Genomic DNA, 60,948 nt, shown 5'->3' on the forward strand with positions numbered 1-60,948 from the left:
AGGGTACCTTGTTTCATTGATGAAGCTTCTTGTTGAAGATCAGAGATTCTCAAGAGATCTCCTTGCGTGTATCGGGATTTCAGATCATTCCATATTTCCTCAGCTTTGTTCATCCACAAAATGCTCTGCCTAATCGCAACTGATACTGAATGCATTATCCACGATACCACCATGTTGTTGCAGCGGCTCCATACACCATAGGTTCTATCGGTTTTCAGGGGTTCTGGTGCATTTCCATTTATAAACTCCACTTTATTTTTGGCGCTTAATGTTGTTACCATGGACCTGCTCCATGAATGATAGTTGCTTGAATCTAAAACTGGCGAGACAAGGGCTACAACTGGGTTTTCGCTTGGATGAAGGTATAGGTAGCTTTCTGTGTTTGGTGTTAATTCGTTCATGGTGAGTGAAGTGAAGAAAAAGGGAAGCTAAAAACGTGAATACGAGTGCACAGCAGAGCTCTTTATGAAAGAGCTCTGATACCATGTGAAAACATTTAATGGCCATAAAGAAGAGAGAGGAAATAACACTGTTTACATACGTAAAGCAACCAAATGACTGCATGCCTTTTATTATAGTGTACGTGAAATATTTATACATTGAACGAAAGAGAAAGCAGTGCAAAACTGGTTGTTATACCAAAAAACGGAAATGCTAACTGTTTGTAACCACTGAGCCTAACTAACTCGAAACACTAACTCACTAACTCATGCTACCCACTCACTTAATATTTGCTAAGATTATGTACTGCTCCACGAGATAATCAAAGGGTGAACATATGTCTATATTTTTGTAAAACATATCAATTTAATTAGTCATTAATTGCTGGTGTGTTTCTATTTATAATGAAAACAAATGAGAGTGAAAGGCAAAATGTATCAAGAGATTGGAGGAACTATGACAAATACTATATATTTGAATTTAGACATTGGTTCATAATTTTATGCAACAATTAAATTTTAATACGTTTCTTTAAAATATTTTTAATTTCATGTAATACTTGATAAACATAGAGAAAGACTCACCACATTTAATAAAGTTTTATTCTCTTCATTCCATCATAATTATTCTGTAAGAAATTTTTTTTATTAAATATTCAAAAAATATAAGTACAATAGATGATATATGATGTGATAGAAGGAAAAAAAATAATTAATAAAAAGTATTGATGAATTGTTCAAGATTATGAGATATCCCAAACTTAACATCATGAAATATATGTTTAATAGTGCATGTGCTTGCATAATGTAAACCCTTATTGCACAAATTATTGAAGTAGAACTTCAATTCTAGCACAAAAACTCAAGGAATTAATTGTATGCATAACATATGTCCATGAAAATTGTGTTGTTAGTCTATATTTACTATTTACATACTATGCTAGGTAGTTAGTTAAGGATGTGTTGGATTACAAGTGTAAGGTAAAGTCTCATATAGTGTAAAAGTAGAAAAGTTGAACATCATATAAGTAAGGAGAAAACTCATAAACCTAAACCTTAAGGTTTTGGATTAAAGTATGATATCAAATTCTCTTATGTAATGGCTCGTGATCTACTGGTGTGGTTCTGGAAAGTGGAAACTCACCAAGGATGGAGCTAGGTGCATAAGGTGAAGTTGGAGATGAACTCATTCTGATATCATAATCGTGTACCTGAAACCATTTGATATGACACATCATTTGCGAGGCAGCTACAGATATCATCCAACCCTTATCACTTAGTGTTGCTGCCATGTGTAACAGAGTGCACTCTTCCTCATCCACACCTAATGTTAGGTTGTCAAACACTAATTTTTTGTTCTTCTGCTCATACCGATTTTTTAATTCCTCAACAACAAAGGGTTGCCTGTTCTCGACTGCTACATGCAACACGTTTTACTTCTGCAAGTTAGTTTCATGTATGGCACTTGGTATTTTAGATATAATCTCATTCACCATTTCAACTATGCCGTTTCTCGCTGCAACCAAAATCCCTGTCTCCTCTCTGTCAATGTTTACTGCAAGTTGCATTTTGATGAGATTTTCCATCAAAGGTCAATTATATGAAGGATGGTATATTACTGGTCCAAGTGAACATTTACTTGATATCCTTAAACAAGATCTCTGATTCAAGTTTTGTTGATAAAAAATATAATTGAAAGAAGAGATACTATTAAAGATTATCGTCAGATCTTTCGACAGAAATCATTCATTAAGAAAAGTAAAACCAATAGATATTACATAATAATATCATGATTTTAAAAAATTTAACAAGCACGTATAAAAGAATTAATAATATTAAAAGAGTCAAGGAGAAAAAAATCAAATGTTTTCAGTTGCACAAAGAAGTTATAAAAAATTAAGTTAATAAATGACATAAGTTAAATTTAAATTACGAGAGAAGATATTGTTTCATTATAGGAAAATTCATTTTGACATTTACGATGGTTGGTCTTAGAATGTTATTGTTTCAAAACCAATTTCTGAGGAATAGAATTTATTAGTGAGTTTGATTAGACAAAAAATATGTAATTTTTATATGAATGATATTTATGTTTTTTTATATCAAAATATGCTTGTTTTTTTTTAATTTGAAAGTATAAAATATTATATTTTTTAAATTATGATATAATCTATTCATGTTATACTAATTCATATCCATGTATATGACATGGGTAATCATATTAAGATAAATTTATAGGGATGATTAAACATTTTTTTTAACAATCATTGATTGTTTGATGTTTAGAGACTCATAAATATTCAAATTTAACTTTAATATATATAACTTTATATGAATGATGTTCCAATTCCTTTTTATATCAAAATATCTTTCATTTTTTTAGTTTGAAAGTATATATTTTTTACACTATTATATATTTAATATATATTATACTAATTCATATTTATATTCACCTATAACAAGTATTTATAATAAGGCAAATCTATTTGGGTAATTATTTTTAATAATTAATTTTTTATGTAAAATAATCTCAAATATTTATATTTAAATTTATTTTTATATCAAAACAATCTTACTTTTTTAATTTGGTAGTATAAAAAAATTATATTTTTTAAACTAATATATTCTATTTATATCACACAAACATATATTTATATATGTGCGTTGCATGAGTAATCATATTAGGAGTAATCCTTATTTTATATATTATATTAATTGATGAAAAAAGTATCTAAGAATAACTATAAGATAAGTATATTAATACATTATTTTTAATGATTTAAAATTTTATATGTACTCATAAAAAATGTAGCAACTTTAAATACATATCAGATTTATTTAATATGATTTTGCTTTTAGACATAAATTTAAAATTTAATTATGGCTAAAAAAGTAAAAATTATATATTCTTTAGCATAAATTTATGTTAATAAAAATAAATTAAATCTAAATAAAGCACTCAAATATTTTATTTATCAGGTGTATAGTTAAAAAAATTAGTTTCAATTACGGGAGAAGTTATATATATACATTTTGTCTCTTTAATTTTTTTTATATAAATACTTGTTAAGAATATATACAATCATATACTGAAATTGTTTACGTAAGTACCTTTCTTGTAAGCAGAAATGAAATCTGGTTGAACACTTCCATATAATTGTGGTGGATCTCCACCTTCTGTATATGATTCATAAGGGTTTTTCCATAAATTTACTCAAGAGTTGACCACTCCATTTGTGTTTTTGCTTCATCTTTGTAATGTTTTCAACCCCTTAACAATTAAATGAACAACACATAAGAAAAATGAAGAACACGTGCATGGAACAATAATCGTGGTTGCCAAACCATAGTTTTGTGAAAAAATAGAAATCAAAGATAGTATCAAAAAATTTATAATAATTCATGTTCAATCAATTAAATTACATCTTCTTAACAAAACATATTTTGAATCATATAACAAAGGGAAGCAAACATTGAAAAAAAAAAAAAACTACAGTCATATGGGTATAAATTTTGTTTAACAAAATTTAATTAAACTATTATACAATTAGACATATACTGTTAAATAAAAAAATCTACATTGATGTATATATATATATGTAATTGGAATTCATCTTACCGTCACTTCATTCTATTGATTAATATGATGCAATAAGATAAATATGATGCAATAATATAGTGAATTTTTATTTTTGATAAATTGTAAAAAAAATTAACAATACATATAAATTAAATACTTAAAATACATACACCCCATAAGAAGAATCCATCGACATCACATCATTCTATTTACTAATATCATTTAGCAGTAGGATAAACTCATATTTGATTACTAAGTAAATTTTCTTGGTAGTGCATATATATATAAGAATTAAGCCTTTAAAACTACTATTATGTACATCATATTTAACAATTAATGTGATATACGAATATTTATATCAATTTTTTATGTAGACAGAATTATTTAATAGTATGATACATTAATATACTCAGTGTAGATATAAATTTTAACCATTAATTTATTTTGTCAAATGAAATTTATTCCAATTGGAACAAATTAACCATAACGACCAACATATAACATTCTTTTTTCACCGTATAATAAATCAAGTAATCGACGTAGAGGAGAGACATAGTCACATACGTACATACATGCTCCCGAAAGGTCAAGACTCAAGAGTATATATGTATGCAATCTTCATAAACTGATGGCATGTGGCATAATTTTCTGGAACCTTACTACTAGAATCTTCTGGCATTTTCTCTGGATCTTTTTCTTCCATTCTATTTCCTGATGCAGTAAATATTGGGCCCAAAGGCAGTTTGTTTTCATCCCATAAACAAATAACAATATTTCAAATAGGTTTCTTATATAGACTTAACCATCAAAATTATATCTATGGTGAATATCAAATACTATATAAAAAACATAAAGTTAGTTAATGCCTATGAATATGGAATGAGAATGTATATCCTAGAACGTTAAAATCCTTACAAAATTATAAAGTTGGATTATGAGGTTTTCACTTTCAAAATGAAATTTATATAGTTTTTTTTTTAGGTTTAATATGATTTTGGCTTGAAAATATAATTGTATCTTACTTTTGATCCCAAAATTTTTAGCTTGAATTTTATCATTGTAATTTTTTTTAATTTGGTCCTTGTTATTGTAATATATTCAATATTTTTTTTATTATTGTCCTTATAATATTATTTTTATCCTTATCAAATATTTTTTAAAGAAATTAATTCAAAATAAATAAAATGTTATAGGACTAAAACAAAAAATAGAAATATTAAAAAGACATAGTTGTTACTAAAATAAATAAGTAATGCACATCCCCACTTATACGTGTATTTCATAGGCTCACTTTAAAGAATTTGTGTCCTGAAATTAAAGTGCTAAAATTGAAAAATAATTGGATCTATTATATCAAGCCTTTTCATAACAATTTTTATTAGAAATAAATTTTGCAATATTTGACTTAGTAACACGGAAAGATTGAACCGGATACTTAAAAAATAGTTCAAAAAATGAAATAAATATTATTGGGATAATTGATTTCTATGATTTTCATAAATAGATAAAATAGTATTTCCATTTATTTATCAAAAATAGAGTATTCTTTAAAATTAAAATGAATTTTCCTTGATATCAATATTGGATTATTTACACATAGGAATGAAAAAAATAATACAAAACCAACAATTATGCAATATTTATTTCATGTAACACATTGGACTATTTAGCTATTATGTTCACAGAAGCATAACTGTAAATGGACCACAACAGTTGGATCTTTCTTTTTTTTCACGCCAATTTCTATATATACTTATTTTTTCCAAATTTTTTTTCATTTCTTTATTTTTTATCATCACATTTCCTATCATATTTTTCACTATACATTTTTGTTTTGTTTTTTAATACCATTTTCCTTTATGTTGTCATTCACTCGAAAATGGAATATACATTTAATATATGTTTGACAAGTATTTTTAGCTAACATATTAACTATAAGTACAATAAAAATAATTTAATTAATTAAATATAAAAATAAAAGAAATAAACATATGCAAATTGAGTATTATTCTATTAGATTAAAATTGTAAATTTTTTAAGATAAAAATACTAAAGTCACAAAAAAAAAAACAATTATCAATCAATTATTAAAGAAAAAATAAAATAAAAATTTAGCCTAATCATTTTAAACTTCATTCTTTTTGTATGTTTATGAGTATAGTATTGAATTTTTCTATTCCAATAATTAATAATGTGAGTTAATATTATAAGTATATTAGTTATTTATGATTAGTGAGAGTTTTATCTCATGTGATCAAATTACGTGAGTCAGCTACATAACTAAATTAGATGATATGAACTTAAATGAACATGTGTCAGTGTTAACTCGTTAAGGGATAATGAGAACCCTATTAGGTTAGCACGCTATAAGGTTATGATCCTCAATATATCCATTAGTTAAGGCTTTTTAATTTTTTTTTATCTCTATAATTTTATTTTTCTATTATAATCATTCTTTTTAAGTTTTAAACTTTTCTTGTTTAATCTTTATCGTTAAAATTTGTTGCAAAATTATTAACATTGTTAACATATGATGACATTATTATGTATTATGTAAGTAAAAGATAATATCTTGATAACATCATAATGTATCACGCCAATAAAAAAGGGTCACATTATTAATGTTACGTTTACAATAATACCACATCATTGGTTCAGCATCATCTTTATAATAGAAAGGCTAAAATAAATAAAAAATGCTTGACTACAAAAATACATAAATAAAAAATGTAAAAGAAAAATACACAAAATAAAATAGAAAGTGACATATTTACCCAAACAAAAAAAGTGTTAAATATAATGTATAATTTTTATTTAAAATTGATATAAAATAAAAAATTTCAATAACAAGAAAAAATCATTATTTTAAAGTCACACATTTTGATGAAAATCCCTTTATATGGATCACAAATTCAATATCTCTTTTCGAAATTAAAAAATTGAGAACACAAAAGGTGAAGAAAATAAAAAGCGAAAAAACAAGAAATGCAATGCAACGCTACAACCATAGCGAGGTTAATAAGTTAAGGAAAATTTGTCATAAAAAAATGTTTGTTTATATATAAAAATCTAAAGATTTGACAAAAGAACAAGGAAGAGCAATGCTCACTCATTTGGCACAAAGGTAATTCAAATTCATCCAAAGCTCCCTACAATGAGTTTTTGAGTCTTAATTTACGGAAAAAAAAAAAACCCTCTCCAATAACCGGAGATTTCCAATTAATGGAACTAACTAGGCACCTGGCCCAATAGCTACCGACATGCTAACTAACAAGATAATCAGAAGGCCTAATGAAAAAACAATTAAACCAACACAATTACACAAACAAAAATGAAAGCATTAAAGGCACCCCACATTTAGTATTCCAAAATTATACTAAAAATACACATGTTCCTATATAATCTACTTTTGACTCCAACATAGATGGCCCCAAACCTCAACCTCAATGCTACAAGAGACACAATTCACATCGGTTAAAAATGATGTTTTACATGGACTGCTTAACCAATGTAGATGCAAGCGATGTAAAAAGTTTTATTTTCACCATTGATGGTTCTCTTTGGAACCCGTGTAGTTTCTTGAATTTAAATCAACATATCCACTACAATTAAACAATAAATTCAAATTCCAAGAAGAAAAAGAAGAGAAGAAAAAGTGATAGATGGAATCTTCGATGAGGGAAAATTGCCATGATGGAGTTTTTGACGTTGTGGGTTTGGTTGCACGCGGGCTAGTGTATCTACGGCTACATTTGCATATTTGAGGCACAATGGTGGTGGCCAATTTAAGGTGATCTGGTGGCGAAAGATATGAGGTGTGGTGGCGGCAGAGGATCTGAAGCACGACAAATCCTTGGTGTTGGTGATGAACTTACATGATTTAAAATTTAAGGTGTATAAATAAGGAAGAGGGAAAAAGAGGGGGCAGAAGAATGTATGTAATATAGGACATTTCTTACCATTGATATTTTACGTCATCTTTTAATATCATGTAATCACTTGATTGAAACATTTTCTTCTCCCTTTACTACCAGACCAATTTTATATCTCCTGGTTGAAACATCTTTGAACTCTAGCATAAGTAAAAGAGTTCTAATGAAAAATAAAAGAAGATATTTTGAGAGAGAAAATCTTTGGAAAGAAGAAGTAAAAATTATCATTGGCCATTGAACTTTGTGTTGCAATCAGGTGTATGCAGGCTTAGATGGTTAGTTATGACAATTGTGAACAACTGTCAATAACTAACCCACTAAATAACCCCTAACTAACAACTTGTTGCTCGCGGGACCACCATGATAAGAGATTAGGACCAAAGTAGATAGTTGAACCAGAAGTAGATCATCTATCTTCAATATGAAAAGCCTAACCTACATTACAGAGGGATCTAAGAGGATATGGTTTCCCCAAAACAACATGTTTAAGATGAAGACCATGCAACACTATACCTTTCAAGTATCTTAGGATTCTTTTCACTGCAATCCAATGAGAATATAAAGGATTGGCAAACTTTATTGACTGAGTAGCTTATCCCAGGCTTACTACAAACCTATATAAAGTAGGATCAGAAAATAGATTTGAGCCCATTTCAGTTTGCAACTAGAAGCCATAGGAGAAGAAATAGGTTTAGCCTCTGCCATATTTGTTTTCTGTAGCAAATCTCTAATATGTTTTCTGCGAGTGAGGATTAATGACTTGTTAGGAAGAGTCTTAACTTCAATTCCCAAAAAGTAGTCAAGTTGACGAAGTTGTTTAATAGAAAATTTAGAATTAAGCTAAGATGTCAGGTGTTGAATCATCTAAGCGAAACTTCCAATAAGGATGATATCATCCACATAAACTAAAAGATAGACAATGTGAGATGCAGTCTTGTAAACAAAAAGAAAGGAATCACACATACTAGTCACAGAACCAAACTGAATTATAATATATTGTAGCCTTTTAAACCATTGTCTTGGTGCTTTGTTCGAGCCCATACAAAGTTTTATTCGGTTTACAAACCAAAGATGGATTTGATTGCTAAAAACTAGAAGGTTGAGATAAGTAGACAGTCTTAGAAAACAAACCATTATGAAAGGCATTATTTACATCTAGCTAAGCAACAATCCGCTGATTTGTGACTGCTAGAGTTAAAATAAGCCTAATAGTAATAGGCTTCACAAATTGAGAAAATGTTTCTGAAAAATCAAAGCCTTGAACTTGATTAAAACCTTTGGCAATTAGTCACGCCTTAAGCTTATTGATAGAGCCATCTGTATTTTCCCATGACCCTAAAAATCCATTTACAACCAATAGCTTTTTGGTTTGATGGAAGAGGAACTAAATCCTAAGTGTGATTTTTCATCAAAGCCTCATATTCTAATTGCATGGCCAAAGACCAATTTGGATCAGTCAAGGCCTATTTCACACTCTTTTCTTCACAATGAGTTAAAAGAAACGAAGGATTTATTTTTTGTATGTGAATACCAGATTTAGATCTAGTTTGCATAGGGTGAGTATTGGTTTATCTAGGTGGATGTTAGAAAATTGACAAGTGCACCAATTCATTCAAGTAGTAATTAAAATGGTAAGAGCGAGTATCGTATCCACAGGGAATGCCTTATACTTCAATGATGCATATTCAGTTTGTAAATAATTTTTAGTTGAAGTAAAGTGAAATGAAACAACTCATTCATGTCATCAAGTAAATTGTAACAATTTTTCTCAGCTTAAGAACAAATGCTAGAAATAAACACTGAGTTGTGAGATGAAACAAATACCGTGGTGAGTATGTTTGAGAGTTTTCTACTGAACTTTCTCTTGATGTGATTAATAAAGTTTTTCTCTATTTAACATTATCCTAATGTTCTTTGCACCGTCAAATTTACTCTAACTGCAATCCCTCACATGAAAGAGCCTAATCCTCTTGGTTTCATTCTTGATTCCTCAACAAATTCAGTCTAAGTGAGGCGCATAACGCATAAGATGCAAATTCTACTAGATTACTTCACACTATTCCTAGAAATGAAGGCTTCTAGCTATTCTACCAAGTTCTAAGGACTAAAAGCATTTCCCAATACTTAAATCCTAACAAAGCATATGAATGGATGATCAAGCCACAAATATGAAAAATAACCACAGATAGAAGCAGAGAACACTAGCAAATAATATTAAATAGATAGTTAGAGTTTTTACATCAAGAGTGCTCAGTGGAAAAACTCCGCAACAATGAAGTATTTAGCCCTCAATTAGCATGGAGAGCTCATTACAAGGCTAAAAACAATATAGAAATGGAATGGTGAAGTGAATATATGAAGAAAGCAACTTCATTTTCTTCCCTCAGCCTTGATGCTCTGTTTTCTTCTCACCCACGCTGCATGCATCATTTGGCTTTCCCCTCTCTTCCAGCTTTAAAGACTTTTGGGCTTCTCAGATTACAAATGTGCGCTCAGCAAGCATGTCTCGCTGAGAAGAGTTAGTGACTAAGCGCTTAGCGGATGTGGACGCGCTAAGCGCGAGAAGCGACAAAGGCTTCACTGGGCGGGCTGGCTACGCGCTTAGCATGCTACTCTCTGACTTTAAATTCTCTAGGGTTCTTCTCTCGTTGGGCGAGCTGGCTTCCTCGCTAAGCGGGTTAGCCTTGCTTAGCTAATCTAGCTTGCTAAGCCAACTCTTCAGCAACACGTCCAAATCTTTCTTTCTTAAACCTGAAAATCCAAGTAATAACAATATAAATCATCAAAATGAAGCCTCCACTGTGTAAAACTCACACAAAATCAGTTATTTACAAATCTCATGTAAAAAAAACATAAAATTAGAGGCATATTGCTACTTTTCATTTACTTTTTGATGCATTTTGTACTTCTTGAATAACAATTATCAGTGTAGGAGAAGAAGTGTTTGGAGATGAGGACTTTGTTGCATTAGTGTTTGATGATAAAGTAACAGAAAGAGAGGATATGACCAAATTATCAGCCACTAGTGAAGTTGTATGCTCAGTATTAGAAGATTGGATAGAAACAATAACAGTTTCTGGGTGATCAAGTATACCATTAGTTACTGTCTAAACATGAACAATATCGGTGTCTAACTGAAGAGAAACAATAGCAGATTCTGATTGATTAGACTGAGTAATAGTGGCTATGATTAGGATGGATGGAAATTGAAAAGTGGCGAAGGATGAAGATGGTTTATTAAGAGAATAAGAAGACTCAAATAAAATATCATAGAAAAATTTAGATTCATTAAACAAAACATCTTTAGAGGAAAAAATCCTACTAGAAGGGGAAATACATTTGTATCCCTTATGAGAAATAGAATAACCCAAGAAAAGACACTCACAAGACCTAAAGTCCGATTTGTGATTATTATAGGGTTTGAGTAAGGGAAAACAAGAACAACAAATGTTTTTAGAAAATTGTAATAAGGGAATTGTTTGAAAAAAATATGGAAAGGTATTGAAAAATTCAAAGAAATTATGGGAAGTTTGTTTATAAGGTAAACAACATGATAAATGTTGAACTATTGGCAAATGCACTAATTTGTCCCAAGTAGTAAAGTTAAAACGGAAGTCCGAGTGTTGAGTTTACATGGACTTTGTTGGTACTTAAGTAGAAGAATATATAATTTTCAAGTAATAAATAAATTAGTTTAAAAGGTTTTGAAAATAATAGTAAAATAAATTGGCATAAAATTAATTTAAATTAAACAAGAAAAAAACAAACATAAAGGTAATTTAATTAATTAAAACAGAAAAGATGAGAAGATGCAATATTATTGCAGAAGTTAATTCGGAAGATGAGAATGTTGGGGGTTTAGCCTACCAAAGCTACTCTTGATGTAATGTTAATAATTTTTTCTATTTATGTTTATTCTAATTTTCACCTCCATCTACTCATATACTCTAACCATGATCCCTCAAGTGAAAGAGTCTAATTTATCTATTTTCTCTCTCAAATCTCTTTAAGACGTAAAACACTTAAATTACATTAAGAATAGAGATGTATAACAAGTTAAATAAAATCAACCTATCCCTAGTGATGAATTATTTAGATACCCTTTCTTAGTTCTATTAGAGAATAACCATTTTCAATGCTACCCCTAAAACTTACCATGTAAATGGGTGATCAAACCATAAACAATGAAATTAAGCACATAAAAGGATAATGAAAAAGTAATATTCATAAATAGATAGGAAGAGTAATTACATCAAGAGCAGTTGGCTGCTACGCTCCCAACAAAAAAGGATTTAGCCTTTCATTGTCATAGGAGACTTTATAATTGTAAAAGGATAATGTTTAGTAAAGAGGGTAATTGAGAAAAGGAATGAAGGAAAGGAATAACTCCTGATGATTACTTCTCCTGCTTCTGGCCTTTGCCTTTTGTAAGAAATTGTATTCTCTTAAAATTTTTGTGTTTTTTCTTTCTTTCTTCTCTATCCTTCTTTTATAGGTTCAATTAAGCTTGATTTTCACACAACCTTCGCGCTAAGTGCGATTGTTGCACTTAGCGAGTATGGCGGTATTCTCGTGCTTAACATGTGACTTGCGCTAAGCGTGCCTTCACGTTCCAGACTTCTTCATACTTTTTGGCGCTAAGCGTGCTTTGCCTACTAAGCGACTTCTTCGCATTGAGCGAGCAGCTTCAAATCTTCAATTTTGCTTCTTTGGGCTTTACTTTGTTTTTCTGTGCCAATTACTCACCAAGCACTATGAATTCACAAGCTTTTAACATTTTTTGCCCAAAAACTTAAATGATATTAAAATTCCAATTGTTCACACAAAAAGAAAGAAATAAGAGAAAAATTAACAATTCCTACATAATTTAATCCCAAAATATGTTCATACATAACAGTTATCAATAAAAGCAAAATCCCAAAATTTTAGAGGCAAAGAAGCATGATGTAATAAGGTGAGACCAAGTTCTACAACATGTCGATGTTTTCTTTCAACAAAACCATTTTGATGATGGGTATGAGGACAAATGAGTATATGATTAAAATTATGCACTCTCAGCTAAAAATGGTGCCAATGGATGAAATTCCCATCCCCAATCAGTTTGAAGATTTTTAATTTTGGTGTTGAACTGCAATTCTTCCATGGCTTTAAATTTCTTAAACATAGTGAAAGTTTCAACTTTTCTTTTAAGTAGATAAATCCAAGTAAATCTAGAGAAAAAACATCAACAAAAATAATATAATATAGAAAGCCATTAGTAGAAGTGACATGGGATGGTCCCCAAAGATCACTGTAGACCAATTACAAAGGAAAAAAGTAAACAGAAGCGGAGGAAGAAGAAGGAAGTCTGTGGGATTTTCTAGTAGCATAAGCACAACAAAAGCTAATCGAATTTTTATTAATAATGGGTATATTACAATGTTGTCACACAAGTTGTAAAACATGATGATTTGGATGACCAAGTTTGTCATGCCAAAGACTACTAGACATATTACATGGATCTAAAGTGAAATCTGCATTCTTATTACATGAATTTACAAAGGAATTGACAATTGGACAAACAATAGAAAGCAACACCAGTTGAAAGGTTGAAACTAAATGTGAGGAAAATTGTAAAGGCCATCAAAACCAGCATTGCCTTGAAGTAAGACTTCATTGATAACCTGAGATTTCACAATACAATAATTAGAATGAAATTTAAGGTAACAACATTGTTTGTGGTAAATTTGTTTACTGAAATAAGATTTTTAGTATTTTAGGCACATGCTATAGATGATTAATAGATAAAGAGACAGAGGAATTATATGAGAATTAAAATAGGAAGAACCTGAGGAGTGAATTTGTAGACCTTGACCATTGCCTATGAAGATTTTATTAGGACCTTCAAAATGATGGAGTTGCAGGATGTTTTGTAATACTCCAGTAACAAGAAATGAAGCACCAGAATCTAGAATCCAATTAGTTGAATTGGGTTGAGGTGGAGCATTTTTCAGCATATCACTAGGATTGGAATGATGATTGTTACTGACAAACTTGTAACTTTTGTTAGTCCAAACATTAACAAGTCTAGAATAACCCGAAGTTTGACCAGAATTGTTACTATTCTATGAATAATTGTTGTTGTAATTATTATGAGATTGAGTGGAGGTAGCCTAAGAGTAATTTGGACTTAGAGGATCATGAAGTACCAAAGTCAAATTTGGTTGATAGTACTGATCAAAGGGATAGTGACAAACAGAAGTAGTGTGACAAAATTTTAGACACACCTGACACTAGAAGTTAGCGAAACGACCACCACCACCACCGCCACCGCCACCTCCACAGTGGCTAGCACCACCATCACCATGGCTAGATCCACCATAGAAAGCAAAGAAAATTTTTGGATTTGCTTTGTTTGGCATGGTATAGCCATCAGAGCTAATCGCTGAGGATTTGCGGTGTGCTTGCAAATAGTTAATGGAAGGCGAATCAGATAGTGTCTGTTTGGTCAATTTATTCAGACGCACTTCATGGGCAAGAAGAAGAGCTTCGACTTGCTCAATCAGGAAAGGTTTAAACTTACTCTCAATAATCACAATGATGGAATGATAATCCAACGAAAGGCCTTCAAGAATGGAGTCAATGTGTTCCTAAAGCATAATCGAACTTCCGACAGAGGTAAGAACATATAAAATGCTTTAATTTGCGGCAAGAACTCATGCATTGATTTTTTGCCAAGATTCATAGCTTGTAATAGAGTTTACAGTTGATGTGTTGTAGCGCGTGTTTGTTTGTGGAAATAGTCATGAATACACTCCCAAACCTCATAGGAGTGGGCGCATCCTAACACACGCGATAGGATCAATGCTGAAAGTGTCAATTGGAGCCATGTAAGCAGCACCTGATCCTGTTGTTCCCATGCTTCATACGCAGGGTTCTCTATTCTAGCTGTAGAAAAAATAAAACTAGAAGAAAGAAACAGATTTGGAAGAGAAAGAGCATTGTGCTCAACATTTCTCACTATTCCATTATATCGAATATAGAAGGAAAACCATCTTATATAAAGCTTGATGAGTTTATAACAGAAACCTAACTATAACAGAAAAACACTAACCAAATAACTATAATAGAAAAACCAACTAACTAACAGAAACTAACAGAAAACAGAAAATACAAAGTTCAACATCCCCCCTCAAGCTGGAATGTGAATGTCAAGCATTCCTAGCTTGGAATGATTATGATTGAATGGACCAGCATGTAATGGCTTAGTGAGAATGTCTGTCGATTGCTCATGATAGGAAATGAGAAGAAGGTGAATCAAACCAGATTGAACCAAGTCTCGAACCACATGAAAATCGATTTCAATATGTTTGGTTCGTTCTGGAAAATAGGATTTGCAGCTATGTGCAAGGTAGCTTGATTGTCACAATATAGAACAACTGGTTTGGGATGGTCAATATGAAGATCCTTTAGCAGGAACATCAATCATTGTGCTTCACAAGATGCTTGGGCAACGGCTCGACATTCAGCTTCTGAAGACGATCTGAACACAACTGATTGCTTCTTACTCTTCCAAGAAATTAGGGAGGTTCCTAAGAAGAAACATATACCTGAGATGGACTTTCGAATGTCAAGACAAGCTCCCCAATCCGAGTCACTGAATCTTGTTAAAGAAGTGGAAGCTGAAGAAGAAAAAAACAAGCCTCTGCCAGCAGTGCCTTTGAGATATCTTAGAACATGGTGGGAAACTTGCATGTGAATGTTTGTGGAAGATTGCAAATACTGGCTTAATTTGCCAACAGCATAGCAGATATCGGGCCTTGTGTGAGTAAGATACAAGAGGCACCCTATAAGCCTCCTGCAAACAGTGGAAACAGAAAGAAGAACACTAGAAGCTTTGTGTAATTTAAGGTAGGATCCATAGGTAAGGAGCAAGGTTTGGCAGTAAGCAAACCAATGTCTTAAAGAAGATCAAGACAGTATTTTCTTTGATGCAAGACAATACCTGAGGTGGATCGAGCTACTTCAAAACCAAGGAAGTACTTGAGTATTCCAAGATCCTTAATACTAAATTTGGCATCTAGGGACTGATTGAGTTGCTGGATTTCAGCAAGATCAGTGCCAGTAAGCACCAAATCATCAACATAAATAAGCACAATAGTGAGGCTAGTAGGAGACCTTTTAGTGAAAAGAGAATAATCTACCTTGGATTGTTGGAAACCTGAATCAAGTAAGGTGGCAGTAAGCTGCCTGTTGGCCTGTTTTAAACCATACAAAGATCTTTGCAGCTTGCAAACTAGAGCTGGATTAGCAACTATCAGGCCTGGTGGTACCTTTATATAGACCTCCTCATGTAAATCATAATGTAAAAAGGTAGTGTTAACATCAAGTTGATGAAGATGCCAACCCTGAGAAGTAGCTAGGGATAATACAAGTCTAACTGTGGTCATTTTTACAATTGGACTAAAGGTTTCAGTGTAGTCCAAACCAGCAGTTTGGGTAAATCCCTTGGCTACTAATCTAGCCTTGTGCTTGCCAATGGATCCGTCAACTTTGAACTTGTTTTTGAAAACCCACTTACAACCAATTAGCTTTTTATCAGGAGGTAAATGAGTAAGCTGCATGTTAGTCTTAATAAGAGATGATAACTCAGATTGAATAGCTTGTTTCCAACTTTCATGACATATAGCTTCCTCAAAACTAGTAGGTTCAGATTATGAAGATACATTAAGTGTGAAATGCGTGTGATTGTGTGAAAGTCCATGGTAAGAGATGTAGTTGGAAATGGGATACCTGATGTTGGAAGAGATTGGAGGAGCTAAAGGTAAGAAGGAGGGTGTTTCTGTCTTTGGGATCTATGGGGAAAAGGTGGATTTTGTGTATCAATTGGAAGGCTAGCTGGTTGCTGGTGTGACTCAGTAGGTGAACTTGATAGTTGGGATGAGGGAGGTTGTAAGAGAACAGGCTAATCAAACAAGAAATTATATGAAGAGGAAGGAGAAATAGGTGTAGTATGTTGGGGTGAATTAGTAGATGGAGAATTATGCAAGTAAGGAAAAGTATTTTCATAGAAAATAACATCTCTAGAAACAATAAGTTCTCTTGTTGTAAGATCAAAGAGTAAATGACCTTTGACACCTGTTCAAATACCTAAATATACACATTTTCTTGCTCTGACATCAAACTTTTTTCTGTTAGCCTTGAGTGTTGAGGCATAGCATAAACAACCAAAAACTTTGAAGGTAGAAACAGATGGAATGCATTTGAACAAAATTTCATGTGGGGATTTTTGATGTATAAATTTAGTTGGCAATTTGTTTATTATATGAATAGCCTGTGAAATAGCTTGTGTCCAAAAGAAAATAAGTAAATGAGCATGGAAAAGTAAAGCTCTAGCCACAACAAGAAGATGTTGATGTTTTCTTTCCACAATCCCATTTTGTTGGGGTGTCTCCACACAAGAGGTCTGATGGAGAATACCTTTGGAAGCATAGAAATTTATCAGTAATAGTAAGAAAATATTTGTGCCCAAGTAATGAAGGATGAGCATAATGACCCCAGATATCCATGTGCAGCAAATCAAAACATTGAGAAGAAACAATAATGCTAACTTCTGATTTAAGTTTTAGAAAAATGATCCATGTATATCTACTTTTATCATCAACAATAGTAAGAAAATATTTGTGCCCAAGTAATGAAGGATGAGCATAAGGACCCCAGATATCCATGTGCAGCAAATCAAAACATTGAGATGAAACAGTAATGCTATCAGGAAAAGGTAGCCTCTTTTGTTTGGAAAAATGATCCATGTATATCTACTTTTATCATCAACAATAGTAAGAAAATATTTGTGCCCAAGTAATGAAGGATGAGCATAATGACCCCAGATATCCATGTGCAGCAAATCAAAACATTGAGAAGAAACAATAATGCTAACTTCTGATTTAAGTTTTAGAAAAATGATCCATGTATATCTACTTTTATCATCAACAATAGTAAGAAAATATTTGTGCCCAAGTAATGAAGGATGAGCATAAGGAACCCAGATATCCATGTGCAGCAAATCAAAACATTGAGATGAAACAGTAATGCTATCAGGAAAAGGTAGCCTCTTTTGTTTGGCAAAATGACAAGTTTCACAAGGTTTATTGGAGTTTGGACAGTCAATGGAGGAATACAATTTGGTCATTTTGACAAGTTTAATAATAGGAATAAGATCACAAGCACAAACAACAGCACATGTGCAGGAGGGAATATGGCGAAAATTATCTAATTCTTGGATTAAACCTTTCAATTTTGTAAAGTAAGAAGTGATAGTAGCATCACCTTGTTTAAGCAGATACAACTCTTCTTGTAAGTCACTAATGCGAAACACATCACCTTGATAATAGCATTTCTTGAGAGTATTCCAAATATCCGAAGCGTTCTCCATCCACGTAATGGTTTGCAGAATTTCTGGATCAAGCGAATGATGAAGCCATGAAACCACCAAGGTATTACAATGATCCCAAATAGTGAAATTAGGATCATTAAGAGCAGGACGAGGCAAAGAACCATCAACAAACTGGACCTTCTTCTTGGTTTTCAGGGCAAGGAGCATAGCACGCGACCATGAGTGATAATTGGCACCATTGAGAACCTAAGCAACAATAGCAACACCAGGATTCTCATTGGGATGAGTATAATAGGGATTCCATCAGATTGGCAAAGGCTACGTTATTGATAGCAACATTATCAGCCATGAATAAACGAGGAGGATGCTGGAAGAATTTGATTCAAAAGGAAGGAATTGCAACAATAACAATGGTTACAAGGAGGAACCAAGAGCACAGTGAAAGAAATATCAACTGATACCATGTAGAAAAAATAAAACTAGAAGAAAGAAACAGATTTGGAAGAAAAAGAGCATTATGCTCAGCATTTGTCATTATTTCATTATATCAAATACAGAAGGAAAACCAGCTTATATAGAGCTTGATGAGTTTATAACAGAAAACTAACTATAACAGAAAAACACTAACCAACTAACTATAACAGAAAAACACTAACCAACTAACTATAACAGAAAAACCAACTAACAAATAGAAACTAACAAAAAATAGAAAATACAGAGTTCAACACTAGCTTCACGATCTTCTTCAAAGAGAAAGCATTGAGGAATCTTTGGTTTGACAACGAAATGTTGAAGATGATGTGATTTGATGACTAGCTCAACTTTTTGACTTCCTAACAAAAAAGTCAAATCATCAAGCTTATGTGTAATCAAATGAGGAAAGGAAGGAGTAAGAAACCTGTTGCTTTGTGTCACCGTTGACGACCTTTCCAAGCTCTGAATATCATAAAAGAGTTCTAACAGAACATAATAGAAGATATTTTAAGAGAGAAAATCTTTAGAAAAAAGTAAAAATTATCATTGGCCACCAGACTTTGTATTATAATCAGGTATATATAGACTTAGATAGTTAGTTATGATAGTTGTAAATAGCTGTCAATAACTAACTTATTGACTCTAACTTATTGACTACCTCCTAACTAACACACTTAGCTGAGATGCAGTTCAATACTGCAGCTCTCTGTACAATATACTAATAATGAGAAACTTGATAAAGGATATGACATATGCACATTGAAGTCCGGAGAGATAGTTACTTTTTTTCTCTTAACCTACAATACATGTTCTACTCTTCAAATATTGTGATTCGTGTTGTGTTTATCTATGCTATTACTTTCCACAAAAACCCTTCGTTTACAATTTTTATGGTGGCTAAGTGTAAATTAATGATGAAGAACCGAAGAAAATAAACAATGAAACATAAACATGCATAAATAGTCTATGAATTTAACAGTTGACATAAGTCATCATGATCATATAAAGTCTCTTAAATTAATAACCACAATCCAACACCATATAATGCTCCAAATATAGGTATACAAAATTCGTTATTATTATTACTTGAACAAACCACATGAAACATATAAAAAAGAAGCACCCCTATATATCGTTCTCGTTATCACTTGCCTGTGGCACTTTAGTTGCAATGGCCCTCACAAGATCAATAAATAATGGAAATTGTGCTATTGCGTAGAGACCCACGGGCAAGCAAGTGACTGCATAAATAACGATTAAGACTTGCTTGTATTTTTCATCAACAATGAAGAAATGGGCGGAGCAGAAAGTAGCAAACAACGCAGCAGTCGATATGAAAAGAGAGCTTAAGCCCAAAAGCACTTTCAGTGGCAAACTTCTTCGAAAATCTTTGAGTTCTTTTCGAGAAGTGAGTATAGAGAGGAACAATACGAGAGCGGTGACGGAGAAGCTTAGGCCAACTAATGAACACATTGCAAATGACTCGAATGCGTTATTGGTTTCTAACAGAGGTTCACCAGTGTCACTGTCAAAACTACCAGGGACACTGGTGGATGTGGCAAAGGAAACACCAGCAAGCAAAACTGCCACAACTGAGCAAGATTCTGATGTGCCCTTGAGCCATTCATTAGCATCTTTGACGAGGCAATTATGTGATTCTTTAAAGATTTGCCTTGCCGTTTTCCCGTCTTTATTGGTTCTAACAGTGAAATGCTCCGGCACTAGGTCTTTTATATACTGCTCCATGATAGGACGAAACAGAAGATATAATTAGGAGAGAAAATATTGTGAGACATTTACAAAATAAAAATTGTTATTGTTATAAGATATACTAAATGCTAATTCAAACGTAAAACATGAGTATAGTAATAAAATTTCAGAAGAGATCATCATCTCAATTCCCACATGTTAAATGAAAAATAAAAAAATCATAAATTAAATTTAGCTTATGCATAAATTAAAATTCCACCTTTGGATAAGATAATTTGAGAGAGTTTCTATAGGTTTACTTTTTTTATATATATAAGTTAATTTTAACTTAGAAAAAAATTCTTATTTTCTTTTATTATAAGTGCTTATAAAAAAAATTATTTAAACAAGTTCCATGTCAAATTAATTAATCATGTCACTAGCTAGTGTGTACGTATACATGATAATGAAAACAAATAAGTGAACGATAAATAGAGACAAGCAAATTAAATGCCACTAACAAAGTTATATTGAGATCTTAAGTATATGAAAAGATCGGAGGAACTAGAACAAAAACTATATTTAACTTTAGACATGCATAGGTCCACAATTATGTACCACAGAAACACCAGCAACACAATTTAATACGGTTTTTTTGGTACATTTCTAATTCCATGTAAGACATGACGAATACAAAGAAAGACTCACCACATTTAATAAAGTTCTAATTAAGTAAATTTCTCCAAATAATAAATTTATTGGCAGCGACACTACCTAATAAGGTGTTAAGAAAGAACGAGCAAAAGTAAGACACAATTTCTTGGACATGTTTAGTGTTATTCTCTAATTAAAATAGAGACTTATCTCAGTAACATATATTATTTGCTCCCTTCCAAAATAAGTGACATTTTAACACTTATTTTTTTCATATTAAGTGATTTTTAAGTTTTCAACGAAGCCTTAAATATTTTCTCTTCCAATTTCACCATAAAAAAAATCAACATGAGGTAGTTTTTTAGCATTGTGTATATCAACTTTTTAGCAACCAAAAAGGATAATTTACTGAAATTGTTTCACTCCTTAGGAATTTTAAAAAATTAAATGTCACTTATTTTGAAATAAAGGAAGTAAGATTTAATGTGAACCTTCATTACACAAATTACTGAAGTAAAACTTCCATCCTAGCGCCAAAAGCACTCAAGGAATTGTATGCATGCATCTATACTATGTCCAAGAAAAATATGTCAAACAATATTGTGTTGTTACTTATTATTTACTGTTTACATACGGATATCATAAACGTATACCTGAAACCATTTGATATGCCACATCATTTGCAAGGCAAGGCCAGATATCATCCAACCCTTATTAGGTAGTGTTGCTGCCAAGTGTAACACAGTGTTCTCTTGGTCATCCACACCTAATTTTAGGTTGTAAAAGATTAACTCTTTTTTCTCCTGTTCAAACCAATTTTTTAATGCCTCAACAATAAGGGTTTGCCTGTTCTCCACTGCTACAAGCAACACGTTTTTCTTTTCTGAGTTAGTTTCATGTATGGCACTTGGTATTTTAGATATAATCTCATTCACCATTTCAACTATGCCATTTCTTGCAGCAACCAAAATCACTGTCTCCTTGCTGTCAACACTTACTGCAAGTTACATTTTGAGAATTTCCATCAATTAAAGGTGATTTATACAAAAGGGATGTCGGATTCTCTTTCAACTATAAATATATTGAGAGACTACAAGTCAATTTGATTAAACTTTTGCCGATCAAAATTTTTTTTTAATAAACTTTTAACAAGCCCCTATAGGAGAATAATATAAAAAAAAAATTGAGGAGGCAAAAGAAAATCTATTTTAAAAAATTCCAAAAATTGACGCTGTAGAACATAATTTAAATTTAAATGATGAGAAAAGTTTAATTCATTTTTTGTCTTTAACTCTTTTTTTATTATTATTTTCTTCTGTTATAAATACTTGTTACACACACAATCATACACTGAAATTGTTTAGGTACCTTTTCTGTAATCTGTTTGAACACCCTCGTTCAATGGTGGTGGACCTCCCGTATATGACAGATAGGGTTTTTCCATAAATGCCCTCAAGAGTTGAGCACTCCATATGTGCTTTTGCTTCATCTTCCCAATGTCTCCAACCCCTTAAATGAAGAACAGATGCATGAAACAATAATCATCATTGTTAAACCCTAAATTTGCGGAAGACAAAATTTGGAATCATGTAACAAAAGGAAACAAACACTGGAAAGAAATCCTATGTTCTAAGGGTAAAACTTTAGCCATTAAGTTTGTGCACGTGGGTACAACTTTTTTTAATTAAAAATTAAACTGTTATATACCATAGGCGTTATGCACTAAAATTGGAATTTAATTGTAAAACCAATTAGTGTTAAGAAAATTTTATAGGCATCCAATAAAAATTGATCTTATCGTCCAATTATCCTATGTATGTTATCATGGTGTAGCAGTAGGATGAATTTTTATTAGATAACTGTGCAAAAATATTAACAATGCATATCAATTAAACCAAAGTTAAAACTACTATTACGATACATCATACACTAACAATTAATATGGGGTATATATATATATATATATATATATATATATATATATCAATTGGAACAACCATATCGACCAACATTTTTTCCGTGGAGATATAACATTTTTTTCATTGTGCAATAGATTAATGAACTTTGAGGAGAGACATGTGCACATACCTGGTCCTGTAATGCCAATAATATTTATGTATGCAAGCTTCAAAAACTGAAGACAAGTTACATAATTTTGTGGAACAACCTCATGATCACTACTTGAATCTTCTCGCATTTGATGTTCCTCTGGATCTTCTTGTTTTCTCTTTTTTCTTAATAATGCTGTAATTATCGGGCCCAAAGGTAGTTTGTTTTCATCACAATAAACAAACGATATTTCAAATAGATTTTTCTTATAAAGGCTTAACTATTGAATTAACTCTATGGTACTATAAAAAAAAACAAAATTACATTTAGTTCTTGTGAATATGGAATGCCAAAGTATGTAAATGCAACTTCTTACACATGTCATGTCATTTGGATTATTTGGATTAGAAGATTGTTCAAGAGTACAATGAATTACAATGACAATTGATCTGCTTAAGATCAAAGAACTCAGAGTTTCATGAAAGAATTAAGCATATAAAAGGAAGATATGGTTTCATTAGAGAATACACATTGTTATGAAAGAAGTGGAATTGTGTTATGTGAAGACCCAAGAGCCAATTAACACAGTTTCTAAGTCAAATAAGGACAAAAATAAATACCAAGTAAAATAAGAGCCAAATAAGGACAAAAATAAGAGCCAAGTAACATTTTTGCTTTTCCATTTCTATCTTGGTATAAGTTTTTGGAATAGAAATGGAAAAGCAAAAATTAGAGCCAAATAAGGACAAAAATAAATACCAAGATAGCATATGATGATGTAATTCACATACCAAATCCTATAATATCGATGAGAAATATGGGCACGAGAACAAAAAGTCGAAATGCACAATAGAGCCGACGACATGTGTCGTAGTTCTCTGGTAACTGTTTCTTCTTTTTTGTTTTCCTTGATGCGAATCTTATTCCAAAATGTTTGTTGTGTTCTGCAGGTTCATCTTTCATGTACGATTCCTTTGCTTTTTCAACGTCTAGAGATTCTGCAGATACACCTTCAGGAACAAAATAATATAAACTAGATAACCAATAACTGCAATTTAATTTGCACAGTAAATTCAAAGGGCAGGTGGTAATTAATTAATGTAGGAGTTGGCACAAATTTGACAAATAAAAAAGGAAATAAAACAGAGACAAAAAAAAAGTATGAAGTGGACAACAATTCATCCCAAAATGGCACATATCATAATTAAATAGTTCCTTCACAATTCAGTCACAGATAACCAATTGTGTTACCTCAATAAATAAAAAATGTGTAGTGCAAGAACTTGGTAGACATACAATGGTACAAGAGTGCCTCCCACCACTTGAGATTGATTCCACTTTTGAAGGCCGAGGGCCTACTGGCAAGGATTTTGAGAGGACTGAATCCCTCCTTATTATGAGTGTTGAAAAGTTTAGGATACTTATGCATTATTATTAGTGCCAAATCTGTATAGCAAAACATACACACACACACACAAAAAAAAAAAACTCATCTATCATTCCAAGATAAACAGCAACGAGAATGATAAATATACCATAAACAAATTAAGAGGAGCATAAGAAGTAAAACCAACAAAATTGTGTGATTTTCAATAATTTTTTTGTCAATAATAAAGAATGTGTTAAAAAAATATATTAGAGAGTACATTACTACTTTACTAGCTTTTTTCTTCTTGTATTTATTTAGCAATAGATAAAGTGCAAGGCAAGGAAATTTAAAAGCTTACCAAAAAACTCTCTCCGAATGGCTACATGAAGGATGCTATCCCCATTCCTCCGAATAAGAACTGAATAGTTTTCATCATCGGGCATGAGGGAACTAAGGTACATAAAAGCTTGTTTTTGCCATGAGAGTGCAGCCTGAAACAATGGAGTCTCACCCTCCTCGTTATGAATGGTAATCAAATACTTCCTTTCATAATTTGGCCCTATGATGCACTCACATATATGCTTGAGTCCCCTTGATGCTGCAAGGTGCAAAGGAGTGTCACCTTTCTCATCTTTCAATTCCAAAGCCTCCACCATGTTGTGGTTTATCATTGATTCCACAAGACGATTAACAACAACTTCGTTGCCTTCACTCACTGCCACGTGGAGTGCAGTGCCTCTGCTTGCGTTGATCATTATCTTGCAAAGCATACCCTTATTCTCACACATATGAATAACATCATCCCAATTTCCTTGCACTACTGACCCGTGAAAATCTTCACCTTTAAAGTATTTTGAATTATAATTAAGGAAAAATTAATTTTCGTATTATTAGTAAATAGAAATATTACCAATTAATTAAGAGATTAAAAATGATGCAATGGAAAAAGTACCTTCAGCTGCACTTATAGCTAGAACATCATCCCTATTTCCTTCCACTACTATCCCTCGAAAGTTGTCCATACTCGTGTATTCTTCCCTTTCTTCACGTTTAAAGTATTTTGAATTAGAATTTAGGAAAAAGTAATTTCAGTATTATTTTAATGAATAGAAATATTACTAAGAGAAAAATGATAAAATGGGAGATTTTATTTGAAGGAAAAACATCATTTTAACTAATAGTAACAATTTTTAAAGAAGATTTAAATATGTTTCCTCAAATTTAAATTGATTTTTTAGTTTCTTAATTTTAAATATTTTTTAGTCCCTCTTACCACAAATTATGCATCCAATGTGTCAAAAATCAGTCAAGATATACTTAAAAGACTATTTTTTTTAAAATTGAGAGACTAAATTAAAAAATTTAAATATAAAAGAAAAAAACAAAAATAACCCAAATATAAGAGATAAAAAATATATTTAAACCTTTTAAAAATTACTTATTTGAGAACTTAATTAAATAATAGTTTTACTTGCTTTTAGGGGCAGAAAAAAGGGTTACCTACCCGACTCAATGTGGGCCAATATGATATAGGTTGTGGACTATAGCTAGACGGGTCCAATCAATTTAGGCTTCTAAAATGAAGCTCAAGTCCTATCAAAGCCATAGTTAAGGTTTTTCAATTTTTTGGTGAGTTTTTGTGTGCTAATCCTACATTTGTCAATGATCAAATCGAGCTAAAAAGGCACGCATTTAATTTGTGCTCAAAATTTCAATAACAAACCCTATATTTTGTTGGATGGGTTTAAGTAAATCCAATATATTTTGTCACATCTACTCGCTTTAGGTTAAGGTCGGGATTAAATGGATTATGTTCACATTTTCATTCTTGGACTTAAGCCTAATGAATCAAGTCCTTGCCCAACACACACTTGGCCACTTAGGAGAACTCACACACATTGTCATCCCACCACAAAACCAAACACATTATACCTAAAATCATGTTAACTAATTGATATTTCACTAAGATTTTATATAATTCAACATAAATCCAAACGCGCACTAAAATGTGCTAGCTAAGTTTGTTTTTAATTTTCATTTGAAATTTTTGTACAAGAACCAAGAAATACAATAAATTTTCTTGTTTTTCATAATATAGTTATCAAGTTTTTTATTTTACCCTTTTTCATTCATACACTACAATAAATGTTAGTTATTTTTCATTTTCACTTTCATATAAATGTGTAAATTAATTAATTAAAAGCTAAGAAGGAAGTAAGGGTATAATTGAGGGGAAAATATTATTGTTATCTTCAACTTTAAAAAATACACTGCTTTCAATTCTATATAATTACTTAATTCATCAAAACCAATAAAAGAGATTATATCAATTAACATGTCATAAATTTTAATTTTATTTCAAGACTTCTCATTACAATAATGATTAAGGAATGGATTATTTTTCAAAAGATATTTTTTCAAGTAATGAGTATGTCTTCTTTTGTTGTCAACTGAATAGATGAATTTACTTTCATGGAAAAATGAATATAATCATTAATAGGTCTTACAATTAATTAAAAATAAAAAATTAACAATAAAATAATTTTATGTGTCTTACTATTAAGATAAAAATATATATTTCTTATATATAGGACAGGAGATAGTAATAGATAAATAAGAAGAATAAATTTTCAAAAATCTAACACTTATAAAGGAATCAATCGAGGTAGTATTTGAACACGTTACGTACACAAAAAAACACAGTCAATTTACTAAAATAAATATGAAAGTTATAAATAACAGTTTCTCAGTGATTACAAAACCACGTTCTTATAACCAAATTGATCACATGTTGTAAAATGCTTACGTACGATTATTATGCTGACTCTAACAACTGCACACACACAGCTATATGTAATAAAGGATGAATGCTATTGCTGACATTTGGCCTCAGAATGTTTTTTTCTCTCATTAGGGAAGAATCGCGTATTAGGAAAAAACTCACATTGATAAGAGATTGATAGTATGAAGATAAAATATATAAAGTAGGGATAACTTTTATTCTATAAATTAATTTTTAAGATTGGATTAGATCCTCAAATTCACATTTTATAAATAGCATCAAAGTATTTTAAACTTAAATCAATTCTAAAAATTAACTCATGAGATGATGGATTAGTTTGGATTTTTCCAATATCACTGTCGGAGCTGGTCGAAATTATAATTCAGAAAGATAATACATATATATAGAACAGACAGATTATTTAATTAGCATATATTAACTATATAATATGTATGCTCATACATAACATTTGTGCAAACTCTTTGTTTATTGGTTTGGTTTTGATAGTGGAGTGCAAGAATATAGTCTAGAAAAATTGAAATTACCTTTTGTAATGGACTGTTGATCATGTTTTACCTCTTCAGTCATTTTCATATGATTGGGTGAAGGCAAGGTTGAAATAGATATATATTTGATCGTTGTGTGAGATATGCGAAGTAATTTGTTGGTCATATATGTTCCCAGAGAAGTTGAACACTTCCTTTTATATAGGAAACCTTGAATCAGATGCTTGTTCACGTATGTAAGTGATTTGGAAGGACCAGGAAAAGAGAAAACTATGTGGAATAATTGTGTTAAAGAAAAGAATGACAACGAAGCATTATTTTTCTTTTTCTTAACACACTGACACTTATATCCCTAAAGTTAATTTCAGAGTTTTGATTAGTTTAAGTGGAATAGATTTATTAAGGAATGTGTTAGATTTCATCTTAAAACTAATTGGCATTAAGTGAAGTTGTCAAACAGTATATAAGTTCATGCCCAGTCAGAACCTGCTCTGATATCATGTTAAATTTCATCTTAAAACCAAGTGGCAGTGAAGTTGTCCAACAGGTATATAAGCTGCACTCCAAGGATTGAGACAACCGATGTGGGACTTGAGTATTTCCCAATAGAATGAAACTTTTTCGATACTTTTTATTATTTAAATTAATTAATCTAAATTATATTTAATAAAAATCAAACGATTTATATAATTGCATTGACATCATATATACTGTAACCAAAAAACTAAATTTGACATCATATCCTTTCGAACAATTAATCTGATACATGATACAGCAAGCATAAAGTGTACCCAGCCTATATACCACTTCCTCTATTCCCCACATAGTAATCCCTTCCCAAATAAAGCAAGAATATTGGATAGCAACACTTAAAACATGAAATGGGATCCAAATCCACACGCTATTTACCACACTGTGATGACCAAATTCACGTTTAACTTATATATGTTGCTATAAGGCACTGTCTCGGTTCATCATTAATTAAACCAGCAGAAGAGTGACCAATAATTGATCATGCATGCCTTTTAATTACTGATAACCAATATTGTCAATTAAGACTGTATTTAATCATATCAAAGTTCTGCCCTGTGCTGAGAAAATATATGCATTCCTGCTCTTGTTAATAAGAGTACTCTTATTTTTAATTTATTTATTTATTTATCATAAAAATAGAAATGAAAAACAATTAATGTATATTCATGGAAGTTGAAATGAAAGAAGAAGAAAAATACAAACCTGACCAAAAAAAACTACTTATATTTCCTAGCTTTTGTATAAGTAAAAGGAGAGAGTACGAGAACCCTAGCAAAGGCTGTCAAACCTTGCTTAAGATTTAAAAAGCTGCCAATCATTACACAAAGTAAACTAAAATAAGAAAGCACCAAAAATAGTCACAAGTGAATGTAGGATGTGATACGTACCCTACGCCGCCTCCCTTTATTTTCTAATGATTTTATTTAGTAAATTAACAAGTTAAATGGTGATATACATAATATACTAGTTAACAAATGAATGTAGGGTGTGATACCCCACGCTGCCCCCTTATATTTACCTAATTTACACAATCTCATCAATGCAAAGTAAACTAAGATTTATGTATATTTAAAACTAAAAAATAAGAAATTTTTATTACTAATATTTGAGATTGAAAAGAGCATACATTAAGACTTCAATTTGAGGTAGTAATTAATTAAGTTGAAATAATGTAAATGCTAAAAGTATCCTTAATACTAGTTAAAGATGTAAAAAATATTCAAAACATTATTAGAATAAAAAGATGCATTACTCTGTGATATACATTTTCACATAATTCTTAATAAAAAAACGTTTTTCAGTTTTTAATCAGTCGTACGGTCTGTTACACGTTTTTTACTTGCTTTTATTTTCCCTTGTCTGATTAGGACTTACAATCTCACTTTACTTCTTCTTATCTTTACTTTTTCTTTTGCTTTCAAAAATTAAACTTCTGGAATCAGGATGTATGTTCTCTGAGATATATCTTCCAAAACAATGTATATATACATATATATTTCATCCCTAAAAATCATTTGTAATTAGTTAAATATTTAACTTTTAATAAATAGTAATACTTTTTAAAAATATTTATTATTTTTATACTTAAAATTAAAACTTATTTTAAATAACAATAATCTTAATTGTTAGTGTAAAGTGTAATAATAAAAAACACTCAATTAATTTTATATAATTTTATATTACCTAACTATATACTTAAACGTTACAGTAATAACAACACAACTAGTTTTGCCTTTAAAAATAAAACAACTAGTTTTATCTGTTATCCATCTTGTCCATCCATACAAAATTCAATATATCCATTCAAATATTAATTAAAATAAAAAGTGTATTTTGTTTTTTAGTGAAAGAAATGGTTAAACATTTTTTAGATTTTTTCCCCTTAAGTGTTGGCTTAATTGTTTATATTATTAATAATAATATCAGTTCACAATGTCATCCTTGTAAGTAGCAAGTTTTTTTTTTTTTCCATCAATATATGTCTCTTTATTATTTATTCCTCAAAAGCCTACGATTAACAACGGTTGTTATACCATAAAAAACAACGTTTGTTGACATCCTCTGATAACTTTAACCTTCCGCTAACTATCTTTATTGTGAGAAAAAGATAACAATATTTTTTTTAAACACTTTTATTATTGGCTAAAATTTATTAAAAATTATAAAATTTACTGAATTTCACTTCTCATAATTTAATAAGTCTTTCTTTGATTTTATAATTTTTAATAAATTTTAATCAATAGAATGTGTTAAATAATAGTATCTTGTTATTATGTCCGGCCATTCCTGTCAATATTATATTGTGAAGGTTTTTAACCGTTATGCTATTGTGTTAAAATTATTACCATGTTAATTTAATACTGACGGAATGATCAAATTTAATTTAGAAGATAAAGAACTAAACCAGATATTTTAAAAGATAAAAGATTAAAGTGAATTTAAATAAAAATATAAATAAGTAAAAAGTGCAATTTATCCTATCATACATTGATAGAAATATTAAAAAAGTGAATAGTTTTATATTTTTCAAGATTAAATTATAAAATCTATATAAAGTAAAAATAATAATCAACTTACCATTTTTGGAATAAATTACAGATTATATGGAAGATAGATCTCAGAGAACATAATCCCAATTGGACAAGCTTAATTAAAGTGAGATTAAATCAAAGGAAAAGAAAAGTAAATACTGAGAGCTCACGAGATCAGACTTAAGGCTCAAAGGATGTGTTCGTTACTAATTAATTGGATCAATCTTTGCTAAAAGAAAAAAGTAAAGTAATAAAGGGAGATTTGTAATTCCCAATCGGGCAAGTGAAAATAAAGCGACTCAAAGCGTGTAACACAGGACGTAAGTCAGATCGGAAAATTGCGTAATTAAGGGTTTTTTGTTGATGACAAGAAAGCATACGAGAGTAAAGAAGGGTATCTTACATTGACATGTTGCAAGTTACTGTTTTAGGTGCTTTGCTTATTTTAATTAGTTTGCAAATCATGATGATTCGCCGCTTTTTAAATCCTTAATCACGGTTTGGTGTTTTTTTTCTTTCTTTGTAGGATAATATCTCATTTACTACTTATTATACAAAAGACAAGTGACGTTTGCTTCATTAAATGATGTTGTATGCCCAAGAATTATATTCTTTGGCATATGATATCTATAAATATTATTTCGGAGTATATTTCAAAATGTCTTTGGTTATATGTCACTTTATTATTTTTAAGATTTTTTTAAAATTTCATATAATTTAAATAAAAATATAAATTGAATATATTAGAGGATAATTTTTCATATTTTCCATAGGAATATCACATTTTCATTTCACTTTTACGGGAATAAAAGTACAAAAAAACACAATAAAAAAGAAAGTTATAACATTTTTAGGAATTCACAATACCTGAAAATAATTTTCAAAAACTTATAACAGATATAAGAATGCTTTTTTTAAAAGACAAACGTAAGAATGTTACATTTCCAAGAATAAACTTTTAATTCATAAAACAAATGCACTCTAATAAATATAATATAATATTTTGGGTCAAGTTTCGTGTTGTATTTCAGCTTCAATAAATATATTACTATTTTTTTTATTGAATTTAGTTAGTATTTTAAATAATTATGCTTTTATTAGTCTGGGGTAAGAGACCACATGTTTTTCACAATTCACTAGTGTTAGAGACTAATTTCATTCGGGATAAAAATTTTGCTCATCAAGAGAATCAAATACAAAGTATTCCACTAAATTTATGGTTCTCTTGTATATGAATATAATAGTATGATCTTATATCATTGCACCAACTTTTTGTATTTTTTAATAATTGTGTTTGTAATTAGTTGTAGAATAAATTAAAAATTTGTGTGTATTAAAATATTTAAGTGGGTATTAGAAAGATTTATAGGTTAGAATTTTAATTAGATGAGTCGATAGTTAGGTTAAACTGCAGCTTCCAAACAGGAGAGTTCATATCAAAGAAATATGTGAGAACTTTTATTCTCATCACATATATTTCTATTTTTATCCTTATTTTTTTTTCAAAAAAATTATAAAGGGATAAAATTATCATCCTACCTTGTCTTCCCTTCCCCCTCCTCCCTCACATTGACTTTTGATTGCAATCAAATCATGATTTTGTTTTGTTGGGACACAGAAATAATGATTCCATTTTGTATTTGTTACAAAACAAAAATGAAATTACATTTCTCTTTTAGTATAAGAGTTGCAAAAGAATAAAAATATTTTTGTTGTATAAAATATACAGAAAAAAAGTATTTCTATTGTAGTATAAAGGGTGTAAAAAAATCACAACAGAAATATATTTTAGTTTTATACTTTGAACGATAGAAATGTATTTTTGTAATAAGTTTTTTTCACAACTCCTATAATACAAGAAAAATAGGATTCCTTCATATACTTTATACAACAAAAATGTATTCCCATTATAAGGACATTTTGGGATAAACCTTAAGCAAATTGGGAGTGAGAATAACAAAACATGGGATGAGAATAATTATTTCCATAATTTTTTTACTTTTTCTACTAATCATCCTTGAACCAAATAATGTTTAGGAAATTGATATTAACCCCTACAAAATTTTTAAACCCCTAAAAAAGATCCTTTTATCCTTTTATTCAAACACTTCACCCCTCCTTCCTCTTTCCTCTTACCCTTGTCTCCCTTCTTCTCACTTTTATCTTAAAATCACAACAAAAACATAATTTTATTATGATCTTCGTTGAGACACAACGAAACTATATTTTTATGTATATTTTTTTGTTTTAAAAAATACATAACAAAAATACAATTTTATTGTGTATCTCGACAAAAAATACAATGGAATCATGTTTCTATTGTATATTTATTTTTTGTTTTTATATTATTTTATTAATTATAAATGAAAGTTGTCTTTTTAAAAGTAATGAAACTAATTATGATGTAATATATCATTTTTAATAATACTAAGTATCTTTTTTTATTAAAATTATATTAATTGGATACAAGTTACCTTTATAAAGGTGATCAAATTAATTATTATAAGAATTATCTTTATTAATAGTAATCAAATCAATTCATATATTAATTTGATTACAATTATAAAGAGTAATTCATGTCATCATTAATTTAAATTTAAATACATGTTTATGTTGAATATTTTGTACGCACTTCATATACAATAACAGAAATACATTTCTATTGTACTACCCAAGGTTACTTATAAAATATTCAACATAAACATATTTTCATTGTAGTATAAGAGGTATATACAAAATATACAATGGAAACACCTTTCCATGTACAAAATCTAAAATGAAACATGTTCTCTTTTATATTTTATTCACACTCCATGTTCCATGCACATAACTGGATCTTTTTCCCACTCCATGTAGGGTCTTCTCCTATTATACTTGTTTTATTTAATCCATCTATAATTTGATGTATATTATCAAAAGTTATAATTTTGTTGATTTTGATGGAATTATAATCAGATTCTACTACAGATAATTCATATTGTAGTTCGGTGTCTCTTTTTATGCTTTTTAAAATACCTTCATGGTAAGAATCGTGGGATGTTTCTAAAGTGCCTATCCTACCATAATTTTTTTATTCTTTTATTTTGCAGCTACCAGGTATGTCACAAGGACATTGATCATGAACATTAGTAGGGGCATCACCATGCTTTGTTCGCAACTCTGATTTGAGTTCGTCTATTATGGGTGACATTTATGAGTTTGTAGAAATTAATAAGTAATCTTTTGTAATAGTGACTGACCTGTTATCATGTACGATAAAATCAAGTCCTAAAATTATTTTTTCTTTGGCCGATTGCAAGTCTACAACATCTGCTTTACTTAAAGATTTTGTTGCCAAAAATATCACAATTTGTAGATAATTGAATAGTAAAAATTTTAGTTTCTATATCATTTGTTATTATGTATCCAAACACTGTTCTAGTTTTGGTTATTATATTACTTCTAAAACAATTATGTTGGGGTACAACACTTTTGCATATGGAAGTAAAAGAACAACCAATATCTTCCAAAGCTTGCAAAATTACTTTAGTTTGGTCAAAATTGTTTATCTTAGGAAAATTTATTTCAACCAAAATATGTAGACTTTTATTTTTCTTTTTATTACATACTATGGGGGATGCAATCTTTGTTTTGTAGTGCCATAAGCCCGCTTGTATGTTCTTCAGAAAAAGTTTGGATTTCTGCTTTTTTTCAAAATTATCATAGAGAAAATCTAGTTTTTTCCATTTGGTTTAATCTGATTTCCAAAGTGGAAATCCTATTGTTCATGATTTTATTTCCAGAATTATTTTCCTTCTTAAAATCTGGAAATTTTGTTTTCAAAACCATTTGTACGCAAGTTTTGCAAAAGTTCTTGTAACATAGACTACAGTGAGCTCTTAGTGTTTTGTGGGGATACCTTTTACAGAAATGACATTCCTTATGATCTGGTCCTATGTGGAATTGTATTTCATGTTCATAATCATTTAGTTTTGTTTTGAACATTAGGTTGTATCCTAAATCATCAAGGATTTCTACATACTGATTGTATTTGTCATCTACTGGGTATAGGTTGGCATACTCATTTATAGTGAATTCGTTTAAAATTTTATAATTTTTATTAGGTTCTTCTTCTTCAGAAATATAGTCAGACCAACTAACTATTGAATGTATTTTTGAATCAGTAGAAACTATTTCATCTATTGGAATGAGATTCATCCTACAGCTTTTTATCAATTTTGCTTCTCTTGTAAACAGATTGGTTTTGTCTGGACAATCTCTGGAGTAATGTCCTGGTTGGTGGCAAGCATAACATTCTAGTTGCTTTGTATATGTTTTATTATCCCTAATTTTTCTAACATGTCTTTCTTTGTTAAGAGTAGGTTTTCTAGAATTAGAGGCTCTAATTGAATACCTACGAGTTGGATTCTTTTTCCTGGATGTTTGTTTATTAGGAGGTCTGTACTGAGGTCTTTTTCTCCTAATTTCTTTATGGTATTGTTGAGGAGTGTAAATTTGTTTACAGATCTCTGAATCAACCATTTTTATTTGTTTATTAATGGCTATGTTGGTACATGTATCTTCCATTACTTTCATTATGTGTTGGATTCTAACAGTTAAATTATTCATGACTGGGTCAATTTGGTCATCGTTTCAACTGTCTCTAATTTTTTGTCCTAACTTACCCGGGTGTTTTAAAAATAATTTTTCTCCTAAAGATTTATCTGTAAATCCTCCTACTATAGAGGCATACATTAGGTAATCTTGGGTAAATTCTTTTATTTTTTTTCAAAATAACTTATAGAGAGTCTTTCTAGGTTGTTTAGATAAATCTTTTGTCTGATGGTATTTCCATCATTTACATATTGGGCTATAAAAATTCTTTGTATTAGGTTACAAAATTTGTAGATGTTTAGACCAGGATCTACTAGATTTGTTTTGATTTGTTCTGAGAAAGTTTGTTTGAAAGATTCCCAATAGGCTCTAGCTATATCTCCTAGATATGTTTTGGCTCTTGCTACCATGTCTTGACTATTGGATACATGACTTTCATGATTTACTCTATAGTCTCTTATAACAGCAGAAGTCTACTATTCTATGTAGTTTGGAAGTAATTGGAGGTCAATACTTCCTATGTTTAATAAAAGAGATGGCATATTAATGTTGATTCTACAGGCAACCTTTTTCCTTTTGATTTTATATTATTTCCCAGAGTTAAATCTACTAGGGTGATAACTTTCTCACGAGAAGAAATTCCATGTTATAGTCTTCCATAATATAATCAAATTAAGGGGTAAAATTTGAGCGGGAAGCATCAACCATGAGACCTTTATGAGTTTTAGGAAACGAAACTAGTTATTCACACTCTATATTATAGCATAAACAATTTTCCGTTGTAGATTTTATATTCGGTTATACGATAGAATATAATAATTAAATGAGAAGAATATTTTCAGAATAGAAAAAGGTGGCACATCCTTGAACCAAACAAACACTGGTGGGCTTTTATTTCCTGCCCATACGGCATGCCATCTGTCCATCCAGTAAATTTTTTTCATAAAGTGCTGCATCTCCAATTTTTTGTTATGTTAGAGTGGGAGCAGAGGTTGCCTTATTTAATTCTTCTTCAATAAGAATCAAATAAAGCATTAAATAATACAATCAATTAGAAAATTATCGTGCGGACTTCAATCCTAAAAGTTTACTTAATTGCTTAATCTTTGATTCAATCTTTATCTTTGAAATCAATCAACTTTAACATAAAATTATTCTCAATCTTCTCTCCTTGTTTAATTTTTTAATCAAATTGCGATAATTGCGAGTTCAAACATACAATCCTTGTAAATACAATATCTAAATTTATTACTTAGCGATAATTATACACTTGAAAGTTTTCCCTAACGATAATCTTGTCATTGACTTGATAAACATTATAGAGTGATATGAATTAGTTGTCCATTTAGACATGTCGACATTTAATTAACATAACCAAAAAGCAAGAACCAAAAGCAAACAAAAATAATGGAGATGAAAATGAGGGAAAAAAAGATAAAGACAATTTTAAAAAAAAAAACATATAAAATATCCCTCTAAGTTAAAAATATATATATCTTTGATTATTTGAAAAAAAAAATTAAAAAAATTAAGTAGATCAATAAAATTTATTTAAAGAAACGTAGCTGATAAACTACATATTTCCTAAGAAAGCAATCGACTATAATTTTTCTTGGAAATTTCGTACTAAATGAATATTTCAAATATTGAAACATAAAAAGAATATAGAATAATATAAAATAACATAAACAAACAAAGTATTATTTGAAACAAAAAAATACTAAAAATTAAGTACGTCAATAAAGTTTATTTATAAAAAAAAAAAGCAACTGATAAACTACCTATTTCCTACGGATAGCATGTGATTATAATTTTTCTTGGAATAATTTGATAATTAACATAGTATGGCCTATATATGGGCAATAGTTGCATATCCCACAACATAATGAAAAATGTTCCAAAATATTCTTCTGCACTTGCGATCCTTCTTAGGCCTCAAAAACACAGCAAGTGATTCCAAAGTATCGGTGAGGAGCAAAATGATGACCATAATGATTTCCAATATATAAACCAGTACCAAAGCCAAAACTGCCAAGAATAATGCTAGTCATTGACCTGCTCTATGCAGGTGAAACCAAAGAGGGGTCCTAGACCATCAAACACCTTCAAGTAACGAGCCAATATTATCCCAATCGGCATAAGAATTCCCTAACTTATGGTATTCAAAGCTCTATGAACCTGAAAAAATCCACAAGGTGTTAATATAGAGATTAAAACACATTTATTCCATGAAAAGTAAAAATCTAAATAAATGAATAAATTCATTAGACAAAAATTGATGAGATATTATGAAGTTTATATATATTTGTTACGATTCTCCACGTGGCTCTTGACTTCATCACATTCCCACTGGTTATAGAAACCTTTCTAGATAGGAAATCAAAGGTTCCAAAAGACTAACGAGTAGGCCGTGAAAAAGAGTGTGGCCTAAGAGTGCCATCATCAGAAACCAAGCCTTCTTGCTAAGCATGATTCATCAAAGTCGTATTCCCGGGAAGTTGAAAACTCGCAAAGAAGATGATCACGTTCCCGTTTGTGTAGGATGCAGAAACACCATAAATTGGAAAACTGAGATTAACCTCTTGTAACATAGTCGCATAACTTGTTATTTGTGATGTATAAGCTTTGATAATCCCATCAAATTTATGAACTGCCACGAATGCTTGTGAACCAATCATAGGTAGGGTTGATAGCCCATGCAACCCAAATAGAACTGCACCTGCAGATGTGGGTGGTAGTTCCAGTGCAGTGAGGATTCAAACATTGGCAACTCCTCACATGCTGCATAGTTAAGGTTTCTAGAAAATATGTATGAATTGCATGGTTGTTGGGTGGAAGGCACAATGATCCTAGTGAAGAATGTGAGGAACTAATAGAATGCATTTCTAATGGAAGTCATAGTCATAATCATAATCAGATAGAAGAGAAAATTGAGAGAAACAATACTAACAATGAGATATTCTAAGATGCACATAAACTTAACACCTTACACACAATCAATCAAAATTTGACAAGTAATAAATATAAAGAAAAAATATTTATCATTTATTAGAATCAATTAATCTGATTTATTCTAATAAGAAAATGATATAATTTGTCTCCTTAAATAAGAATTTGATCTAAAAACCACTGCCATCGGGAATTGAACTCACATCAAGAACATTGAAGAAAATAAGTAGCCGCTGCATGAAATTTATTTTGATGCTTATTGACTCCATAAAGCGATATATATCATAATATGTTTTTTCATTAATTAAGCACACAAAACGATGGACAAGGCTTACGTTCCATTCTCCTTCAACCTTCAGCCAGGTCATTCTGACCCGGTTGAAACCTGTGAATCCAATTCAAAAACCCATGGTTTCTCAACATTTTTACACCAAAATCAATATGATTTTGCACTCTATTTATGGCAGCTCGAAAAGATAAAAAAAAAATGTACAATAAAATATTGCATTTATTTTAGGAATAGATTATTACCTTTCAATGCAATCCTCATAAATTATGTCATGCTGGTCATTGACATTTTGTTATTTCATTTTTAGCGAACATTTTAATTACATAAATCATGTGAAACATGATTTAATTGTTGATAATTATTCCGTGTATTATACCACTATTTGTAAATGCATTTTTTTGCATGCATTTTCAGGAAACAAAAGTATAGCTTATTACTTATCAGGAAACAAAAATATTACTTGTTGTGTGCATTTTATTTAAGATTGTTTTTTTTATAGAATTGTGGCACATATGGTATGTTGATTTGGAAAGCTGGAACAACACCAAAAGGGGACAACTAATAGTATAGCTATGACTGGTATGTCAGCATTCACAACAATTGGTCCTCCTGGTGCCTATGCATTGTAAGTGTCCATTTTATTTCTTAAGCATTTGAAATTTTTATCCACTGTATACGATTAATTATATAGATAAATATTAATTAACTTGCATATGAAAATCCATGCTGTATATGTTCATATATGACATGGTCCTGTCATATCCATATATTCTAGATTTCCAAAATTTAGAATTTCAGACTTATTGGTGATTCAATAATAGACATATTATTGAAAAACTTAATGACTTAACAAGAGATAATGGTGGATAACATTTTGAAAATTTAGGCATACAAGTAGATTGTGACTTCAGCATTAAGGATAAACCTATGAACACAATTAAGGGATTTAATAAAAGCTATACAAGTAATTATGTACGGAATAGATGCTACATAATAAGAGGAACGGGATTTAGTGCTCATGAATAAATTATATCATTCACTCATTAGTTTATTTCTTTCTAATAACAAAATCTATTATACAACTGTAATAGATATATTTCTTTCAAATTAAGTGCATGTCTTTCAAGGGTTCAAATTTTGAGTTGCTTCTTCAGATGTTTGCAATTCAAATTCAGGTCTTGGTCTTGGCTTAGGTTGTTGCCTTTTGGAATTTTATTGCTAGCTTGGCGAATTCCATCTAATAAATATCTTATTCACATATTTTGCCTACTATTATTATTATTATTATTATTATTATTATTATTATTATTATTATTATTATTTCAGCATTTATGAAGCCTGGGATGTGAAATGAATGACCATAAGAATACATTGTGTTATACTCAAATTTATTATTTTAATTTTTTAAAAAAATGTTAATTTTCTTTTTAAAAAAGATATTTTAAAACAGTTCTTTAAAAAATCATCTTAAAATCATCAATTTTTAATTTTTTTTAAATGACATTCTAATCCTCAATTTATTTTATTTTTTTTATAAAAAAAAACATTCTAAGACGATTCTTAAAAAAACCGTCTTAGATTGTAAACATTCTAAGACAACTTTTCAGAAAATCATCTTAGAATTTACAATTTTTTATTTTAAAAAAAAAAGATATTCTAAAACGATTATTTGCTTAAAAATTGTCTTAAAATGATAGTTTTTTTAAGACAATTTTTTAAGAATTATCATGAAAAGTCTTGACTTTCTACGATGTTAGCTTTAAAGACGGTTCAAAAACTTCTTTGAATATATTAAAGAACCATCATCGAAAGCTCCTTTTCCCGTAGTATTGTTTCCTAAAGTGTTGGAAACTGTCAACATAATCTTGATCATAAATAAACATAAGTATTATTATACTTGTGTGTGCATTTCTAATGCTCAAAATTGAATATATATTAATTTATTTTTTACTAACTCCATGTTTATTTTTTTCTCATTTGAGTCATTTCACTTAATTTGGTATTGAATTCAAAAGGGAGCTTCTACTTACACAACTACGCTTTATATATAGTAACAATGTTACAATTTTAGGCATTAATAATCTTGTAAACAACCTTTTCTAAATACTTAGTGATGTTTTATCTTTGGGGTGCTTTGGAAAGTAGATATTGGTCGATGCTACTTTTTTCACGCCACTTAGGCTATGTTTCATAAAACTAGTTGAAAAATTAGTTGGAAGCTGAAAATCTAGCTTATTAAATTATTAGTGTTTGGTAAAATTAATTTTTGAAGTAGCTGAAAAATGTGAAATGACAGTAAAATAATAAAATTATGATTTGTTTAAAAATGATAACTTGGATAAATATATTGAGGATAAAAATAAAAGAAAATATAAAAAGTTAGAAGTTGGAGGGTAGTGTTTTAAATTTTATTTTAAATCAATTATTCAATAGCCACCAACTTAGCGACCAAATTTTATTTTAATTTTTAAAGTTAATTGTTTTTAGCGACTGAGTTTGCCAACGAGTGTTTCGGTCGCTGATTTGGTCCCAAGCAAAATAGCAAACCAAATATGTAGCGACTGAACTTTATGTACTTGCAACCTAATATTTCGGTGGCTACATAGCAATCGAATTTGTATTTGGTCACTAAGAGCTTGGCGACTAGGATTTTTGCAATGTATTGATTTCAGTCACCATTTCAGTCTCTAGCCTTTTTAGTGATAACACAAAACAATTTAGCAACCGAATTCATGTATAACACTTCATAACCTTTAATACCTTGATAATCTTCAATAACCCCATGTTAATTTACCACTGTCATGTATCAATTTTTTTGTTATTAAAATACAAATACAATCATTTGTTATTTATTATGAGCACGTAAACATTTTGACCCATGAAAACTTTATCTTTTTGTATCTGCGATTGTTTATGACACTCATGGTGGCTTATTCAACTTTTCATTATTAAAACACAAATACAATCATTCTCAATTATAAACTCAAATGGGAGTTTGCTTCAACATTAGAAAGGCCCGCAAATGTATCACTTTAATAATGGTGGATCGAGTTATCGGGAACTCATCTCATCTATTAAAATTATTCATGAAAGTAGTTATTGTAAAAAGTCAGGACTCAACCAAACCAGGAACCTTTTATTCCTCATGGTGCACCTACTTTGGTGTGTGTCTTCCCTCATGACTTGTGGATGTTGGTTTTTGTTTTAATAACCATTAGTATATTTTGCTTTGCCTTAAAAAATCATTTGTTGTGAAAAAAACTTGTAATAATGAAAACCTAATTTTCTAGCTTCAATTGTCAATTGAATAAGATTTACTATGTTGAAAAGTTTAATGAATAGGATAAAAACAGATTGTGTGACTCATTTATTTTCATGGGAAAATTAAGGGTATTAAAGATTTGTTGGATTTTTATGAGTGAAAGAAGAATTTGTAAATTAATTATCAAGTTTTTTATAGACTCTTATAATTTTGAATATTTTAAAAAAATCATAAAGTCCTTTAGAATCTTACAAATTCATAAAGTCCTTTCAAATCTTATAAATTCATGTTTTATAAATCTATTAAAATCTAAACTACAAAATCCAAATCATTAAATTCTTTTAAAAAAAACTTTAAAAGTCATTACATTATTTCAAAATATCTTAAAATCCACATGATTTTTGTTCACATTTTTTTTCCTTTTTTATTCTTTAACTGATAGCTATATTGCATATGGAGTTGAAAAAGAATATAGGAGTTGCAATATATTTGAGGGCATAGTTGTGTATAAAAAGGTGTACACCAAATAGGTGTAATTATTATTGTTGTAGATAATAAATAAAATAAACAGTCAAATCTAATAATTATATAGTATTATATATTTCTATTTATTATTTTCAAATTCTTTTTGAATTTATACTTTTCATATAAGAAAAATAAACTTAAAAATGAAAAATAAATGTTTGATGATATTTTTCCTCTCCCTTACTTCATATTGATTATGTAAGTGAAAAGTTATATAAATGTCAAATTACTCACCCCATTGTTATGATTTTTTCAAAACCATATTTTATGATTATGAGATATAAAATTAGACTCATTTTTTAATGATTTTAGAGTTGGGTTAATTATTTTTATATTTTCTTTTCTTCTCTTTTTAAATGTTAATAAATATAAAATATATAATTTATAAGAAAATATACGTTAAGTTACCTTAATGAATTATAATATTTGATATATTTTATTTTATATGATATTCTCATAAAAATTTGATCACTAATGTACTTAATTTTAAAAAATACACATAATACTTAAACATTTCATTTACAATGAATTGATTATAATAAATAATAAGGCAATAATTTTTTTAAAAAAATATTTTATATATTTAAATTATCTTCTTATATTTAAATAAATCCCTGCAACATATATACAAGTCTAATAAACTTTTAATTTAAATAATTATAAATTTATACTTATTAATTTTTTTAATTTATATATTTCATATGGGTATTACATAACTATTATTACTTAAATAATAAATTTTAATAGATTTAATATTTTTGAAGATAATATTTGTTCAATTAAAAATACAATTAGTTTTGTCACTCAATTTTCATGTAATTACATTTGATATGATACTAAATATTTTAAAAAATAATAAATTTATATATTCACATATATATTTTTTAAAATAACACTGAATACAAATAATACTAATAAAAAATATTTAAAAAATTATAATTTAATCAACCTCGCACTGGTATATAATAATATTATACTCATAGCTACAAAATTTTATACGGTAGTAGTTAATTGCCTAATTAAACCTAAAATTATAACAAGTAAAATCATACCTTTTAAAGTAAATTGTATTAATTAATACCATAGTAATCTCTGTAAGCATTATACCGCACAAAATAATACATGATTTTTTTTTCTTTTATAAACAAAAAATACATTATTCATCATTATACATAATGTACATATGGTGGACACGTCACCAAAATAAAATTTTTGTTACCCTCATCAATAAAATGACTAGGTTTAGTAGGTTACAATAATCACTACTACCCTGCAAAATGAATCAACCCAAAGAGACTAGGTTAGAATATAAATTGCTCAATCGGTTTACCTATCATAATCATTATGACTTATTTTATTACATTACATGTTCATGAAGCAACACTTAGAAAAAAAGAAGTTAAATAATTATCCTAGTACCATTTAGCTAGGCTAAAGGAACAAAAACAAGGAAAAAAATTCTGCACACACCATCTTAAAACACACTACTAGCTCAAATAGATGAAACTAATTAAATAGCAGTTGAAATTATTCAACAATAATATTGTCTCGTATAAAAAAAAACCTACTCTCTAATTAATACAATCAATGAAAAGGAAGAAAAAACACACTTACACATACACATTACACTCCAAACTTTAAAGGTGAATAAACTAGAATAAAAAATTATTTAAGATAAAGTTTTACCTAAAGGGTGAATGTTTAGAATTGGAGAAACCCAAATCACAATTACATCTAATGTTATAAAATAAACTATATTAAAAATTGAAAGTCTCAAAATCTCGTAGGTCATCCCACTCCATCAATCCAACTAGAAGTCTGTGTTGGTCTTATTGAATGCAACATCTACAGCACCTAAGATGGGTGGTAGTTCTAATGCAGTGAGGATTCAAGGGCTGACAAGTCCTTGCATGCCATGTAGTTAATGTTGTTAAAAAATTTGTATGAATTACATGGTTATGGGGTGACACAGACAATGATGCCATCAAGAATGTGAGGAACAAGAGGAATGAATTTCTAATGTAAGTCATAATTAATTGTGGAGAAGAAAATTGAGATAAACAATGAATATTGAATGGTATTGTAAACCTTATGACAAAGTGAATGGTTCCATATTTTTTTTATAGGGATAACAATAATGTTATAGATGCATTATATTTATCTTATCTTTTTTCTTTAAAAAAAAACCTATCTATTATCTTATTTAATTGTTAAAACTAGTATAAGAAAGAACGAAGGCTCACGTCCTAAATCCTTTCCTTAATTTTGATTTCCGGCATAAAGGTGCCATAAAAAAAGAAATAAGATTAATTAATATATTTGCATATTGCAAAACAAAAACCGACCTTGTAATTGTGGCTTCTCATATGGCTTGTTCACTCTAACTGCTCATTGTTTAAGAAAAATTATCAATAGTTAAAAATAATATTAATTTTGATGTACGTTATCTACTTAGGGTATTCTTGTTTGAGCATCCGCCAAAGCTTGAAAATTTTGGTCCTTGATTTTGGATTGTGCAATCTATTTTGCTGTCTATCTTGTGGTGTATGTAAATGGAAAAAGAAAGGCATCTGGCTGATGTTAATTACAAAAGGATCTCTAAATCTTATTTATTTTTATATATTTACATTATTTTTTGATACTTTATCTTTCTCAATTTACCTTCTTTTATTTCAATTTCTAAATTAAATTTCAATGACATTTTTTAAAGAAGTTATCAATAGTTAAAATAATGTTATATCATAATTTAAATTATTTCTTATAAATTTTAATTATAATTTAATTTATATATTAAAATAGATTTTCTTGTTGTAAATTTTAATTATATAAAATTAAGCATTTGTCATGTAAAATATATGATTAAAATACTAGTTAGAGTGTTAAATTAAATGATAAAATATTATATAATTTAAAAGAATAATTAAAAGATAAATTAATGTAATAAAAATTAGAAATTTTAAAAAATAGTATTTTTATCATAGACGAGATTTTGAGTTGGTAAAAAAGAAAAAAACTTCTATCTCAATTTCGCATTAGATCATGATTCATATTGAGTGCAATCCAAACAATTTAGTATCAAGCAAGAGAACACCTAGTGAGCTCATTTGAGGCAATTGCTTCCTGCATCTCTCTTAAGCGTCTGAAACACTTCTGGTAAATTATATTCCGGAAAAGGCTATCTGGAATGTAAAATTTTACATTTTAGAAAGATTTTTTTTTCTCCAAAATATAATTTAATATTTCGAAATAGGTGCAGGAAGCAAATGAGAGTCGCAGAAATAATTTCCCCTATTTGAATACACTTGGCTAGGAGAATTGGGCTGGAAGGCTTTCCTTTACTGGGCTGCACGTTTACACTGAATGGTCCATTTCTTCCTGCACTATAAAATTAATAAGTGCACCTTACATTATTTTAAAAATAAAATTCCAAAAATACTCAGACCTGTCCTCTCTACCTGCACCCCATTTCCCGTTCCACGGTTGCTGCCAGTGCTTGCCAAGACACTCGACAACATCTGCATTAACCCAGCTAGCACACAGGGGATATTGGAAAACACAAAGTAAATACAAAAACAATAAAAAAGGTAAATACTACCAGTTGTTATTTGGAATGATTGTTAAGTTTTTACCTATGAATGAGAGACAATAAGTGTAAGTTTGATTTTTAGGTAAAAAATATTTTTGAAGCAAAAGTAATTTTATGAAAGGATTAAGATTATTATTTTTACTTTATTTGTGTTTTTTTCAGTTGGATTTTTATTGGAAGCACAATATTTCTAACTTTAATGCAAATATACACTAAATCTTTTGTGTTATATATAGGTGAATATTGAATCCAACCCTGTCAATTTCAGTGTCATCATTTTGCAATTGAATGATATTTGAAATTCAAAATGTTTTTTCCTGCATACAAAAAACCCAATCTGTAATAATAAAAAATCAAACACAAAATTCAGATTCTAGAAAAGGAAAAATTGTCACCCAAAATTCTTGAACAACAAATCCATAAGTATGAAAATGTAATTCTAGATTATGTTTTCTAAAATGGCGTTTTTATACTTATGGAATTATTGTTCCATAATTATGCAAATATAGTTTCAGATTAAGTTTTCTGAAAAACAACATGAATTCTGGAAAACTTAATATAGAGTTATGTTTTCATACTTCTATAACAACAAATTTGGAAGAGCACAACATTTTTGTTCATTACGAATTGGACAATATGGAAGTCTAAGTAGAGCAAAAGAAAAACCAAAAAATAAAAAACCTACTAAGTCCCTTTCTTTATTTATTTAGTCTCCTCATATTGATCAAATGCAACAAGATGGTAGATTCAAGGTTATCATTTGCCTCCACCCCCATCGTTTTTTACTTTTTGGCATCATCTTTGAGACTACGACCAAACCACTATATCGAGACCTTCGCTAATTATTACTTAGAGAGATTGAGGAATTCTCTTCCACAAAGTTTTGGCCAAACAATAGTAAGGATATATTGCAGCAGATTTGAAGGGAAGTTATAACAAAAGGAAGACATGGGGAAGATCCCAACTCCAGTGTAGAGAATAATTAAGAGATGTTTTCAGACTTTTTACTCGGTAGGTTATCCATTAGTTAGTATCTTTTTTTTTAAAATAATGAAGACACAATTATATTTAATCTGAATAGGATCATCATTAATGATAAAATTTTCTCTTCAAATATTTAACATAATTACATATTTTATATTTAAATATTTAAACCTGACACCAATTAAGTTAAAATAACTTCACAATTTACGCGTTTAATGATTAGTGTTTAGTCTTACTTTAAAAATTACATTTTACTCTTTTATATATGCATATATATGTTTACCTAATGATGTATATTTACTTAGGATATGTTTTCTTTCCCTCTTAGAATACTATATGTTCTGTAAATATTTAATTAACATCAGTAGTCATTAAGTTAACTTCTAAGAGCTTTATAGCTTCTTATTTGTCCATTTTTGTTTTAGAGGGAAAATAAAATTACTTTAAAAGGATAATTTGCATTTTAAATTATATGATAGATGTCACATAAGTGTTACATGTTATCATTATAAGCTATAAGCTAAAAGTTAAAAAGTTAGAAGCTAATTGATTTAATATGATAAGATTAGTTGATAAGTTAACTGATAAATAAAAAATCACATACAAAAATATATATTCAATTGTGCGTACGATTTAGTTAACCAAAAAGAAAATTTTTGCTTTTTACAAATTAAATCAATAAAATAGATTTAAATCATGCAAGGAAACAAATTAAGTCATATATATTTTTAAAAAAAAACATAGAATAATTCAGCAAATAATGATAAAGTTGATATGATTCAAAGAATTTCTAACATTAATGAACGATGTAGTGATGACAATTGACGAGTCGATTATGGTATGTGTCGTGTGCGTATATGAATGTAAAATTAGATTCAAGGATTTTTCCCGATAGCAAAAAAAATGATAAGAAGATTTTCAAATTGAATAAAATGATAAAATTGAATTCTTCAAAAAAAAAAACAGTAAGGATAAAATTGAGAAGAAAAGGTTATCAGGTTATAAGCTAGCTTATTTTCCACAAGCTACTTCAAGTAGCTTATTTTGATTAACTATTTGAAGTAATTTATGGAAAATAAACTACTAAAATAAATTTGTATACCAAATAAGCTTATTTGGATCAAAGAAATTTATCAACTAGTCAAACATCGAATTTTGATGAGATTTTTTGTATGCTTTCTTAGAAAAATAATATCTTTTAGTTCCCCAAGTCTCAATTTATTTCCAAGGAAATTTTTTTAATTAATTTTTAAAATGGCTAAATGCGTAAAATCCAAAAAAAATAAATCAAAAGACCACTTATAAAATGAATTTTGATGTGATTTTTTGCCCCAAAACTTAGCACAGGGCCATAACCTGACACCACTGATCCTAGCCAAAGCAACAACGGGTAAAACTTAAACAATGGCTAAATCAACACCTGGACAAACTTAGCATCAAATATCATTTGTTGCTTTAAAGAAATTTTCTCTTAGACTAAAAGCATCATTAGGAAGGTTTGGAAGAGAAACCCCTTCATACCCTTCCTTCATGTTCCATGTTCATGAATTTTTTAAACTATGCATTGCCATTGGTTGTTGGTGGAGACATTAGTTATATCATTAGTTGAAAGGAGTTTATGAGCTCATAAAAAATCTTACCAAACATAGCCTTACACAGTTTGACCCATGTTGGGTTAAGTTATATGTTTAATATTAAAATAATAAAAACCAAAAGAAATTTAAAAAGAAAACATAGACAAATAGGGAGAATAAAAGATTATTATCATAGTTACCAGACTTGGGCTGGTTATCAATTCAATTGAGGTAATGAGATATTGGGGCATAATTCGATCTCAAATAAAAAAAAAACTAAATAATTTCATAACATTTAAACTTGTACATTTACGATTTAAAGTTTAACAAAATTTAACATATGTAGAAATATAATTATGAACTTGTTTAAAATTTTGAGTATACAATATATTTTTTCAAAATTCGGTATACAAAAGCTTAAAATAGATTTTTGAGCATGTAATATATTATTATCATCATCTATTTATTAAAATTATTATTCTTGTACACTCATAGACATAGTCTAATATACACTCGAAAATTAACCAAAGGAGGAATTAAAAGTAACAATAGCTTTATCATCTTAAATTTTAAGACACAATTATGTTTGGTAAAAAAAAAAGTAACCAAATCTATAAATAATACAAGTGTAAGATATAAATTGAATGTTTTTAATAGGAGTGATGTTGTTAGAAAAATGCATGACCCATCCAGTCACTGAGTTGAAGTCGAGTAAAATTGGGTCATTCCAAGTCATTGAGTAGAAGTTAAGTCAAATTGAGTCATTCCAAGTCACATGCACATCTCATTTAACATGTGACTTTAACATTGCCTAGTTTATAGGCTAGCAGGTCGACCCAACCGATCTTAATTGAGTCTAATAAGTATAGTTATTATAAATTTATAACTTTTTAAGAATGTTAAATGAAATCATGCATTAATATTATTAGTTAAGTTACACGATTTTTTAAATTTTGGACTAAAGTAATTGAACTGATATTGTTAAAAATTGTTTTTGAATTTCTTACTTTAAATGTTAATATGATAATGCTATACACTTTTACGCCATAAATGATATTTTACTATATATATATATATATATATTTTTGTCTAAATATGTTTTTATCTTTTAAATTTGTGGTACTCTTTGGTTTTGGTCCTTCAATTAAAAAAATATTTTTCTCTCAAATTGGTAAAATATTATTTTTAGTTCCTTAACTTTAGGAATAAAAGTGTCCTAAATTTGACAAACTAAAGATTATTTAAGTCTTTTTTATAAAAAAAACATATTCAAGTTTTTTTATTCTTTCCACACAATTCAATAGTATCTCATGAACACAAAGGATGACAAAATTTTTTCTCAAAGTTTACAAAATTAAAGAATTTTATAATAAGACTTTGGTTATGGTTGATAAGACATTTTAACTAGTTTTTTTATCTTATTTTATTAGCTAAAAAATTTGTTTGACTCTACCGTAAATAAATATTTTTTAGTAACTTCTAGCATTTTTTTGAAACATTACTTAAAGAGAATGTTTGATAAGATATTTCAATTAGTTTCTAACTTTTTGATTAGATGAATTTTTTTAATGGTTTGGTAAACAAATTTTTTTAGTATTTTCTAGCGTTTTTTGAAACACTACTTGAAGTAAGATTTTTTAAAATGCTAGCTTCTAACTTATAGCTTTTTATATTTTCTTTAATTTTTATCTTTAATATATTTATTCAATTTCATAGTTATCATTTAAAAAATAAATCACAATTTTATTATTTTTATGACATTTTATATTTTTCAACTATTTGAACAACTCATTTTATCACACTTATAATTTAATAAATTAACTTTTTAGCTCTCAACTTTTAGTTACCAACTAGTTTTAGGGAGCATGTTAATAAGTTAGTTTTTCAACTTTTAATTAAGAAGTAACTTTTTAACTTCTAACTAATTTCCAACTTTAAGTTAGTTTTGCAAAACATAACCAAATTTATTCATGACAAGTTTTAGGATAAATAGTCATTTTCATCCGTAAATGTGTAGAACATTGATAAATTTGTCATCAAATATGAAAATTCAAATTTTTGTTTTTGAAAGTGAAAAAAATGTAACAAATTCATTCATTTGTTAACCTATGTGACACATGAGGACGAAAATCTCACAAAATTGATGGGTAACATGACTACAAAATAGATTTGACCAAAATGTCCATAAATTTTCATTGGACTAAAATGTCATTAAGTTACATTGAACTAATTTGTCAGACCTCAAACTTAACATTTTAGATCAATCTATTCAGCACTCATGTTCCAATTATTTTTGTCCATTTATATCACACACTCTTTCATTAATGATAATGAACGGAATTTATCACACTTTGTTTACTTTTGAAAATTTAAATTTAAATTTTTATCTTTTAAAAATAAAATTATTAACACTTTACTCATTGAATATTCAGAAGTAAAAATTTATTGTAAGTTTTACCTAGACTCCAACAAAACCTTTAGTGTGAAAAAAAAAACTACAACCAAACCATTAGACCAAACCAGGTCCCCACTTTCTCTCTCTCTCTCTCTCTCTCTCTCTTTTGTTTTTATTTTATTTTTCATTTTTCTATAACACAACTCCTGCGGCTGCATTGGATGCACAATTCCTCAGCTCTGCAACTCTCTTTCTCTCTCTTTCCATTTCCATGTTCATGGCAATTTCAAGGTACCTTTCTTTTTCTTCTTCTTCTTCTTCTTCTTCATCTCTGACCTCTCTCTCTTCTCTCACACTTCAGTTCTTCCTCCTCAGTGTTCCCACCGCCCCAGCCTTTGCTCCAGCCCCTCTTTTTTGAGTCATCCAGAATCAACACCAGCGTTTTTACTCAGAGTATGCTATAAAGTCTCAATCTTTCTGTTGGAAACTTCCTTTTCTTCTATCAATTGGGATACCCATTTGGCCTTTTGGCAGATTGTTGCCTCAGGAGTAGCCATAGGCCAAGTTTTTCTCTGCCTGTTGGATTTTTAAGGCTCTGGATCAGTTTTCCTGAAGGGTTTCTCTCTGATCTGTTTGGAGACACAGATATTAGTTTGAGGTTTTTGTGGCTGTGGTCAACTTTGAAGCTTTTACAGTTTCAGGAGATGATCATGTCTCTCTGGAGGCTTGTGAGATTGAGAAAAAAAGGGTCAAGTTAGCCATCCTTAGATGGTGTTTTTTTTTTTTTTTTTTCTGATTTCAAAGCCCTTAATTTTTTAGGGAATTTTGTCTGTTTTTGTTTGATATAATTTTGAAGGGCATGGATGTTTAATTAGGGTTTCTGACGTTTTCCCCACCTGAAAAAGTACTTGGCTTTTGATGATTCTGGTTAGTTTTATGCAGCAGACATCTTTGTGTTAACCTGAGTAGGGTTCTTCTTAGGAGTGAGGAAACTGAGGTTGTTCAAAAGGTTGTTTGTGTGTTAGGATGATGATATGCTAAAAGATTCTTGCTTTATGACTATGGATTTGTCTGATTGTCCTTTTGGACTAGTGAGTCCAAAGGGTCTGCACCCTTTGCCATTGCTTTGAAATCAAGTGCATATCTGCTGGTGTTCTGTTAACTCCTGTTGGTATTCTCTTTAAGATGGCTGTGAACAATCGCTGTTTCGTGGAATGGAAAGAGCAGTTTGTTTCTCAGGAGCGCGGTAATCGCGTGGTTCACTATTACCTGAAGGATTCTGCAGGGGAACCCGTCCTTGCAGTTGTGGGCACTGAGAGGAGTGTTAGGCACATGTGCTATGTTGTTGCTGAGGAGTTCCTTGAAATTTGTGGGAAGGAGGGTTCCATTCCAACTGGTTTCAAATGGAGATCTAGAAGGGAGGTGGTAGATTGGCTGACATCAACACTATCGAAGCAAAATCTGCAGGGAGATAGAAGTGGTAAGTTGATACTTCTTCATTCTAACTTGTTGCAGTAATTTATAATGTCTATAATTATTGTATGTTGAACATAATGTGCAAAATAACATAGGAAGCTACGGCTTTGTGAGCTACAAAGTGATGTAGAGTAATGAACAATGATATGTGTGTTTGTGTAAGGGAATCATATGGATGAAGTTCAATCAATACTTTGTGCCATTATCTGTTACACGAGTGCATGATACATATGTATATGCAAATGGTTCTTTTCAAAAAAACTTGTTTTCCTTAATATCTGCGTTGCTGTCCCATCATGATTCACAATGAGTCTTTATGATATATGCATTTAGGATTGGAGACTAATATACACGGACAATTTTCTTTAATGTTGTCTTATTCTTTCTTATTTTTGTTCTATAGGAGTATAATTTTTCTACCTCTGTTCTAGTATTTTCTGTTCTTTCTAATAAAATTCCTTCTTTTATCCTTTCAATAGAAAAACAGATGTTTTCGAATAAAAAAAATAATAGTGGATTCGTTAAAATTTGATTATCATAGGTAATCATAGAGGTTTGGTGAAGATTTAGTGCTTTCAGATTCAGCACCTAGGTCCTGTTGGGGCTGAAAACAAAGATTTGTCAGGATGCCAAGCATCTAGGTGCTAACTGGTGAGAGCCTTTTCAAAACACACAATACCACCCTACTTCAACAACAAAAAGTACTAAATCACCATTTTTCAATTTTCACTTACAAGCAAGCTAAGAATCAAACTTTTCCATGAATGTGTTTGAGAACCTAAAAACACTATTCATCATCCCTATCGTTGACAGTAACAAACTGATTGACGAGGCATCCTTTCTATTGTGGACATGGCTATGGAATTTGGAGAAGGATTTTTCAATACCTTTTAATCAGTGGTCTAGTAATATTAGAGAAGGGTTTTGGTATTAGGAAAGTCAAGTCATATAAATTAGTAGCAGCTTTATGGTAGTTTGGCAGGGTAGCCTGTTTGGTTCCATTCTAGACTCTATTTAGTCTGATTAGGAACCATTTGAATGGCCATCCAATTATATATGTATTTCAGTACCTCTGGTACTTTGTTCCATTTATATAAATATTTATCTTTGCTGAGCAAAAAAAAAAAAAAAATCATCCCTATCATTGACAAATTCATTTTCCTAACTAGTATCTTTCAAGAACAGCCAAGCTAGACCAGTATAAACTCATTTTGATGATGAATACCTCCCAAACACATCAATCATGCAATCCCTATATGTGATTCTTCAACTAGAAAGAGAAATAGATGAAAAAGCAAAAAGGATGGGTTTTAGATGCTTCATTTACTTTAAAATCCAAATATTTGAAGCTTTCTCTTTCTTTCATCTGCCTCCCGCCCTCCCTTTCATCTCTTTTCTTCAGCTGAAAACACACTTTCTGAGACACACTAGCTAGCCATTAATGTAGGGATAAGGATTAGGATTATATTAATTAATAATTATAGTAGAATAAATAAAACATGCACTGACAGTGTAAAGATATTTTACACTCATTTAATCACAAATCTCCTTGTATGTTAAGTTTGTATTCTTTTATAATAATTACCTTAAAATTCATATAAATGATAATTTTTTATTGGTTGACTGTGTAAAAACTTTTATACTGATAGTGCATGCCTATTAAACTCTATTATAGTATGCTAGTTATTTTTGTAACTTGTGACTTTATTCTTCATACTTTTAACTACAATTTTCTATTAATATGTATAATTAATATAGGTTAAATAAACTTTAAGTTCTGCCCCTGATTCCATGCAAAGCAGTGCTAACAATGGAATTAAGGGTAAAGAAAGTGTAAGTTTATAATACAGGAAAGTTGAGGGACTAACCTGCAATTAGCATTTTATCTCTAATGCAGTAAATTCTGGGAAAATAACTTTAAGCTCCTCTGATCACCCTTTATCCATTTCTGCCTTCCAAATAATTTTGGAAATATTTAGCTTAGAAAATTGGGGGTGTTACAGGAAGTAAGTCCATCTATGCTCTTCTTAACCTTTTTATCTCCTTTTTTTTTTAAATCACAGTATCATCTGGTCATAACTTGGTACCAGCTCATGAGACCACAAATGACACTGTCAACGAAATTACTGGTCTGTCTGTTCAAATAACAGATGACAAGGTATATCCCTTTTTGTCCCTGCCCTTCCTTCCACTTTCTCTATTTTCCTTTATATTGTTTCTAGTGAATGTTTTTAACATCCACATGCTCCTCTTTCTCAGGACTTTCCTATGAGTAACTCCAAACTATCCAATTCAGACATTGTTTGGTCAGGAGTTGCATGGAGATGTGGCAAACAACTTAAGCATTATCCAGCTTTTTTCAGGAATGGCATCAAAATAGCGGTAAGAACTAAGAAGCACTTGAACTAAATTTCTCTATGATCTTACTTCAAATTTACTTGTTGACTCCTCTTCAGGTTAGGGAATCAACTTTTAATTAACTTGCTAACTTCCTATCATTAATAACTAACTTCTAATTAATCGCTTCCAGTATTGACAAGTAAATTCCTTAATGATGTCTATATTTAGGTGTGCAATTCCTTAATGATGAAATGCTTATTTAGTTGTACATTACATTTTTTGTATTTGCTTGGTGTCATGCATTGTGGTACGCGTGAATATTCCCTCCTTTCCCCAAAATTCTATTAGTTAAAAAAGTCTCTTTTGTTTTTCATGACTATAATATCTAGATGATTTTATATCTAACATTTACATTCTTTCTGATATCCAGATTCAATCCTTTGTTTTTGTTATGGGCAAGGGAGAGAACCATTATATTGCTTATGTAGAGGATATGTATGAAGACAGGAGGGGACAGAAAAAGGTCAAAGTGAGGTGGTTTCACCATAATCAGGAAGTCAAGGGTGTAGTTCCTGTAAGAAATCTTCACCCTCGGGAAGTTTTTATCACACCTTATTCTCAAGTCATTAGTGCAGAGTGCGTAGATGGTTCTGCCACAGTCTTAACTCGTGAACACTATGAAAAATGCATGCCTTTTTTTTCCCCCACTTCAAGGGACAGAATACATTTGTGCTTTAGGCAGTTTAGAAGCAACAAAGTCAAGCCCTTTGACTTCAGTAAACTGCGTGGTTACTATACTCAACCAATTCTTTCTTGCTTGCACCATGATTCAATCCAGAACCCTGAGAGCCTTGTGGGAGAAGATGAAGAGTTGAGTGCAGGTGAGGATGTGAAGGTAGGAGCCAAGAGGAGGAGAGGTGATAAGGGGTCTCCTCAGTCTTGGATAAGTCGCCAGGGAGTTAGGAAGTTAATTAAGAGTAAGCAAATGATGGTATACAAAACCTTCCAGGTTGCAAATTATGCAAGATCAGAAAGGAGATTGCTTTCTCGGAAGCAGGTTGAGTGTCAACCTTGGTCTAACCACACATACAAGGTTGATGACAAGATAGAGTTACTTTGTCAAGATAGTGGCATCAGAGGCTGCTGGTTCAGGTGTACAGTTGTTCAGGTAGCCCGGAAGCAGTTGAAAGTCCAATATGATGATGTCCAGGATGAAGATGGAAGTGGAAATCTTGAGGTATAGTCAAGCTTGAGATATTTTAAATTCAATTTTCTGGTTAGTACTTAGTACTATTGTAAAATATGTGGATAAATAAAGGGTGTTCCTATATAAGGTTTTATCATCCAGAAAAAAGAAAATTTAAGGTTATTTAGTTTTAGGCTTCTAGCAACTTGTAAAATGAATAGCGTTCTTTAATCCTTGCAGTTGAAGTTTAAGCCAAATCTTACCAAGTGATGAAATAATGGGTTTCTGTATAGAATTAGAAATCATTCTAGTTTAAGTTTAATGTGAATTAGTTGGTTATACTGAATTAATCAAGGATCCAGTATTCTACTGGAATAAACTATTCCCTGTTTCTAATAATCTGCTAAGTTATAAGGATCTACTGTGTAAAATCTTTTTCATTCTAAATTGAATCCCATGGGAATAACTAATTGTGCTTGAGATATTCTTTAACACTTTGTTTGATCTCTTTGCTAAGCTATGTAAGAATGACAGGAGATTATTTAGGCAGGTTTTATACATGGATGAGTTTTTTTTAGTGGAGTACAAGAAATTCATTTATATATATATATATATATATATATATATATATATATATATATATATATATATATATATATATATATATATATACACACAAATGTAGAGGGTAATGGGATTGCTAATAATGGATTGGAATGGCAAAGTCAAATATGATACAATTTGAGACTTCTGATGAGTTATGTGGAAAAATAAAGTTATAGCACCAAATAGAATGCAGAATATTCCAAATAAAAGATTTGTTGATTCACTTATTTTATACTTTTACACCATTCACTTCTCAGTTCATAACTTTTATCTGAATATTTTCCATACTTTAGGAATGGATCCCTGCTTTCAAGTTAGCCAGGCCTGATAAACTTGGGATGAGGCATTCTGGCCGCCCCACCATCAGGCCAGCTCCAACTTATGAGGAACAGGAACTAGCTGTTGAGGTTGGAAATGCAGTTGATGCATGGTGGAGTGATGGCTGGTGGGAGGGGGTTGTAACTAGAAATGACAACTGTGGTGATGATAGTGCTCAAGTCTACTTTCCCGGTATGCTAATTTAATTTTCTTTTTCAAGCCCTTTCTGTAAATCATTTCTTCTCCATTTTTAATGGAACTGTTTTTGGTGGTGTCAGGTGAATGCTTGCTGATGAAAGTGTGCAAGAAGGATTTAAGAATATCTAGAGATTGGTTAGGGGACAATTGGATTAACATTATGGCAAAACCTGAAATAACTAAAACTATTATATTCACAGCTAATAATAGTTTTAACACAGAGCTTTATGTGTCCCCATCTATCGCTAAAGATGTGGACTCTGTTGGTTTTGCTAATTCATGTCATGGTGATCCTGTTAGTAAGAAGTCAAATGAACCGGTTATCAAAGAAGTGAATCTTGTGTCTTGTGATGGCTCTACTAAAGAAGAGAATTTTGTGTCTTGTGATGACTCTGCTGAAGATAGGGACTGTGTTCAGGATAATAAACCCTCTTCAGAAAAATGTACTCAAGCTGAAAATATTGATTCAGATGTCAATTGTGATCATGAAGACAATTGTGTTGATAATGATAATGATAAGAATAGCGATGATGGTGGTAACAAGAATGATGATGATAATGGAAATAAAGATATGGAGGTATTTGAAACTTCTGTACTGGATGGAGAAACTGTAGAGCTCATGGAAGTGGCTGTATAAACAAATTTTTTAGAACTCATGCATAAAGTTATGGTAGTTCTGATTGTAGAGCTTTGCCATCATCTCTTATTGTGTTGTAATCTGTGTCCAATGTTAGCCTGAGAATGTAAATATTTACACGGTTATGTGGGAATCTGATTGATTGTTAACTTCTTAGTTGTCTTCATAGGTGTACAGTGTTGAGTGTAATGTGCTAGTGTGTGTTGTCTTCCTTTCCATTGATTGTAATAGAGAGTAGTTTCTTTTATGAGACAAATATTGTTGAGCAATTTTGGTTTCATTTATTTGAGCCAATACTGTATTTTAAGATCTGTGTGCCGAATTTTTTTCCTTGTTTTTGTACCATCAGGCTAGCCAAATGGTACTATGCTAATAATTTTAAGTTTCTTTTCCAAGTGTTGTTTCATGAATGGATAGGTAAGCAACTGTAACATAAGTTAATGAAGAGTATAGTTTAATGATTCTGATTGGTGAATCGATTAAGCAATTTGGACCCTAATTTAGTCTCTTTTGGGTGGGTGTGGGGAGATTCATTTTGCAGGATAGTAGTGATTAATCTTATTTTTATTTGAATATAGAACTAATACATTCAAGGAGGAAAAACAGATGCATCATCCTTTACAAAACGTTAAATCTGTCGTGGAATATCCTCTTTCCATATTCTATCTAAACAAGTAAAGGAAACAGATGCATAAATAAAAAGGTAGACCTGACATGTGATGAATAAAAGATCTGGTTATTAAGGCCACATTCTAACCTTATAATTAAGTTTTAAAATTTTCGTAACATTAATTGTTGCTGTGCGTGAATTACAAACTAAAATAAGTTTGATTTTCAAATATGGAAATAGTACCTATAGGAATCAATGATACTAGTTCTAAATACTTATCCCTTCCAAAAATTTAAAAAACAACAACCGTAAACAGAACTTAAACATGCAAAGCGAGGGTAAGAAATCAGAATCGCAAGAAACACACGAATTTCAAATATGCGGAACCTAGGATTTAGGCTTTACTTCTATTCAATTAAGAGATTCTTAATTTTATCTATAATTACAAATTATCAATAATTAGAGATAAAGTAAATAACATTGGCACTATCTGATGTTTATGAGATTGCACAATTTCTTACTTTTTTTTAGCATTTCAAGCAACCTCCCTTGTAGGGAAAGATGATAAAATATTTTTCAAACAATTTAGATGGTGGTTAGTGTAATGTGTACAAAATGTTCATTTAATTTAATGTTTTTGAAATAATTAAGAAGATTAGCGAAAAGATAGTAATTATAGAGAAGATTTATTGCAATCTTACAAAACTTCAATTGAGTGTCAATGCAATTAATTTACATTAAAGATATTTACATATCTAATACATAAGACAGTTTTATCTCAATTTATGCCTGTTAAAATTTTGATAAGTTATTTGAAATTTGAAATGTATGAGATAAAATCCTATATTTCGGGATTGCCTAATCAAATTTATTTCAACAGTTAGAGTTAGATAAGAGATCAAATTCACCCTATAAAAGCATACAAGACCGTTCACTCAAGACATATGTTTTCAACACCATTAACATTATTGCTTCTCTATCTGGTTATGGCTTCCATAAGAAAATCAGTCCTCTTGTTCCTCACATTCCTCACAGTGATCATTATCCCTGCCACTCCACAACCATGCAACTCATACAAGTTCCCCAACAACTTTAACTACGCTGCATGCGAGGACTTGCCGGTACTTGAATCCTCACTGCACTGGAAGTACCACCCATCTTCAGGTGCAGTAGATGTTGCATTCAACAAGGCCAACGTAAAAGGTTCTAGTTGGGTTGCATGGGCCATCAACCCTACCTCAAAGGGCATGATTGGTTCACAAGCATTCGTGGCTGTTTATAAACATGATGGTAGTATCAAAGCCTATACATCACCAATAACAAGTTATGCAACAATGTTACAAGAGGGTAATCTTACTTTTCCGGTTTATGGTGTTTCTGCATCCTACACAAACGGGCACGTGATCATCTTCGCGAGTTTTCAACTTCCCGGGAATACGACTTTGGTGAATCACGCTTGGCAAGAAGGCTTGGTTTCCGATGATGGCACTCTCAGACCACACTCTTTCTCACGCGCTAATCTTCAGTCTTTTGGAACCTTGGATTTCTTATCTGGCAAGGTTTCTGAAACTGGTGGGAATTCGGACTCAAGAATCACGTTGAGAAACGTAAGAAAAATGAACTTTATAATGTCTCGTTATATTTTTAGGATTTATTATTATTAATTTTGAAAGTTTTATTTCAGAATGCATATATGACTAATCGACACCGTGTGATTTTCTCAGGTTCATGGAGTTTTGAATACCATAAGCTGGGGAGTACTAATGCCAATTGGGGTAATATTGGCTCGCTACTTGAAGGCATTTGATTGTTTAGGACCCACTTGGTTTCAGCTGCATCGAGCATGTCAATCACTAGCATTCTTGATGGGCATTGCTGGTTTTGGTACTGGTTTGTATATTGGAAATCATTATGGGATTCATAACGCTCCTCACAGATGCGTTGGAATCACTCTATTGTGTCTCGCAATTACACAAGTCTGTCTTGCTGTGTTTTTGAGGCCTAAGAAGGATCACAAGTACAGAATGTTTTGGAACATTTTTCATTATATAGTTGGTTATTCAATTATTGCCTTGGCCGTATGGAACGTCTTCAAAGGTTTTGACATTCTCAACGCTCAGAATATCTGGAAAAAAACCTATGTGGGCTCAATCATATCCTTGGCTATAATTGCTGTGGTATTGGAGGTGATAACTTGGATCTGGGTGTGCAACAAGAAGAGGGTCAAGGAGCCTGAGAATCATGTTGAAATTGTTATTGGTTAGTTATTGGGTATTATAGAGTTTGTCTTTGTTTCCTTAGCAAAAGCTTCATTGTACTGTAAAACCTTATGAATGTAGTTTATAAATTTTTCTTTTTTTATACTATTGTTTTACGTGATAGAGTGATTAATTAAAGTTTAAGTTTAATTCAACTATATTGATACCCAAATCATTTTTTAAAGGAATATATATATATATATATATATTTTGCATTTATCACTTTTTTACGAAAAAGTAAACTTCAGAC

General features: G+C 30.2%; 3 protein-coding genes across 6 annotated transcripts; 2 read left to right on the forward strand and 1 right to left on the reverse strand.

The window, feature by feature from the left end:
• Positions 1–19,761: 19,761 nt before the first annotated feature.
• On the reverse strand, positions 19,762–25,596 carry LOC114396200. The gene is made up of 8 exons (XM_028358108.1): positions 25,512–25,596; positions 24,918–25,400; positions 24,487–24,636; positions 23,982–24,200; positions 23,230–23,385; positions 22,510–22,650; positions 21,795–22,138; positions 19,762–20,535 (listed from the first exon to the last, which is right to left on the reverse strand). The coding sequence occupies exons 1-8, from the start codon at positions 25,579–25,581 to the stop codon at positions 19,924–19,926; spliced, it is 2,175 nt and encodes a 724-aa protein (XP_028213909.1). The 5' UTR covers positions 25,582–25,596; the 3' UTR covers positions 19,762–19,923.
• A 25,610-nt stretch (positions 25,597–51,206) lies between these two features.
• On the forward strand, positions 51,207–58,153 carry LOC114395106. Of its 4 annotated transcripts, none has more exons than XM_028356809.1 (8): positions 51,207–51,360; positions 51,445–51,522; positions 52,255–52,549; positions 54,609–54,703; positions 54,805–54,927; positions 55,316–56,122; positions 56,971–57,187; positions 57,274–58,153. In XM_028356809.1, exons 3-8 carry the CDS (start codon positions 52,255–52,257, stop codon positions 57,828–57,830), a joined length of 2,094 nt encoding a protein of 697 aa, XP_028212610.1. In that variant the 5' UTR covers positions 51,207–51,360; positions 51,445–51,522; the 3' UTR covers positions 57,831–58,153. The 4 variants fall into 4 exon arrangements, with proteins under 4 accessions (XP_028212610.1, XP_028212609.1, XP_028212608.1 ...); XM_028356807.1 differs by having other exon boundaries at positions 51,249–51,360; positions 51,431–51,522; XM_028356808.1 differs by having other exon boundaries at positions 51,445–52,549.
• A 1,273-nt stretch (positions 58,154–59,426) lies between these two features.
• On the forward strand, positions 59,427–60,704 carry LOC114396847 (cytochrome b561 and DOMON domain-containing protein At5g47530-like). The gene is made up of 2 exons (XM_028359035.1): positions 59,427–60,047; positions 60,165–60,704. The coding sequence occupies exons 1-2, from the start codon at positions 59,427–59,429 to the stop codon at positions 60,702–60,704; spliced, it is 1,161 nt and encodes a 386-aa protein (XP_028214836.1).
• Positions 60,705–60,948: the final 244 nt, after the last annotated feature.

Source organism: Glycine soja, chromosome 18, assembly GCF_004193775.1.
Source record: "Glycine soja cultivar W05 chromosome 18, ASM419377v2, whole genome shotgun sequence".
NCBI classification, from domain to species: Eukaryota; Viridiplantae; Streptophyta; class Magnoliopsida; order Fabales; family Fabaceae; genus Glycine; species Glycine soja.

Excerpts from the sequence above, each read along its gene's own strand:
- LOC114396200 (XM_028358108.1), bottom strand. The coding sequence starts at position 25,581 with ATGGACAACTTTCGAGGGATAGTAGTGGAAGGAAATAGGGATGATGTT. Across the intron at positions 25,401-25,511 it reads AGCTATAAGTGCAGCTGAAG|GTGAAGATTTTCACGGGTCA; the intron begins GTACTTTTTCCA and ends AATACTTTAAAG. Across the intron at positions 24,201-24,486 it reads GGAGGCACTCTTGTACCATT|GTGTATCTGCAGAATCTCTA; the intron begins GTATGTCTACCA and ends TTGTTCCTGAAG.
- LOC114395106 (XM_028356807.1), top strand. The coding sequence starts at position 51,291 with ATGCACAATTCCTCAGCTCTGCAACTCTCTTTCTCTCTCTTTCCATTT. Across the intron at positions 51,361-51,430 it reads ATGTTCATGGCAATTTCAAG|TTCTTCCTCCTCAGTGTTCC; the intron begins GTACCTTTCTTT and ends CTCACACTTCAG. Across the intron at positions 57,188-57,273 it reads TGCTCAAGTCTACTTTCCCG|GTGAATGCTTGCTGATGAAA; the intron begins GTATGCTAATTT and ends TGGTGGTGTCAG.
- LOC114396847 (XM_028359035.1), top strand. The coding sequence starts at position 59,427 with ATGGCTTCCATAAGAAAATCAGTCCTCTTGTTCCTCACATTCCTCACA. Across the intron at positions 60,048-60,164 it reads CAAGAATCACGTTGAGAAAC|GTTCATGGAGTTTTGAATAC; the intron begins GTAAGAAAAATG and ends TGATTTTCTCAG.